The following is a 70,997-nucleotide window of genomic DNA, read 5'->3' as shown; positions in this document are numbered from 1 at the left end:
GCCCCGAGTGCCACCCCGAACACGATCGACGCCACCACCAGCCCGAGAATGTTCATGCCCTCGCTGTAACTGCCGCCCACCACCCACTCGTAGATGTCGGGTTCGTCCGGCCGGCCGGGCGGAGGAGTTAGCACGGTCTGGTACTGCTGCAGGCACGATTGCACCAGGTTCGGTGGGAACATATTACGCACCAGATCGAGCAGCGTGTCGACCGTCGTGACGTTACGCTCCAGCGAGCTTTCCGTGGTTTCTTCCGCTTCCCGGTCACTCCCGGGTTTGATCGTAATCACGAGCACGATGCCCAATATGACCGCCAGCACGGTGGTGGCCATGTAGTACAGAACGGCCAGGCCACCGATCTTCTTCGACAGCGACAGATCCAGCGATCCGACGGCGGCGATCAGCGACGATACGATCAGCGGCAGGATCAACGCTTTCAGCATGCGCAGAAACAGATCGCCGACGTAGTTGATGTACATCACATTCCGGGGTGACCACGTTTCACCCTCCGCCGGCACGTTCCGCAGCCCCAGGCCGAGCGCGATGCCGATCGCTACCCCGAGGATGGTAAGTAGCGTGAGCAGGTTGCGCTGCACGAAGCCCCACACTTTCGGCCAGTTCATCTTGCTCGGTCGCGGGTCACGGTGAAACTGAAAGCAAACGCAGACGCTCTACAAACTAGCCGCTTGCTGGCCGGACCACATTCCCCCCAGGTCGAACTGCGCGCCAGCGGGTGACGCAGCACCGGGCGGATTGAACCCGCTCAGGTGTGGATAAAGGGGGCAGCAAGGCGCAGAGTTACCAACCGAATCGCTGGTATTTTATTGCCCTCGCTTGTCTGACAGCTTGTCTTTATGGTCTCTCATTTAGATAAACGCAATCGCTGTAGATAGCCCACAAAGAATGGGCTATCGGGAAGATACCGGCTTCAAAATCCTTTCTCAGATCTCATCAACTCAGCGAGAGTGGCCAACACGCATTCGGGGCGCGCTGATCGCGCCGCCCAATATCGGCGGGTCCCGTTCGAAAACAGGTTTTAAAACCCTTCGTGTGGCTTCCAACCCGAAAAATGGCCCTCCCATCCCGACAGGCCATCTAACAATAGCTGACCCTTATTAAATCAGTAGGTTCTTCAGATCGTCATCATCATCAACCCCATCATCATCGTCATCCTGCCTGCTGTGCCGTGTTTTTGGTCAGAGCGGCCCGGTGGGGAATTCCCTGTCGGGTGATTATTTGGACTCTGTCCGTTTGGGTACGCCATCGTCATCGCCTCTTGCCGGGCGCATTTTTATGGATGCTAATGTCTCTCGAGGAGGAAGCGGACGGGGTGTGGAGCGCCCCCTCGTTCTGGAGCTTCGTTTCCTGTACGAAAATGAGATCGTTTGAATGATGTGCGCTGACGGGGCGTAGGAAGATTCATTGTTTACGCATCCCCTAGGTTCCCGAGCCTCGTGCTTTCCTCTTTCGCATAGATTCGTGGTGCTTCTGGGCAATGTTATGTTTCACTTTTGGCCCGGTCCGTTCAAGGACACCGCTGGATGAAAGAGAAATCGGTCCCCAGCCCCGAGTACGGGAAACCCAAAAACTATCCGAGAATTGCGTTTCGGATAGTTCCTCAAGTGTTTGAAGCCGTCCAAGCGGCCATTCAACTGGACTCTTTACATTCGCACCCAAAGTCACGGTCGGACATGCTTCACACGTCGCTGAGCACGCAATACGGACGCACTTTCATTGTCGCGCCCGGCCAGAACACCGGGCAGCCGGAACCGGATACGGCAGGTTCGTGTGTGACGCGTTACGGTGACGAACTGCGAAATAAACTGGACCCAGTGGTCCAGTTGACGTGATCGCCGCGATCGCCGCGCGCTGATTATGATGGATCGGTCGCCCTACGGCAAACTTCTATTATCGACATCTTCATTAATGACCGTAATTGGCCCGATAAGTCATTCACAGTTTCGCGCCATTACCGGGTTGGCGGGCCAAAGATGACGAGTGTGACGATCGACGGTTGAATTCGATTTGTGTCACGTTTTCCCGTAGCTTATGAGTTGCCGCCACTGGTAAACTGCGCGGGCAGAGATCGTCGATCATCATCTTACATCATTCGCCACAAATTGCCGCAGCCAAGTAAATCGTGCGCGTTTGCGACACAAAGTGGCGGGCCAGAAACCGGAATTGCACGGATCGTGACTAATTATTTATTCGCATTCTCGTTCAGCGGTGATCTTAGACCGGCGCTCGAGCATGCACCTGGGTGGCGGCATTGTTTATCTGATGCCTGGCTACGTATCTAGGGTACTCGCGATCGGTATAGCGTGAAGCTTGGCATTCCACCTGCCCCCGATTTGTTCACTGCAATCGAGGCGCACACCCGGGTCAAGTTTACTTCCTGTTGCAATTTATGCTCGATGAAACACAGAAACACGCGTTGCGTTTAGTTCGCCATTAACCTATCGCCCCTTCATCGTATCGTCCAGCGGAGACGATCAAGCACCTCAAGATACCGCACACGATCATGCACCACGCGGCACTAGAACCCACCGCTGCCCCGTTGCTCACCAGTTCGGGAACAATGTTTGGAACCTTTCACCTTTGAGCCACAATTCCACCACCACGAACTGATCGTCTGAACCTCGCGGTGGTTCGCTGTATACTGAGCCGCCGCATGCCACTACCGTTCCGCTTAAGTCGCCCAGATAATGGGGGCCTGTCCGTGTTACCTTCTTGTTCGATTGCACCTCGAGAGCAGTGTAGGGCGAGCGCGCGCAGCGAGAATGAAACGGAGCAGACAGACATGCAAGGAAAACCGCGGGAACCCCCTGGGGCAGGAACACACCGAAACCGGCTGACGAGGCGCGCACGCCCGCGATTTGTTGCCACGTGCGCGGTTAATTAATTCAAAAATGTCGTTTGATTGTCAGCGTGTGCGTTGAGCGAGCGTCCTGTGGCAAGATTCTACGAGGAAATGGAACTAAACTTTGTGGTCATTGTTAGAGACACAAATTCACGCTGGCGCTGGCCGTTAGTCATTCTAACCGTTAATTCATCAACCGATCGAAGATGACGTCAGGTTGTGTGGGTTGGGAATGAAATCAATCACTGCCGTTGCCGTTTGGCCGTTTGTGTATTTTAAGTGTTTTAACACATGTTTATAGTGGTCTGTGATAAAATGTGGTTTGTTCAAACGCAATTCTATGACCTGTTATCTTTGAAACGGAAACTGAACACGACGTCCAGTGTTTGAACTGGAGGTTGTGGCCAACACAACTATCTGTTGAAAATCGGTGAAATATCATCGGTCATCGGTAAAATATTAGTATTGGAGACAGCGAGACGGTGGAAGTATGGACGCAATCCATGACTTATTTTTCAAACAAATTTCCCCTTTTGTATTTTATGAGAAATTAAACATAATAAAGACAACAATCTAATTGGGTTCAAATCACGACTAACAACTTTTTAACCGCTATTTGCGGCCTGTAAAAAATGCTCAACTACCGGTTTCTTCAAATGCATTTAACTGGTTTCCTCGGTGCCGATGAAATCCTTATAGCCGGATTGGAAAAACTCTTTCCTCAGCGTCAACGGGGCCGCCTTCTGACGGAGCAGGTAGTTTACGTTGCCCTTGGCGGTGTAATAATCATCCCCGGTAAGCTGGCGGATAGAAACGTTTTTCTTCAGCACTTTATCGTAGAACCGCACACCGGCATCGATCATGTTCGGCCCGAGTTTGGCCATCTGCTTGTCCACATCCGTTTCGTAGTAAACTTCCGTCACGTCGGTCGAAAACGAGTACAGACCGAATCCGAACAGCCCACAAATGGTGTACAGAATGAGGCGCAGGCTGCGTGGCCGGGCGTAGAAGTTGCACCGCTCGTTCAGCTGCGATCCCAGGCTGTACGAGAATATCCAGGACACGGTTGGTATCAGCGACTGTATCAGAACTTTGTGCGTTCTCATCATGAGTATTTCACGGGTGATGCCGAAAACCTGCTCATCCTCGCTCAGCACGAGGGCCTGTTCGAGCGTTTTGCCACCCTCCGAACTCCAGTTGATTGGCTGCCCGCGAATCTGGATATCTTTGCGATCGATTTCCGCCACACTGTCGTACTCGTAGTTTACCGGAATGCCCACGTACGCTCCGAACCGCGACTTGAACGATCCGGCGTTGAACACATCGAACCCGCTGACGACGAATGGTTTGATAAACTTTCGCTCGAAATCGTTCAAATCGAGTTGGCTGAGGGCACGCTTGTATCGTTGTTCCAGCTTTTCCGGCAGCATTCTTTCCTCGCCATTTCTGTAACGGGCGAGTTGTTAGGTTTCTGATATCAGAAGTACTGGCCGACTTACTTGTAGCATTGAACGAATTCTTTAAAGTACGAAATGCATATTGTGTGCGGCATGTAGTGTCCGGCGAACAGTCCCACGGCGAGGGTTGATGCCCCGTAGAAAACGAGCCGTTGGCCAGTTTCGGTTAGAAAGAAGGGAACCTTTCCCATCCTCATTCTGTTTTCTGTTTTCCCTGCGTTACTCAACCGGCACCAGTTTGTTTATGTTTCGCTTTCGGACGTTCGAGCTGTCAATTGAAACGTCAAATCAAAGCCACAGTTGATCGAATGTTGTGGCAAGGTATGTTGAATGATTCAAAAGGGCCGTTGAATCGAATTCCACAAAGCACGAAATGAGCGTTTTTCGGATCTTTTGGAACACCATTTACTTAGAAACAGCTTAACGTACGTATTTATTTAATTTATTACGTAACACGGCGTAATTATTTCGTATTTCGTACATTTCGCATAACATATTTCGGACTAAAAAAATTTCTCATGTCAAAAAATTGTCATTCTATTCTGCTGTAGCATCGAGACTGTAGCTCCTGGAGCGAATCATGTTGCCCTGAGTTTCCGCCACAGCCAGCCGTACAGTGCGATGACGAAAAATTCCACCAACTTTGAGAGTGCGAATCCATTTTTTCCTATAAACAAAGACACTGCACCGCCGAACGACACTGTAAACAAACACCGGAAGCCATCGGAACGCCCCACTCATTAATCATCGCTCCATCGAAATTAGCCACAGCTTGGCACATACCGAGTAAATCTTCGTAGCTAAACATCAGCACCCGCCGGAGCCGGGTTTTGGGCTGCAGAATTTCCCAGCGGAGCGAGGCCTTGTGCGTGAACGGAATGCCTCCTTCGGCGGTCCTGCAAAAGCGGAAAAGATCAATCGCGATATGATTGACAGCGGTTCTGATACGATGGCGGTCACGTGCGAGCGCGCTGGCGGGAGAAAAGTAATCAAATGGCCAGGCCAAATACCATTGCGTTTTGCTGAGCGATGTGACGTAGAAGCCGACGTCGTTGCAAGTCTTCAGACAGTTGCAGCCGATCTCGCTGTACCACTCGGGATGCCGCTGGAGGCAGTGAAGTCCCCGCACCGCGCATTGCGGCCCTTCTGCGCCGGGGCCACCGCGTGAAAGGATCGTGGAAATTCCTTTGATTAAAAACCCCTTCCATAGAGCGCACGCCCAGGTCCAGGCCGGACGGTGCCCGGAGGCTACATACCGGCGAACGGATAGAAGTGTGGCCGACAGCGGCACAGCGCTTGGGCACGCTTCGCCCGGCAGTTCATGAGGCACAGATTGCGACTGTAAAGCTGAAACAATTCAACCACAATAATGGCGCCCGGCCCAGAATTAGCTCATCGTACTCGCGGGAGGGCACTCGGGACGTTGTGATAAAATCTTCGCGAGCGGTTCACGGCGACCGCCGTTTCCGGTGGGACTCACTCACCGGCAGCTGTTCGTAGGGCTCGTCGTAAAAGAAACAATTACGCTGCTGTACCGTCAGCTCCTTGAGGCGCCCGGTGGACCTGTCCCGGACAAGAGCCGTCCCGGCCCCGGAATGGGAATGGGATTTTAAATTTGATTAGCCACGGAAATATATACGAGACGAATTAAAGTCCCTCTGTGCTTACACCGTCTCCAGAATACTGTACATGGCCACCAGCTCGTCCGATTCTTCCACGGCGGTATAGAGCATGTCGTTAGTAGCCACCTCATGCGGTGAGTGAATGGCGTACTGTAACTCGCACAGAGGAGAATGGAGGGAGAATGTTCCTTTGAACAATAAATCCTTGCTCAAAGCTGGCAAAGCACCTGCCGTGGCACTGGAGACCGACTTCTTACCGACATCGTTGACCGATACGTGTCCAGCTTCATGTAGCACTGCCTGCTGAACTCGCACAGAATCGGTTGGTCTGGCGGTCGGTCCTTCCCGGAATCGCTGGGCTGTCGCCTGGAGAGTAAGAAACCCCGGACCTCGGTGATGAAATATTCAGCGAATGTCACCATTCGGAAGGCGGAAGGCTAACCCTGGGGCAACAGGACCAGAAGGGAACCACACTGCTGCCGGTGGAACATTCATACACATGTTTGCGTAATGATGTGGAAATTTTTAATTAATTCCCGTCGCTCGGAACTCGGTGACCGCTTTAAGTGCGAAGTAGAGTGTGAACAGAATGACCGGTTCCGATTGCGTTGACAACGAATCAGAACCATCGGGTTCACCAAAAGGTAGTTCGGATGGGGAACAGTCGACTATTTTCTCATTGAAATGCAATCTTGAAGTAACTGCTTACTGACGGACTGGAACCACCACATAAATCACAATCATGGTCTCCACCTGGCAGATCGTTAAAGTTGGACTACGGACAAGACTGGTAGACATCCTGCTGGCCCCCACGGGTAATAAAAATCTGCGCCACCGATTATCTTTATGTGCCCCGTGGACTTACTCGGCCCCCGTCGGCAGGGTACTCTGCAGGTGCGCCAACGGCACATTGAGCGTGTGGCAAATGCCCCTCTCGGTGACCACCCGGCGCACCGGCAGGGAGCTGTGGGATGGTAGAAAGCTGTTGATGGCGATATCATGATTCGGATGCGCCTGAAAGAAGATGGATCCTTAGAGAGCTGAGTTCATCATCGGCGGGAAGTTTGCAGACAATCTGCGTCCCGCGCGCCCTACCCGGCTGATTAGCTCCAGGATGTCGACGTCAACTGCCAGCCGACTGTCGTTGAGAAACCGGGCCACGTCACCGAAGTTTGTGGCCGTCGCTTCCACCAGCGTCTGGACGAACGCGACCAGGTGCGGGCTCCCGAAGGTGTCATTGGTGGCCTCGCCTTCGCTGTTGGGAATTCCGATTCTGCGGAGGTGGGCGACCGAGAAGGTAAAGTCAGCGAATCAGCGGGAACCTGTAGACGGAGCTCCAGAGTGTTCGAAACCGATGGCGATGGACCGACGACAATGAGTGCGATCCTTCTCAACCGGTTCGCCGGGTGAAACCACCGGGCGACATGCCGCCGAACAAGCGGTAATCATAATAAAGTGTCCCACAAAAGATGAAACATCTGGGGTTGATGTCAAACACCGCCACTAATGGCGCTGACGGTTGTCGGTGGGCCCGGTTTTTGTCGGTTTTCCTTCCGGCCGGGAAGTGAAAGCACGCCTGATGCCGGTACCGGTTTCCGGTTGCAACGGGTGTTGTGGTGCGTGAATTGGTTCGGTGCCGGGTGTTGGGCGACTTTAAAGGATGATTTATGGATGTGCCGTCGCGTGCCCAAATACGGTGCTTGAGTTTGATTATGCATAAAGTACGATGCGAACTCGCCGGAAACGGAAGTCGGTAATCCGCACCGTTAAAGAGAGCTTACTGTTTTGATGTGTGTTTTGATGGCAGCGTGACAGTAATGGGTAAACAAAGGCCTCTTTCAAAACAACCGATAAGGAGTATTTTACATAGATCGCTCCCAAGAGAAAAGGGAGTGCTAATTAAAAGAGAATCACATGGGAAAAGAGTCCCAAGAAAGGGTTTTTTTTTAACAACGTCGAAAACCACGAGGACCAACCGTCAAGTTCAAGGGCCCAGCACTGCATATTTCATAAATTACATTTTCGCACCTTATAGGAATTAATTCCACTGACTCTAGGGCACTGGAAAAAGCTAAAAACCGACGAGAAAGAAGGCATAATTCTCTTTCCCGGAATAATTTCGCGCCAAGGATAACGAACTGCCTGCCGTTCCCTTCGCTTCGCTTCGTTCTGCACTGCAAAGGACCGCGTGGAAAATTTGCTGCAGGATTTTTGGCGCATAATAGCCCCCGGCGGACCCCTAGAGGGTGGTCAAGGATTAAAACGGTGGTGGGACCGGCTGCCGCGTTTTTTGTTTGGTCGATTTGGGACCCCCGCCTTATTTCGCCCGCCGGCGGCGGTTATCTTAATTATTGCCTTACCGTTCCAGGTACTGCCAGGCCCGGTCCCAGTCGATCCGGTCGTGAAAGCAGAACGTCAGCCCCGGCATGATGCCGGCCCAGTCGCGGTAGTTTTTGTCCAGCTGGATGACGGTCGGGTTCGCGGTGTACCGAGCGTACTGGATCTGACCGACAAAGACGACCCCGCGCACTGCCGCCAGGATAACGATGGCCCAGAATATCCTGCGGGAAAAAGAAAAGGGGCACAACAATCACGCGCTCCGGCAAAGTCCCCCGTGGACCGGCGTTTGGTAAAAAGCCTGTCAGCATCGGGCAATCCGTTCATCTGTCAGCCACCGGCGTTGGTCAAGGTGAGTGTGCCTCCGGTTGGTTACCTTTCGAGCAGATGATGGCGGCTCTCGAATACATACTGCAACCCGGGCAGGTTCAGGGCGTCCAGGAAGTTTTGATTAAAACTTGCAACCTTTCCCGCCATCCGCGGGTGGTGCCTTCTCGTTGGCGGCCGGGCTGGGTCGAAGAAATTCACCCGGCCACAATTAAGCCTTGCTGAAGCTGACATCGGAATTTCGGGGTTTTTCCAGGGCTTTTCGTGGAGGGAAGCTCACAGAAAAGGATCGCAGCGAATGGTTGGTGAACACAAAAAACCAATCCACAAGTCAGGGGATCTCGTAAATTCTCGTCCCGTTACGGACCGTGTCTTCGCAAAGACTAACTATGCGGTGGATCTGGGGTGTCTAAAGGGTCACAAAACCATACATTAAAGCTAATGAAGATTCATCGACCAGTGTAGGGCAGAAAGGATTAATGATGGGACATAATGTCACACACATGGAACTTGTGCCTTCCCGGATGGCAGAGAAGGAATATTAGAAATTAATTAACTACACCGGCACCGATCAATGGAGTGGAAGATGCTTTACTAATCGATGCTGAAAGCATTGGCACTGTCCTGTTATGGCTGTGGCTTTTATTGCGATACTATTCAGTTCTTTTTATGAGGCATTCATATCTATCGTATCGCTCTAATAGAGTCGAGAAATATATCCCAATACGGCCATCGATGGCCATTAATCTGCAGGGTACTAAACATTAGCCAAACAACAACGGGCAAAGACAAATCGTCCACCAATTGGTGATGAGCCAAAAATTAGAGACAAATTATCTCAGGATCCGAATCATTATCGATACTAATGCACTGTGGGCGGCGTTGTCGGAAATGCCTTTGTCTTCAAAAACGTGACGTATTAAACGGTGTACGAAAGTGGAAAGAATCCTTAAGCAACCGGTATCCTATGGCTCCTTGATGCCTTCGTGCTAGAAAACATGTTTATCGTCGGCATCGTGCACAAGACATGGCGCAAGTCGTTCCAGAATTTAAAGGATTCATCTATTAATGAGATTTGGTAGAAAACGGGTGTCGGGTCTGTGGGATTTTTTTTAATCTTATAAAGATTCTTTTGAACGACTATAGCTTCATTTTTGCTGTACCATGGCCCCATGCCATGGAATTGGCCTTCGAAAGATTTCGAGATAAATAAGAATAAATAAGATTCTATATAACGTCTGCAGTAAAGGCCATCGAATGCCCAATGTAATCAAATTTTAAAATGCTTTTATCGTGAAAAGGGTTCGAAAATCTTTCTGGAGGTTTAAAAAAACTTAAACGGCTCCACCTGAAAATGTATATACCCAACAACAAATAATAAATACATGCTCTTTTACTAGTGTAATATTTATGATCTTGAAATAATTTTCTGCAGGAAACGATTCGTTTTGCTCAATTTCTTTCATCAAAACACGACAATTGCTCAACTACTCGTACGCTAAGATTGAGGACGGATGAGTTTTAAATGTTTCCTGTTAGCTGATCAAGGATGGCTAGATTGGCGATAGACATGACAATCATAATTCACCTTTGACGTTTCTGGGGCGATGTTGAACGAATTGTTGTAAAGTTTTGTAAAATAATAGAACTTTGCCCATTTATTATCGCCTTTGACGCAGCGAGACCTCCAGTAAAGTTAATGAGTCATTACAGCTTTAGACACTTACCTTACTCACCTTCTGGATGGATGTTTTAATTAGATTTCGCTAGCCCAGACCATCAACCCGGGGCCAACCCGAAACGGTAAGCGATAATAAACCAGATACTATTTAAAACTTTATTCACTTCAAGTGTTGGTTGACCAGTTTCATGCTAGTTAAAACCAGGGCGGACAGCGCCCGGGCGGTCGTAATCGTTGAGATAAGTACAATAAGAGCGGTAGGTATCGTGTTTTACCGTAACACTTCTCTATTATGCTTTGTTTTAGAAAAACCATCTACAGTTCGTGATTATGTATCATATATCTTGCCCTGCGCTCTGCCCGGGCCCTATCGGCCACTCTACCTAGCTACATCCTTTGGTCGGTGCTGCAGTGTACGGATTCCCACATTCCCGGGCTAAGAAACAATCTCATTAAATCTCTCTTACAGTTTCAACTTCATGTTCCTTACTTGTCTACCATTTAGTGTTTGGTTGCTCGGTTTTGCTAGCTGGGTTTTGTCTTGCGCTTGCGGTTTGGCCACGCTGCACGGAACGCATCCATCCGCGCGCTAGGCAATCCTTCCCGGGAACGGGAAACAGGAAACTCTGGCGAATCACAATCAATTAACGATGAAATGGCGCGGTGGCTTTGGAAGCGGCCGGCCGCGCCCCGGCCGCTCACGGTAATGGTCCTCGAAGTTTTGATATTTTCACAGTGATACATATCTATTTGCGTGTAGTTTGTGGTGTGTGGTGAGTGAAACATTGTGCAGAGTGACTGGAGATTGGATTATTCGTACTCGATACGCGTTACGATAGTTAGAGATAGTGAAGAGAGATTGAAAAATCGGGGCGCAACCGATGGAAGGCTAAAAAGCTACAACGTTTAACAACGGTGAAAACGGTCTAGAGTTTCGAACCATTCGAATAGTGGACGATAGCGGAAAAAGGGTGTTGGTACGTTTTCATAGACAGTTTGAGTGATAGAAAATGGTAACAAGTAACAAGTGGCGCGTGGCGCAATAGACGACGATAGTTGAGTATAGCTTAAAACAGGTTCAACATTGGACACACCAGAGGTTGGAGATATGTACGCAGGTGAGGTGCGTTGTTAGGTGAGTTAGAAGTAGAGCTTTGCTCCTAGTGATAAGTCGATGTCGGTGATTGGTGAAATCGAGCGAGGTAACGTGAGGTTCGGTGACGGTTGCTCCTTACTTTGTGTGCGCTGCCTTTGCCTCCCCGTTTGCTAACTGGTGTTTGAGTGGTGAGTTTATAAAAAAGTGTCCTTAACGTACTACTTCCCATCGTTCCGCTCTCAGGATCAGAGTTCTCCAGGAATAAGGCTAAGTTGCTTAGTTGTTGCTTAGAATTGTTTTGTCTAGATATCGAGCTACGCTGCACTACACATGTTGTGACTCTAGAGTGACACGATACGTTGGTTCCCGGTTCAGCTACAGACCACCCCGCTCATCGGAACGTGCCAGCTATGTACAGACGGGCCACCGCACGGTTATAAAATCCATTCAAAAGGTACGTCTTATTACTAACTGCAGGTCCTCCTTGGTGGAGGGACGCTTGGTAGTTTATTATCGATACAACATAAAACGGACGCAGGACACGCACTAGCACTAGGGTCATCTGTTTTTTAAACAATACATCAACTTCACTTCCCGGATTTCCAGGCCCAGTGGAGCGGGTTTTTGGTGGAGGGAGTTTTTCGCCAACAAGACACAACATGGTCCCGTGTCAGTAGTTACACCGCGTGCGTCCAGGTTAGTAGTTAAAAAAATATATATCTAGTAAGTTGGCTCTATTGTGTTTTTGTTCTAGTAAAATACGTTATACACTTGTTCCACCATCTTTCCGGCCCCATTGACATCGTTGAAGGCTACGATTACGTGTGAGAGAGTACATCTATTGACATCCATCGATTGAAAGTACAAATCGCGCAATGTGGCGTTCTCTTATTTTGTGTTTTGTTTTTGTATGGGAGCCAAGGAACTAATGGTTAATTGATGAGTTATAATTAAGGTCAGGATCCACCGTAAAGATACACAGGTACGCACACTTTGAACATCGCTGATCGATCGTTAGGTCTACAACGGAAAACGAATGAATCGGAGTTGTTGCTCAGCAGTGATTATTGTCTATTTCTTTAAGCCGGAAGCCGGCACCTTGGAAACCAATTGAATCAAGAGGCGATAAGGTGAAAGGTCCACAGTAGCATTGTTAATTCAGAAAGAACTAAGCACAGTGGATTGGCGGAAACAAAAATTGGCCTAATTCGGTCCCCTTTCAATTCGATTTCTAAGATCAACCCTCGTCCGACAATCAACGAAACAATTGCTCGCTAATTGGTGGACAGTAACTTTGGAGTTCTAACCTTTTCCTGTTTTCTCGGCCTTCGTTGTGCGAAATTTCTTCGTTCCCTCCCCATTTGCCAGGAACGTCGTAAATAAAACCCCATGATCCGAAACCCAAAGCAGATCGGGATCCATCAACATGGCACCAATTTTCAGTACTTCCATTCGTTCCGTTCGCTAATTACCACTCCTTGCACGCTCCGACTTTGGAGGCTCGGCCGCTTTTCCGCAAGTGCCACCGGTTTGCCAGATTTGATTTGCCGTTTCTCCAAAGAGGCGGATGGGCCACCGTTCTGCTGCTGCTGCTGCTGTTGTGCTGGATAAATATTTACACTCGAAATTAAGCCATCATCATCACCATCGAGCACCCTTTTTGTATCCCGGTTTTGCGGTTACTAAACGCCAAAGACACGGAAGGAAGATTAACCTCGTTTTTCGTTCAAATGTTGCTATCCTTGTTGGAGCTTCTTCCGCAGATTGCTTCTCCGATTGTTTTGCTGTCCCTTGCGATTCAACCACGTCAGTCAACTCATCAACAACACGTCTCGGGGCGTTTATCGGTTGTCACCACCCCGAAAAGGGAGCACGAAAACGGCGCCTATTTTGGGATCCAAACCGATCCGATTTGCTCAACAGGAATTCGCACGCAAATGGAAGACACGTGACACGGGCCACTGCGTGCGAATCGGTCCTCCGGCGGAGTCGCTTCGGCTCAGAAGCGTTCCTTCGTCTCGGCACTCCTGTCAGCGCTCACCGGTGGATCCTTCGTGTCATCACTGTCGGTCGTCGGTTGGTCGGTGGCGGTGGCGACGTCCCGTCACGTTGTGGAAGCGGCGTTGGCACCACGGCGATGGTGGAAAAGTGAAAATTAATTTAATTACACTAACGTTTTTCATATCACTCAACGGCGGCGATGGTCGGCGGCGGGCAAGCGAAAAGCGGCGCATGTGTCAAGCATTCGCCCGCCGTTTGCTAAATTTGAATTCTCATTCGACTGTGTAAGTTTGTGAGGCGGCCAAGAGGACGGCAACAGAAAGGAAGGACCTACGGGTGGAACTACGGACCAACCGAGGTTTTTTACGTCCGTCGTCTGGCGACACAGACGGCGGATGACGAACGCAAAATTTTGGCAGCCCGACCCAACTACGATGATGGACAAAAGCGCAATGATAAAGCGAACGAACTATGTGTGGGGACCCGGAACAGAGCCGAACAGGGAGAGCTGCTACTAGCACTACTGGGGCTGGGGCTTTACCGGAGGGACATGAGTTGATGGTTTGCAACATGGTCCTAATTACGATGCCATCGCTAAGGGAAAAAGGAACCCCACCAAAGGGGTATGCCAAACAGACCCGAACCGGGCTCTTTGTGTGATGGTCTTTACGATTTAAGCGCTTTCTTGGCGAGAGATTAACTTCCGAACAGGAGCCAACAGTTGTCAGCACGGGCGGGCGTGTTTCAATTTGCCAAGCAAGTATCTAAATCGCTACCCACGAAAGCTTTTAAATCGAAAAGGGTTGATGCTGGGAATGGAAAATATGTTGTAGGAAATTGTCTGCCTCCGATGAAAGCATATAAAAACATAAACACTACAAACCAACAGCATCCTTAGCGTTTAATGGACCCCAGCGAACTGACTGTCGGCGAACGGCTATGAATATTTAAACGACGCAATCGCAACGTGGCACCACAAATTGGCGGCTCAGAGTAACGAAAAGAAAAAACAAATCATCACCACAAACTCTATCATTTATCCGGACGACAAGCGTCCGGACAAGTTTTATGATCCACCCGAGAGAGCTCGCCCGTGCCCGGTATGCAAATCACCGCCCAAAGTGGACCCAACAAAAATGTAACGAAACTGCGAGATGCTTGTTAAATCGTTTCCCGTAGCCCTCGCGAGGATCATAAAAAACGCGAATGATTTACATGGCGCTCGTGCGTCGCCGGCGCCATTTTATGCCCGCGCGCGCATAATGCTCGTCGTCCGGACGACGTGTCCCCGAGTTGTCAGATGAGTCCTCGCGGATCGCACCGAGAGCAACAGAGATCCCTGGCTCCCCCGTACGCGAATGTTCGTGGTGCATAAAAATGATGCTACAAAATGGCCGTTAACTGTTCTTCTCCGTCGGTCGGTCGGTCGTGGCGCTTGATATTGTTGTGTGCAAACATTGTTTAAACCGGGGGCGTTAGCTATCCGTCGGTCGTCGTTGTGGAGGTTGTGGAGCTAGTGTTTTGATTTAAATAAACGCCCTCCCGTCGGTCGGTTCGGACCACGGAGAGTAGTTAGATTGCGGACTCAAATCAAGTGTTGCGCGCCGGAAAGGGGACGAGACGATTTAAATTGTAACGGGTGCCCCGTTTTTTTCCGACCCATCTACCGTGGCCATTAGGATCGATGATTGCGGTGGGCGTTTGCGTCCGGTGCTTACGATGCATCATTATCAGCACGGGAGGATATGGCACAATCTCTCAGCAAGTCGTTGTCGAGTCTACACGTTTATGAGACCGTTTGGCTCCCTTTGTCCGTATCCTTTTCCGGCGTTCTCGAGTGCACCACACACGCGTGGAACGAATTGTGAATCTTTTTTCGGGAAAATAATTCATTCCACGATGGGCCCCCGAGTTTGCTCTGCATTCACGGCCACACACGTGCGCTCACAAAAAGAAACATCCTTTTTGGGATTGCGAGAGTGTTGCCCTTCCCAGAAGAAAGGCCAGTTCTCAGGATAGACACGCATAAGTCGGCACGCCCGTTCACATTCATCAACATTCCGTTTGGTCAACTTTATTACTTCGATTCCATGCGCACTGCACACTCACGCGCTACATGGGGCTTTGGGCTTTGAATAGAATGCGTAGGAAAATAGGGCTTATTTTGGTTCGTTAAGTTGCTAAACTAGATATTAGTTGGGTCCTTCACAGGCCAGCGACCACTCGCTGCGGGGTGCGATCCTTCACGCACGGCCGTTAACCCTCGATAAAATCCATCCAGTCGAGCCATTTTTAGACATACTCCTAACACTCTCAGTGTTCTGTGGTCCATCATTGACGCGCCTCGGCGCGCACATCTACTACAAAGTTACACAGTTTTTGGGTAGAAAAAGGCTTAAGTAATTTTAACTAAGACCAACTGTTGATAAAAAGGACCCTACACTCTAATCGCTCCGTATCATTTAGTTGATTAGGAAATGAATCGACGACGGGTTGAATACTACAACCGAAATCCGCACTAGTAAGATCACGTACTATTGTTACGTTGTAGCTGCGGGCTTTGTAGTAGCAGTCACACTAAGGTAGTACTAGTAGTAGTAGTGGTGGCAAAGGTTTGACCTTGTCATCAAACGCTCTTACCAAGAAACGATTTAAAGCTCATCTGGTTGAGGTCCGCACGCGTTCACTGCTCCAACTTTGACTATCGCCTTCCATCGCCTAGTGCCCTCGATTTGATACACCTAGCTTAGGTAGTGCTTTGGTCACATTTCTTCCCCTTTGCCCATTCTGCTTGGATTGGCTAATATTCTATCAAAACCTGTTACACCGTTGTTGAGTGTCACTAGTTGGTCTTCGGTTCCCTAACGAGAATAGGTTCTAATGGATGAGTACTTAATGATTCCCCAATGGTTGCTTAGCAACTGAACAATCCTGTACATCCTATTTTTACACCAGTTCAAATCGCCAGACTAACTGCGATTATAACCTGGCTCGGTAGAACATGGGTTTGTGGCCGTTGGGTCAATCGGTGCAGTTTGTTTTGTGTGTCACAGTGTGTAAGGTAAGTAGAGAAAGAAATAGAGAAAGAGAGAGAGAAAAATGGAAAGAAAAGAGAGAAGAAAAGCAAGAAGAAAAGTTTACGATTAGTTAAGGCCATTCATCTGCACCGACTGGCTTGCGTTTTTGATAGCATTTTAGATGTGGATTCGATGTGGGAACTCTGATGAAACCGAAAACGGGCACAGACAGCAAGTGGAAAGTGAAAAACAAACTAAATAAAACTAAACAAACGCTAACCGAAAATGTACAACAAACGATAGGAACGAAAACTAAGCACACGAAACTCGTGCTCGTTGTCAAGGTGATTGCGAGCGACTGCTAACAGTGACGGTGTTTGTGTTTTTGTAGTGTGCGGTGAGATTCTCTTTTCGGCCATTCAAGGATTAAAGGGCCGATCGGCCGAACGTAGCATCCACGTCCCAATCCTCTGCCGAAAAGCGGATTACAGCTAATTGGCAACGAGACCGCGGGTGCAGTGGTGCAGTGGTGCACCATTTGGTTCGATGGCTTTGCACAATGGAACCCCCGTGTGTGGCAGGATGCACTAGCGATTATTGTGAGGAGCTTGCCGCGGTGGATTTCGTGGTTTTGGGCCACCCAATCTAGCAAGCGGAGATTCACAAAAGCTATTTAGTATCTGCCAGCACTACTACTACTAGAAGCGATTAATTTTGAATGACTCTGCACTGGTTCTCTACGTGTGTGCGCGGTTCACTATTTCCTAGAAAAGTTGTAACACGGTATCGCCTTAGCTTCGGCCAGCGTTGGCCATCATAAAGTCATTTCATGCTTCAAGCTCCTTCAATTGTTTAACCCACACTGAGGGCAAACAACGTTCGCTTCCCAGCAGCACACAAACCGGTGCCAACTGCCGGTAGCCACGAGAGCCATCATCCGTTTCTCATTTCTTCAACAGCACCACCCCATGGAAGCATAATTTCCGTTTCCTCTGGTGAGGCGAGCAGGGCGAAGGACCCAGCTCCCCAAGCTTATCGCAATCGTTTTAGCTAATGGCGCAAATGGGCGCTGGCTGACGTTACTGACCGCGCGCGTTTCTTCATTTCACTGTGTGCTAAGTGGTTTGTTTTAAGAGCGGGGTCCTTAATGTGCACAATTGGTCAGAGTCTCGCAATCATTACCAGTTTCGATCGAACGTCTTGCGCATTGTGACCTCAAACTGGAGGCGGTTCGAGATTCGTACTCAGCGATCCCTGGCGCTAAAAACCCCGTGATAACTTTCGCGACCATGGCGTAGGAGGTGACGGCTTAAGAAAGTGAGACAGAGATTTTGTGAGGGAGAGAGAGTTTGGACTTAACGATTATGTGGAGACACGGTACTGGCACAGCGCACGAGGACACCCACGGCGGATGCACACCGCGGGAGTCCGCTCGAGACTATTCGGAACGGAAGTGGTACTAAGCGCATGCTGCATTAGTATCGACCGGGGAGCCCGGAAAATGGCTACCCGAGGCGTTGTTAGGACCTCCGCTTCGACCGCTCGTAGCGCGCAGAACGGATAATAGTGCTGTAATCGAAATCCGGTCAAGTACGTCCGGCCAGAGCACGACTCCCGGGTGTGAAGAAGGCAAAGTTTCCTTGGAACCGGATTTACACCGGAATCAAGGTTCAATCTCAATGAAGGCGTAGCTCCGGGAAATGTTTCTTTAATGCTACCCATTGTCCAGCGGATGCTGGTCACCTGTGCTGCCTTTTTTCCATCAACGACAAGGAAGTGTCTGTCTTCGTCACCAGCGGATGGACCAATTTCCGGTGCATGGCATCGATGCGCGTCCTCGCTTTAATCCGATGCACTTTTCCAGCATCCGCTGGCGTGTGACCTCTTGGCCCTTGGCATCCCCCCCACCGATCGTAACGTAGCACACAGCACACATATACACTGAGCGCTCAATGATTTTTCCGATGACAGGACACGGAGTGGGAAAATTAAAGGCTCGGCTGGAAAATGTCAAGAGTTCAGCCACCGGCGTGCTGTTAATGGACTCTGGCTGGCGTAACGATGGGCGAGAGTATCTTTCAGCCCGGGCTCTGCCGGCGATAAAAAGGATACTTTCGTGCTGCTGGCGCAAAAGCCAACGGACGTCCAACCTGTTAGCGCTTAAGCTCCTGGTGGGACCCGGCGGAGCTACGATCCAAAGTTCGGTTTGTGGTGCTGGTGATGTTGGTGCTGAAAGTTGATCTGAGGATTGTACGGGGCGCGGGGTGACCTTCGAGACCTGCTTTGCCGTGTCTGATGGCAGCAGAGGCATAAAATTAAATCATTGTGTTATTAGAAACTATTAAAGGGGAGAGAATGGGAGATAGTTAATGTGATAAATCCATGAATTAAGCCCGTTGGCGCCCTTTGGTTCCAAAGGGGCGGGTTTGTTGGCCAGGGAGCGAGACTGTACGATAAATTAGATTTTCAAATCCACTTTAAAAGGCTCCCTCGTATTCCTTGTTCCCGATTTTGATTCCCTTTATTTTACTAATCAAAGGTCCAAGCAAAACTTTGAGGTGCCTTCGTAAGGACTCTCCAATTACACTCAAGTATTATCCCGCCTCAAGTATTATCAAGCCATCCGGTGATATACGCACCCCAAAGATTGGCCCACTCTTGACCCGGATAGTATCAGTTCTGTTTGACAAACTCTTGAAAGGAGCTCTCTGTCGCAAGGAAAACTTCTTCTAGCTTGTCTTTGAAGACCAAACGAAACGAAACGTCAGGTCGAATATGCTAATCCACCCTACGGGTGCCCACTTCATCCGACCGAAGCACGTTGTAATCCGGGCTAAGACCTTGGCCCCGGAGCCTTCCAGACAATCTCGGGGCGGGCGGTCAGCTATGCTATGGAGGGATAGTTTACATATTTTCGCATTCGTGATTTGCATAATTGAATTTGCATTATACCCCCGAGATGGCCCACGAAAGATCACGAGCGGTGTGCCCTCGGTTGGCACGGCTTACTATTTGCGAAAATAATGATCCCACACGACGGGTGGGCCACCCGAAAAGGACTAAAGCCCTTAGATGGATCGATTTTTGGTTCGTCACCGTTATTTTTATAGCTGCCCAGCTTCACAAAGTAAACCGGTTCGGTTCGGATGTTTGATTACCCACCGTCCCTGGGTGGGTGAGTGAGTCAAGTGGCCATCGGTGGTCCCACATCTGTCCTGAGCAAGGTTTGACGTTGATGGAGACCACAGACCCAGCGATTGGATGACGAAAATGACGACGATGACGACCAAAGTAAAATCTCCTGCAGCGGTCGGGACCGAGATGGGATATCGATACGCTTCACACGAATGATGGTGTCCTCATCATCACAGCACACCGCAGGAGTCAGTCGGACCAAAAATAATCCTGACCCATCACCTTTCTCGGCCGTCCGATTTTACCTTCCACGATGGATTTTCGATGTGGTTTTTTGGCTGCTTTTTGTGTGATTTCTCAGTCAGTCACTCCTCGTTGTCGGTGGGCGATCGATTGAAACCTACCATCAGCTTCCAAAACCTTCCGGGATCCGGGACCGTTTGCTATCTTTCTTTTGCGACAGGAATCATAGGAGCGAGAGGTTTCTGGGGCTAGTGTTCCTAAATTCCAATACCGACTACGAATCTGCCTGCCAATCAGCAACTTCAGCTTCACCGTAGTGCTCCCTTAAGAGTCGTGAAAATTTGAAAACCATTGTATCGTTTTCCGATTTTATCACCCGGGCTGAAGGTCAGCGACGAACGAGTTCGATTTGTGTGCGTGTCTGTGCGTTTTTGCGGAAGGATCCTTGAACCCTCCGGTACCTCCCCGAAAGGGGCAAACGGAACACCAATATCCAATCATTACTTTGGGCTCGCCGGCTAGCATTCCACTAGCAAGTTTTCGGAGACCTCATTAAAGGGTCTTACTCTCTTCCGCTTATTTACTTTCACCACTTCTTAGCGCTTCTTCCGCTTTGTTGTCTCTGTTTGTTGCTGTTTTTACATTATGTTTAGAATACAGTACACTGAATTGAAAAGTTTGTATATGAATATAAAAAGTCCTCTGCCCTCGGTCGGCGCTACGGTTCGTTGAATTGTTGTGTGTTACAAAAACCATCCGTGTCGTCCGGCAATGAGTGATCTTCTAGACCGTCGTCATTTGTCGATGTGATAGTTGCCGTTGGGGTGAAGCTTGATGATGCCTGATGATGACTGGTCTACTGCATGAACTACACGCTACACTGAGGATTACTACTGGGGTACGGTGACGGTGAGTACTGTCACTACTATTTACAGACGCGGTTTGAAGTGACGTGTCCTTTGTGCTCGCACACACTCGCATCCGCCTGTACACTGTGTGGTGCGATCACGCCCGGCAGGAACACCGGGAGCGTGTCACTTCAATCGTCTTAAAAGCTTCTACCTAAAGCATGTCCGCAGATGCGATGTACAAGGATGCGGGCCGGGCGACTAAAGTGCCAAGAGCGCTGTGCGGACCGATACACGAACTCGCACGGATCGAACGATCGGATGGGGCCAATGCTCGGCCAACGGCCGACCACGCAATGGAAGGATGGAAACCGTTAGGGGAACCGGATAGGGATGGGTGAAAATGGGGTTTCGGCAACAACAAAGCGTGTTATACATTACAGGAATTCCTCCTCGTGGGGCGGCGATGGTCCGGACACCGACAGGGTTGGCAGGTTGGACAGTTTGGGCGTCGGTTTCACGATCACCGGACTATTGCTGCTGCTGCTGGTACTGGCGGGGACCACGTTGGCCCCGAGGCCCGGCGCTTTGCTCGGTGCGATCGGGACGGGCACCCCGACCGTGACCAGTGTGGCCGTCGTACCGGCCACCACCGGGACCGCCCCGGGGGTTACGCTCGGCAGCGGAACTGGCTCCTTGTGGCACTCCACCAGCTCGATCGAGTCCTGTTTGAGCGACTTTTTCCGCTTCGCGTTGCTGGCCGAGTTAGCTGCCGCGTTGCCCGCCGTCCCGCTGTCCTCCGTTTCCCACTCGGGGTACTCGGAGAATCGCCGCTGGAAGCAAAACGGAACACCATTAGTGTGGTTCGGGACACGGTACGTGCGATGTCGCGAGGGTCCTGTTGGGCCGATTTTTACACTCAGACACGACCAAGTCCCCCCGCGTGGAGTCGGCCGTTCGATTTTGTGGCTGGGTGGTTCGGAAGCAAACACACACGGGGGTACATTTGTACACGGGATACATCGAGATGGAGAGAGAGCGAGAGAGAGAGAGAGAGAGACAGTGCCAATTGGGTTGGGTTTGGTGGGTTTGGACCTGCTCCGGGGTGCGAACAACTACGGCTACGGCACACGGTACACACTGAGCGTGGTGGCGGTGGTGGTGGGTAGGGCGCTGAGGGTGCGAACAAACACAACAACAAACACACTACGGATCACTACAACGCACCCCTGGCACGGCCCGGGATCGTTCCACTAACTGCCCTGGCCGAATGCGCCTAAATCTAGGCAATACGCGTGTCGCCGACGTCGCTACGGACAAAAATCACCCAACACTAAACACAAAAAAGGACACACAAAGCACACAGTAGAAGCGAACGGAGACGAAGCCGGTGCAAACGAGGAAAGTGCTCCATTAATTTGCCCACGAGGAGTCATTCGTCAAAAGGCCCCAAGGAAGGGGTCACCATTAACCAACGATCGTCCCTTGTCAGTTCCCCGTCCGCGAACGGCTAATGAACCATTTAGCTTAACTCGTTGGCGAACGCCGATGGCGGCCATATTTCATCCTCAGCGACCGCTTCTAATCCTTGGCCGCTTCCAGGCGGCGGGGATCAGATGGCCACAAATTGGCGCCCTCGTATAGGAGCCTCCTTTTTGGGATTCCCTTTTTGTGTCGTTTGTTTTGCAATGACCGAGGCGCAACACTGTTGAGGGCCCACAAGGACCCCATCATCGATTTTAAGGATGGCCTTTTTCGGAGCGTAATTACCCACCAACATCCAGAAACGAGACAGTGAATGTGTGAGTTTAGATGTGCATGGTTCAGTGAAGGCCAATGAAGTGAAGAGAACAACAAGGAAGCGAAAAGGGCTGGTGGAGTGCAAATTTGTGGCGGTGTGTTTTGCTTGATACAGTACACTGTGCTGTGCTGTGCGATCACATCGAAAGCGAAAGACCCGCGAAAGTCCGCCCGGAAGAAACATTCGATCCGTCCTCGGCACTGCCACCGGAACCGGATTGAAGCAACAGATTGAGACCAGAACAGAACAGTAACACAACAACGAAACGGTGAGAAAAACATTGAAACCGAAGAAAAGAACACCCAAACATAAACACACAGTCCGCGCCATGGTTTGGTGCTTTGCTGTCCAACAACCAGCCAGCCAGCCAGCCAGCCAGCGATCCTGTTCCGGTGCCGGTAGCTGGCCGGTGCCTGCGAAACAATATTTGAACGAAAGGAAACACACATACACACGGCACACAGGGCACACGGCACACGGAAGTCGCACGCAAAGGGAAAACAACTGGCACTCACCTGTCGCTCGGAGGCCGACACGTTCTCGGCACTCTTCGCCTTTCGACAGAGGACACTCTGGGAGCCGTACCGTCGGATAAACTCGATCGAATCGAACCCCTTGCCCTCGGACGACACGAAGATGGCCGAATTGATACGGGCCCGCGTGCACCGCTCCGATATCACCGAGGACGGCTCCTCCGGCCACGGGTGGTAAGGCTGCGCCGGGAAGTGCATGGGGACGGTGGGCAAGTGAGTGCGGAAGTGGACCCAAAACATCCCCTCGCAAGTGTTGGCAAGTGCACCAAAGGACCCCGCGAGACCAGCGACGGAGCGACCGAGAGATAGAGAGAGAGAGAGAGAGAGAGGGATGGGGAGAAAATGTCAGAATCTGATTAGTTCGGAGCCGGAAGTGTGCCGGAAGTTGCGCCAAAGAGGTGCTCGTTTCCGTTTGCTGGTTGAGTTCAGAAACGGCTACTAAGCGGAGTAAAATGGTTGAGAGCACTCGCAGGTGTGGGTGTGGGGGGCGAGGGCCATGGAATTGGTGTGATTGAAGGTGAGCAAAGGTGAGGCAGAAGAGAAAGCTAAACAGAGAGACAGAGAGAATGAAAAACAGACAGCACAAGACAGAGAGCGCGAGAAAGGCAGAGTGATAGACCGAGAGAAGTGTCGTCGAGAAGCGGATTGTCAGGAGCAAGCTCTATTGGTACTTAGTCAGCGGTTACGGCAACCACCGAAGCCTGTGTGCGAACGAACGATCAATCGATGGACAAGGATTCGGCAAAGGTGGCCCTGCTGGCGCGTGTCGATCGTGTGCTTAGCGCTGTGAAGCTGAATCCTTTAGCAAGGGACGAAAACTTGAGCCATTAAAGCGAAATCGCACTAAGGGCGCTCCTAATCAACGGCACAGGCAAAGGATAATAAAAGGAAGATCGCGATAAAAAAAGGGTGGCAAATTAAGAAGCAAGTGATTACGCGGTAAGCTTCGCGCTAATTTTAGCCAACCGATCCTAAAACATTTAAACCTTTACAGGGATCGAATCTGGACCCCCCGGAAACTAAAACTTTAACCCTCGACCAAGAACCTTTAAATTGGTCCGTCCAACGGGCCAATCGATCGTAAACTTTAATCGACGGCAAATCCAATTCTCCAAAATCCCTAGCCCAAACGGGCGCGGCAGATCCCTGGGGGCCGGGAGTTTTGTTCTTGGCGCTCAACTTTGGTTGGGCCCGGGCCTTTGTCACGGAACTTTGTCAACTTCCGCCCCGGTCCACCCGATTGAATGAGCTTAATCAATTCTTGCTTGAGCTCTCTCTTTCTTTCGTGGCAGTGCTGGCGTAACAATGTGTAAAAGTAATTGTTGAAAAAATGCCTATTGTTTCTAGCCCCCATTTTTACTCAGGAGCTACAAAACGGTGTGCGGTCGAACGGGCAAACGGCTGCCAGGGGCCGGGAGACGCCGGAGAAAGCCCGGGGAACATTACAGATTGAATTGGATCCAATTTGGCACACAGGAAATAGGTTGGAAAGTTTCGTCCTTACCGCCCCTCACCCGGAGCCTCTGGTTCGTGTTGGCTACGGTCGGAAATTGGTTGTGGCACCAGTTGAAACCGGCGAAAGTCGAACTGCCTCGAACACAAGCATTGGCAGGAAGCTGGGAAGGCATTCTTTTTCTCCAATCTCATCCGTTCAATAAAGCATTCGAGTGTGACGGGGGGTGTGTGCGGCTCGGGAAGCAAAGTGCATATTGACAGAGTGGTTTGCGGCAGCCGCAACTCGAAGCCGATTCGAAGCAGTTTGCACTTCGCAGCAAACGGGTGTCACCTACAAGTGCATTGTAAAATGTTGAAGCATATGTACAGAACGCAGGCGTAGAGGAGTTGTATGTACAAAACCAATGTCAGTTAAATTGCTTTCATCCTCGGTATTTGAGGTGAGAAATGTATCGCGGAATAAATGTTAAAATACCCATTAGGAAACCCGATCAAGTGATTCCATTTTCAGATAACGCCCCGATCGTTTCCAATCTCCCCAGGGCTGACTGCATGCATTAGGCGCCTGTCAAAACTAATTTGCAATTTATTACAAAGTTACTCAAAAACTGTGCTGGCAAAGCCGGTCGGTCGAGTGCGACGGTGCACTTTCGTGGCAAGCGATTGGCGTGGCCTCGGCCGATGCATGTGCATCATTTACACGGGCCACGGGTGCGCGTGTGCATTTGAGCATAAGCTGGGCTTAAGGGTAATTATAACGAACGTTACCAGGCCAATTTATGTACCAGGTACAATGTATCCCTGTAGTTGTTGCTTACTTGTTTACCAGCCCGTGGCTCATCATCATCATCGCCCGGACCACACGATCGGTTACTGTTCCGTTGCATGACTCCATCGAAGCAGTGAGATCGCGACCCGGGGGGGGGGGTAGCGTGAATGCAGTTTAATCCCCGCGGCAGATTAACGGAAAGGTGTAATTTTGAGCGAAGTGAACGAGGGCGAACAGACAGAATTACAATTTATCAAACTGACACAACGCAACTAGCGGATGTGGTGCAGCAAAAGCAAAGATCCAGAGACTGATGAGTGATCGGTTTTTTCTATTTGTTCCGCGTACAGACAATTGTGTTAATAAATGTGACTTGAAATTGTTGTTGTAGTGAACCTTAAAACCTTCCCCGTATCTTTCGTAGCAATCCGAATCAACGTAACACTTCACCATAACTTGCACCCTCTGACACCCAGTCCGTGCGACCCGTGATTCGGTGGCCATTAATAATTTTAGACCAGACTATTTTCAAACAGTTCATTATTTATTTTTATGGCTTTCATCCCCGCTGTAAACTGTCGAAGCTCGGAAGCCGGTTGCGCAAGTAACAAATGATTCATGCGATCGGTAAGCAGTCCATTTCGTGCTCCGTGCGGTAGCAATTTCCCGGCCCACCTTTCCCGCGGGAAGATTTATTTGCACCCGACACCCACCGGCATCGGTACCGGTGTTGGGCTTGATTTTGCTACCGACGGTTGCACACACCACTGTGGGCCATTTTCGGCGCGATTGTGATGCAGCACAATGATGGATTCGCCGAGCGCCGAATCGGTGCGTCACCAGGCGCCTCCATCCGATGAACCACCATGCGCCTCCATTTGACTTTATGTTTACAGATACCAAAACAAGGCAGCGAATCCAGATAATGCTTGATGATCGTTTTTAATAGAAAAGAGAGGCCAATCTATCATATTTCCTTCTTTGTGATACAAATGAAACATTTGTTAAGCCCCCAGGGAATCTATTACCGTGGTGCCTCTAATCAATCGACACCGACCAGGTAATGCCAGGGTCCGGAACCTTCAGCATAATCGAAACACATGTAATCAAACAGGACCAATGCCGGTTGGGGACACCGACCGAACAATAGAAAATTGAAAGCAATCAGCAGCGTTAACATTGGAATCGATAAAATCTTGTCCATATTGCTACGAGCGTGTCACAACCATCGTTGGTCGCATCGGCGTCACCGCACGTCAACGAGCCTATCGTTCAATGTCCGTGCAGTGTCCCTTCAGGTCCACGGGTCCATTTGGTGTTTACGAACTTTAAGGACACCGTCCGCTGGTTGCAGCGATTGTATGTTTCTTCACTGCGCGTGTGTTTGTGGACCCCTCGCCGCTGGAGGGCCATTTTACGATGTGGTGTTTTTCCAGCTCCAACTTCGGCTCGTCCGAATGTTATGGAAAATCGATCATTTTTATTCCAACGCATCAACCCCCGGGGGGGCCGGGTGAGCACAACGGTTCCAGTTCCGCCCGGGGCTGGTGTGCATACCGGGGTGGCCTTGCGCAGCAGGGGGCCGAAGGCCTCTGATGTCATTCGTCGATTCGCCGACGGATTGGTCGCCAGTTGTGGGTTTCATTATCGGCGCAGAGAACCGAGAAAATCGATAGCAAGAGTTTCTGGGTTTTGTTTTTCAGAATGTTCCGAAACCACATGAGGCCATTGACCACAAAAACAGTACCAATATGACAGTGGTAGTGGTTAAAGGTCCAATGCCATTTATTTTGATTTAGTTTATGCCCTTTTCAGTTCCGCCTCTCAATCGGAACACAATCTATTTGCGAAAGTTACTCTACTTGGAAGTTTCATCTGATCGCTCAAGGTTTGTCGTGAATCGATTTTCCAATCGCCTAATGACTGATGAGCCAGGGTCCGAGTTAAGTCCGTGTGCCGGCGGTGACTTCGAGCCGTGCAACGTACTCGTCCGTAATTACGAAACGCAAACAACCACCTCCTTGTAATGACGAGGAAAACTCGAGGATGCTTTGGCCACAGAAAGGAATGAATTTACTCAACAATCTGCTGATTGGTAGCAGGCACCAGCTCTGTTCGCGCTCATTGAAAATGTCAAAACAATAGAGGTGGAAAGGTATTAACAATAAACAATAGTTTCCAATTGTAACATGAATGTTATGCATCATTGGAATTTTCATTCACCGCTCACAGTTGTGTGCTAGTCTTGCTAATTTTTTACGTACAGACCATCGTTATGCTACGCCACAGCGCACTGGCCCCTAATTATCCTGCCAGACCGCGCTGCGCTGCAATCAACCGAGAGCAGACTCGCAGCTGACGATCGATAGAAACAATTTTAGTTTTTCCTCAAATCATTACAACCCATTGCGGAGCCACCGCTGGCCCCAGCCTCAGGTGCAAAGCGGAACGGACAAAGTGCAAATAATTAGCACGTTGCGCACGTTCCGGTTCGGTTCGTTTGGTGCCGCCCTCGGACCACATCGACGGACCGTTCGATGGTGTGTCTTCTGGTTGATCTCGGGTTCGGACAACAATCAGGCTGACCGGGCCTGACCGGGCGACGATTTATCAAACTCTCTGCGTGCCAACGCTCGGACCTGATTATGATGTACCCGCTGAAAGGTTCTTGGCTCGTGGCCGTCAGCTGTCAACGGTGGCCCAACCACAACCACCGACGGTGGTGCCAATCACTGCCACAACGTCCGGATGTTTGTGTAAATTTATTGACCATTCGGGCGGAGTTTGTTGCTCGTTGTGGTGGCGGATTGTTTACGGTGCAGTCGTTGTAAATAATTTACAACGATCGTTTGCGATCCGGGATCTATTTGCAGTCCGACCGACGGTGGATGGCTGTTTGTTTTGCTTAGACTCGCCGTGGTTCAAGAATTCATTGCAGATGCACCCAATTGAGAAGACCATCCTTGTGCTCCGACCAAAATAGATCAACAAAGCGCTCTTGGCTTGAGGCTAAAAATGCATTCTCTCCTTCTCGAATCACCCTCAATTCCTAGACAGCCGGCTTCTTATTCGCTAATCACGCCCTTCACGATTATCTTCGCTAAATAAGCTGTCATCTCGCTGACCGTGCGGATCCGGAGGTCAATCGGGCCACTAATTAGAGAGCGCGCCGATTGCCCGGCCTCGCCATCATCATCAGTCGGTGCCATTTATCCGTTTACCGTCGATTGGCAACCGTTTGGCCGTGATGCCAAACCGCCAACCGTTGCGTGTCCGGGCGCCCGAATCCGGGGCGAAAATTGATTGAAGTCATTCAACGAACACCACGCAGCCGATTCCGATTCGGCGAGCCGGCGAAGAACGTTCCGACGTGGCTACGATGGCCGCCCGTGTGGGCTCGTGTGGAACTGAATGTTAAAGGTTAAGGTTAACGGCAGTCGTCCTTGCACGACGCCAACCGGCAAGTAGCGGCAACTACGGAAGACATTAGCCCCGCAGGAGGTGCCTTTTTACGCTCCCCGTTCAAGGCCACACCGGAAGGTCCGGTACGGTTTTCGTTTCGTTTCGTCCGTTCTTTTCGTGCGTGGGGGGAGGTCCTAACCGCCACGTGGGTCAATCAAATCGTGGGAGTGAGCCTTGTGGGTGACATTTATCCGGACGCCCGACACGCAAAGCCGGGTGGACTGACGGTTCTTCAAAGAATCTTGTGTTTGCTTTGCCCGTGGTTAACACTGACAAGTGTCACTGCATCACTAGAAGAGGGTTTTCGGTGTCGATGGACACATTCTTTCAGTTCTTCAGCCCAGCCTGGAAGGTCCAGGGGCCATCAAACAGGAAACAGATTGCAGACTCTGTGGTGCAGAAGATGATGGACGTGTAAGGACAACTGAAACCAGATTCACCAGCCAACCGTGGGCATCGTGGGACGAGCTGAAGAATTGTTTGACAGTTACTGCAGAGAGAAGGAGTTGGAAGAAGAAATCAATAAGATAATTTAGAATACCGGCTCGGGCGACCATTCTGCGGGTGCCGCTGCAAAGAACCTTATTCAGCCAAAACAATCGAACCCCGTGTCTATTCGTTCCCGGAGTAAAGACAAACAATAGATCTGAAAAGAAGTACAGTGTTTGGGTGCGGTTCCGTTTGGTACAAACTCTATACAGTGCTTCTAAGCAGTGTTACATAAACCCAACATAAACCGTTGCTTATCGGTTACCGTATTCTTACTGTCCGCTAAATTGGCTCCAAGCGTTACAAATACTCTGAAAGCATCAAACTACACTACTACGACCGTATTTACACTGTCCTGTAATTTACACTTTACACAAAGCCGGGGACAAACATCACAGTTCTTGGAATAATTTTCATAGGGGTGTAAGACCCTAGACAGGACGAAAACTACGAGGCAAACGAAATGGAGACCGTAGGAAAGTACGAAACAATACGCAACAGTGGCGAGTAAAAGATTCGACTCTCTACTAGACCGTAACGGACAACTTTACACAGGACACAGGGGACACGGTAGCGACAAGTCCTGGCAGGACACAGGCTACGGCAGGGTGAATAAGGTTCGGCAGCAACAACACCACACACTACGGAGGCCCACTACGAGGGCTCACTAAAGGGAACTACAGTTGAAGTTGATGAACAGAGAAACAGACAGGAAGAGAGAGAGAGAGTGAGCGAGAGAGCGAGAGAGAGATCGTGTGACAGGAAAGGTCTGTATGCGTGTGTGTCTTGTCCCAACCTAGCAGCACCCGCAGACACTGACAGAAGCACACCATCGAGGCGAGGCGAGTGACAGGACGTTCCACCGAATTCCCTCAGCTTCTGCAGGATCAATGAAGTGCCTTCTGAAGATCACACACAACAAGGACACAACAGGTAGTCGGAACTCGGGGCGACTAACAGAGCAGACGCGGACGGATGAGCCACGGATGATGATGGTGCTTGGTCCTTGGAACTCGCGCGCGTGTATATGTGTAATGGGGTCAAATGTTGGGGTTGGGGCTACATGATGGGTGGTGGGGTCAGGGAGGGTTGATGTGGTGGACGCTTGCACGGTGCGGTGGAACTGGAACTGGGCAACTTACGCAGGCTTCGACATCGTCGTCCGCGTGCTCCCGGGAGGACTTGCCGGGGGGAGGCCGTGTCCCGTGACCACCGTCGCTGGCCGCGCTGCACACCGACGTGTACTGTTTGCTGCGCGAGAACAACTTTTGGCGGTACCTTTGGCTTAGCCGCGGGTGCGAGTGGTGGTGGTGCGGCGGTGCGACTCCCGCCGGCCGATGGTGGTGCGCCAGCAGAGGGCGCTGCTGCGGATGCTGGTGGCACATCGGCGGCGGCGTTGGTGGCCCGTGGTGCCGGGGCCGATCCTCCGAACGGTGGCGCTTCAGCAGCGGGTGAATGTGGAGCGCCGGTGGGGGCGCATGATGCGCCACCCGGGCCGGCGCATGGTTGGCGGCCAGGAGTGGCTGGCGAGCGGGGTGGATCATCGAGGCGCGTCGCTCGTCGACGATCGAGGACTCGCGGCGCAGCGGCCCTGTCAGCGGTGGATGCGAATGGGCGTGCGGCGCGCTGCTCGCGGGGCCGGGCCCGGGCCCGGGCGTCGACGCCGTCCCGTCCCCCGCGCTGGCCGACACGGACGCATCCGCCCCCGGATGCTAGCTGTCCGCGTCCGCCCGGTGCAGCAGCGCGAACTGACAGCCGCACTCCCGCGACTCCGAGTGGCGCGACAGTGGACACTGAAAGCAGCGGTCCAGCAGACTGCAGCTGTCGCACCGTGGAATGCACTGTGACGGGGTTATACACAAAATAGGCGGATTGGTACACTTCGGTTCAGCAGTTCCATTCTCTCTCTCTCTCTCTCTCTCTCTCTCTCTCTCTGTCTCTGGCCCCATCCTGCTCTCTTTCTCTCGTGTGGTGATGTGATAGTTCCTGAACGCGCCAGCTCAGGGCGCGATGGGTGTTCGGGGTCTAAAGGTGTGCAGGATTGTAGGTCGGTGTTGGTGTCGGTGTCGAAGCAAAAACAGTGAACTGTCAAAGTGGACATCATCCTACGCTAAGCCCCCGGCTACGTGCGGCGTCGCGCCTTTCGCGCACGGATCGAAACTTTGTTGGCAACTTTACAATGGACTGCGGCGCGCTACTTTATGATGCTCTCCGAATGGACGTGGCGTACATATTAAGGAGCATTATTGATGACCTTGGAAGCATCGCTGGCAGCGCCGTTAGGGCGTGCGTTTAGTAGCAGGCGCAATGTGAAGATGCCCCGGGGGTATTTATGTAAATAAGTTCGCCAACCAGCACATGTGGCATCGGCCGGGTTCTGGCGTCTGTTAGCATCGTTCCAGTGTGATCTAACGCAAGGGAGCGTAAAAGGCAGATCCTTGCCTTATTTAGCACCCAATTGTTGCATCCATTTAAACCACATCCCGTTTTAAGGGAGTGGCAATATGAGCTTCCTTAATCTCTGTGTACAATAAAGAGAGCCTTAAGCCTTAATTATTTTTCGTCAAATATTCTAAGATGTTCATCAACAAGGATAAAAGATTGGTACTGGATGGTCCGTTAAGCAAAATATCTGTTGAAAGCAACTGTCGTCCAACTTATCAGCTTCAATTTCGCTGAAGAATCAATCAGCCAACATTTCTTGGTAGCTCGGTACGCCATCGACGGTTACGGTGGCCCCACCTTCATTTTCGAAGAAAAACGGGCCGATGATGCCATATTCGGCTTATTAACATAACCACCGAAGTGGAAATGAGCTCAAATTCAATTTCCAATTTCGTTGAAGTCGAAGACTCGGCACTTTGGAAATATGTTTTAAATATTTACCAATTTTTTGCAAATTTTTTGCATTTTTTACCATTTCGTAAAAGGTGATGTTTTGACTAAATCATTACAGTTTCCAGAATAAAGTTTAACGTTTCAAAAGCCAAGTAATCGGTAGATGAACCACCCTAAATGTGGTTCTATTTTCGATGTGAAAAATCCTCAAAATTTTGTCTTTATTTTTTTATCATTAAAACTTGTCAAAAGAACGACCATAAAATGGTCGTGAAGACCCGTGCACCATTGTTAAACGGATGCAATCAATCAAACAACATAAACCCCATTTATGATGCCATAAAACGGACCCCCAAAATATCCGGTATCGCCCGTCAAAAAAACACACACCATAATGGCTCAACAAGCGCCTGAAAGTTGTTCACGCTTTTATGCGCATTGAATTCGCTTACAAACCAATAAAATAACGGAACAATAGAAAGCGGACGGAAGTGTGGCCAATATTCAATTAAAGGCCTGTTGATAATTGATAAATTTATTCAACTGTCGCTCGGTTCCGGTGTTCGGCCACTCGTAAAAATCTCGCGATTGAGAAAAAGAGTCGTCGTTGCGTAACGAACTCAAATGGAATCCTCCATCTTGCTACCCGGAAAGTGACAATCTGTTACTGCTCTCCTTTGGTCATAGCTAAGTGTAGAAACCTGCCAATCTGTGCACTCTTTATCAATGACTCTTGTTAAGACCGTTAACACCTAATCAACCGCCGATCGACTGTTGGGTGGAATGCAGCGCGGCAATTAATTTAAAAACAAATCTCCCCCACCAATCCGTGCTTATCATTTGCCTATCTAATGGCAAAATTAACACCTACGGCACGGCACAATTCACATCGGCTAATGGTGCGTGTCGACGAAAAACAACCGGACCGGAGCAATAGCAACACGCATCGCAAGCCAACGGTGTCAGCATCAGTTGCGAAAATAACAAATGGTGCCCGTCCCGGGCCCGGTCCACTTCCGGTGCTCCCCACACATCTGGTTTATGTTTGACACGTTTTGTGTCGCACAAACACAGCGGCGGCGAGTGTTTATAGTGGCGCTGCACACAACAGAAATGGCCATTTTAAAAATCCATTCAGCGCTGTATGTGCTCCGGAAGCCGTTGGGTGTGCAGGATGGCGCGGGAAAACACAGGACCGGGACCGACATCGTGTAGCGTGTTTATTTGTGTTCCTTTGTGACGCTGTTTGTTCATTTGTTTTCCTTTCTTTTCACCTCCCCAAAGGCACCCCAAAGGTGGAACGGGCAACACACGGATAACTGCCAGGGAAAATGGTTGCATTTCCGGTCCCGGGTCTGGCGGCCGAGCCTGGGCGTGCACCTTGGCCACCGGGAGCCCACCGTTCTGCGGGTGGTCAATTGTTTCATGGCGTTTCTTCGTTTTTTTATGGTGAAGCTATCCGGCCAGTTTCGGGTTTTTTACTAGAATTATTTACAGGGCTGTGAAAATGGTGCCCCAGATTTACTGGCCGGCGGTAATTTGGAGATGCTTATCGTGCCGGGTCGGGCGCACGTACTGCGAATTTACGGAACAGGAATTGTTTTGATAAAATTTTGAGCTTAAAAATAGGCAGCCCCGCAGCAGCAGCATAACGTGTTGGTGCCGGGCAAAGTGCAGCGATTATGTGCAAAATGGGGCGCCATTTTCAGGTGACCTTCGGCAGCGAACTTCCTTAGTTCGTGTAGCGTTTAGCAGCGACTTGGGCCAACTGCATTTTTAACCAGCAATTTTATGCACCCATTCAGCCAGCCAATTCACCCGGCAAAGGATTTCAGGACCCGTAAGCGCTATAAAATACAGTCACCATCGGGAAGTCGGATCCTTCGGAAGATTTATTCCGTCCCCGCCGGAGGGCTGGCTCGGTGGTCCTTTGGGTGGACGCACGACCTTCACGGCTCCGGCGACTTTCCTAGGTTCGGATCAGTGGCGAAGGTTTACTCTCTTGGCCTACGCTGCAAAGCGACGCCATGAAGGATGGATAGAAAATGCTAATTTTATGCTGTGTTCCACGCGAGCCCGACCGGTGTTCGATAATAGATTCCCGACCGATTCCCGGCAACAAAAAAGGCTCGTGGTGTCGTCGTGTGAAGCCCGTACGTACATTGTTATCTTTCCGAGCTTTCTTCGCCCGGAATGCACTAGGGAAGATTGGATGCATTTTATGTTTTCCCTGCAGCACCATGTCGAGCGTCGTTTGTCGACTTTATATCTTGGCTCGTTTGAGAAACAATCGTCATAAACCGGTCGTCGTTCGCCGATAGAGTGTCGTTTGATACGCTTCAACTGAAGCACACTCCGTCACATCCGTCAACATCCGGCATAAACCCCGGTGCAACGGACTGACGCAATCACTATTCATGGGGCCCTACAGTAAAACAGATTACTATTAATTCAATCCCCGGCCAGTCGGGTCGGGAAGGACGCGGATGCTCGTTCGCTGTTACATTGTCGGCTCGCTTCGACGGACAGCTTCCGTCGATCTCCGGTTTCCGCTTCGAGGCGGAATTGAAGCTGCTTTTATTTATTTTTAATTTATTCCCATTACTGTGGCACTTCCGGTTGGATAAGAAACAGGATTTGCAGGGCCGCTGCCACCGTCCTTTGGCAAGCGTTTGAAGTTCGAGCGGGTAAGATTTACGACCCACTATCTTTTCGTTTTTCAACGCGGTCACAGCAGTGACGCATAAGCATAGGCGCTCTTGGTCCCTGCCGACAGACGTGCGCCAGGAAATAAACGACATCATCATCATCATCATCTTCATCCTCATCCGCCGTCCGTTGATCGTCTAGCACAGAGCACGACTGACAAGAAACCGCCAAACAAACTCGTCCCCGGTCCCAAGCGGAGCAACTGTGGGCAAGTGTGTTCGACAAAGTGCTTCAAAACGTGTCAGATTTGGCGAAGGAAATCCTGTTTGCAATCCTCCGAGCACTCCGTCACGGCAGGCGTACGGGGTGCCCCGAAACGATTCCATTTCCGTTCCGTTTTCATCTTCTTATTGAGGATCATAAATTCGTGCCACCATTTTCTCGCAAGGTGATGGAGAATAAAGAAAAAAAAGCCAGAAACCCATCCCAATCTCTACTTGCCGCACTGAAGTTGCTAAATCTGCTCTCTGGATGGCCTCATATTGAAACCTCGGCAAGGAAAGAGAGGCCGTCTCTAAAACAAAGAATATCTTTCGACAGACGTCCCCCTTTGGTGATGGTGAGTGATAAAAATCCCGCATCCGGTGGAGAGATGACACTCAAAGTGTGCCATCGTTCGGCATCGGTCGCACTTTGTTGTTTCGAAGGTACGAAGATTTAGGTGAACCGGTAAACATTATCATGCGAGAGAATGACGCTAGTCCAGCGGCCACGTCCTTGGGTGACACCTGCTTTGAATGGGAGAGACACAGCTGAGAATACGAATGCCACAGACGCGCAAAGATTGTGCCTCCGCTTTCTTGGAAAATCGATTCCACCGGTCGGTCGTTCACACTTCATTTCCGGTCCATAAGGTTCAGGAAGTAGGAAAAACTGTTCGGCCATCCAACCACATGAATACCAGCTGACCACTCGAGTCACGCCATATTGGATCGAATGAATCGAGTTTCTGCATAATTTACTGACCTCTTAAACGGTCCATTGCCGCTGAGAGGAAGTAGCCACCTCCAAAAGTTGCCAGGGGTGCCCGTGTCCATTTCCGGCCTCTGGGTCTTTATAGCAATTTAAATAATTTCGACGCCAAATTTGAATTCGATTATGCTGATCGGTCGGAACGGCATTTTGAAAGCTCCGGGAGATGCCTGCGGTCGTTGGTACGATAGATGGCGGTTTTGGAAAGGTCATCTGCTGAAACTAAACACGCCTACATTATGGGCAACTTTATTTATAAAGCCACAAATACTCGAATCAAATGACGATCTATGTTGCTTGTTGTTTCGGAAATTGGTTCCAAAAAAGGGACCAAATAAGAGAATAATGATCCAAAAGTACGAAGTGGAACAAATTGCCAAAACATGTACGAAGTAAATGATAGACTCAATTTCTCAATTTCTCGAAATGATAGTGCGGCAAATTGAGCGATGCAGCAATGGTCGGCAATCTAAATCAGAACGTACCGCAATCAATCATACGACGACCGGCGGCGGAACCAATCGGGCCCAAGGCAAATTGCCTCAATTACCAGCGATAAGCGAGACGCTGTCTGGCATCCTAGAATCGTTGGTAGCTTTTTGCAATCTAGACCCCGTATAGATTCCAGATTCGTGAAACTGATCGTATCCACCGAACAAAGAAAACTCATAACAGTTGAAACAGTTTATCATAAATGTTTCCAAACACCTCCCGGGACGGACGAACCATCTAAGAATCGTTTAATCATGTGAAAAAAGCGCCTCCCGTAAACTTATTGTGCTCCGACAACGTTTTCGAGGTATGCTGTCGCGGCACAAAGATAGCTTAATCCCATGAAAAGTCGCCAAACGCACGGGTCTTGGGGTTTTTGGGTAGAACTTTTTCCGCTCGCCACGGTTTGTTTGTGCCTTTAATGCTACAAGATTCAACATGGACACATTCCTCAGCCGGGTGGATTTTCTTTCACTCACGTTTGTGGGGTCGGTTCCCGCCTTAAGCCGCACATGAGAAATCGATTTATGTTCGATACTTGGGGCTCGAATCGTCCAAAAATCGCCCGGGGCGTGTTCAAATGAATTCGCTCGATTCGCCGAGAATGCGCGCGAATGACTGTGTGTCTCCGCAAAAATCTCCATTCACCGGGTTCTTTCCGTTGGCCACGGTACGATGGTCGGATGCTTATGGTTAGTTATGATACCACCCGGGGATGGAACTTTTATCCATCCCTGCCCGGCACCGAACCGGATGCGAAACTCGCCGAAGCGGAAAGAGTTTATGAACCGGCGCTGCAAGCCCCAATATGATACGCGACCGGAGTTTATCTCCGTAACTGAAAAACATCGGCATCCTTTTCCGTCGGTTCGGTTTTGCATAAGAGAGTAAATTATTCGGTGTTAAAGAGAGGCGGAAAAAAGGAAGATTCTCAACCAATTCAACCCAAAACATCCAAAACTGGGAAAAGTTTCCAACTTTGGTCGAACAGTGACTCCGGTTGCCACAAAGATTATGATAACAAGAGTCGCAGTTTTGTGAATGTTTTGCTTATTTTCAACTTTATGGTAGCGACCACAGAGGTTTGAGCATCAAATTGGAGAATTCGGCGAACTGGTTGCTAGAAATGTATTAAACTCGTGTACGGATCATATTTAAATATAGTCATACAAAATTCGATATCAAAATAAATGCGACGATAGAGATGCGTGTGCTCAGATGAGATCCCAACTCTGCATGCTTGTGTGTACGAGATAATATCTGTTTGATCTCTTTACAAAACTAATACGAAAACATTGTGTGTACGTGTTTCGATTCTTTTATACTGTTATCGTGGATATTGTCATTCTATGCTTTGCAAATATTCATTGGTGTGTTGCTTTTTATATATTTGTACAAAGAAACCAAAGCTAGTAGTTTCGAATAGTAATCAGTAATGGTGTAGAAAACATTAGTTACAAGCAATACTGGACCTCATCAATCGGTCCATTGTACAACTACTTAATAATGTAAGAAGAGATATTCGAAAGTTACATACACTCGTGTGTTCTTTAAGCTTTCCAACACAACCAATGTACAGCCAACGCCGCAGGGTCTAGAAAGTAAAGTTCATACACAAGTTCAGTTCATTAGTCCAATGTTGAATGTTACAGTTCATTGCTTGCCGAAACGAAACAGAAACAAACTCCACTGGATACGTGTGGCCAAAAAGCGGGTGAGAAATTCAAGATACAACAAAACGGAACCAAACCACTAAAAGAATGCAATCAGTCGAATCTCTACTAACAAAGACCAGGCGTCTCCATCGGAGGGCCTCTGTAAAAATCACGTAATGTACTAAAATATCTTCCCAATATTTGATCAAAATTTTAAAAAATGTAATAAATTTCATTGCTTGGAAAACAGGATGTACAGAATGTGTGAACATCTCAATGTAATAAGGAGCGCCACACTCTTCGAACCAAGTCCTGGTCCTGAAACCAAATTGACATTGTGCGGTAATAAATCAAATGAATCGTAAGGTAAGGCTTTTCTTTTCAAATGGCTGCCATCTGCAACCAGAAGAAGCACTAGAAGAACAGAGCCCCGAGCTACAGAAGCTCCTCCACCGGGAACGCCTCGTGTGCAAGGAACAGAACGTAACGTTGTTATAAAATTCGACAAAACGCTTGAACCGAAACGAAACGCTTGCAAAAGACAAAGGTGATGGTGTAAGAGTGTTTGACTTAAAATTGGATTAATTTTTTTGTTTGACCAGCATTGGCCAAATGCTTCGACAACAAAGGTTCGGTAACGGAAGGTGATACTATAAGCCAAGTATAAAGAAGAGAATAAAAACAGAGCATGAAGAAAGTTTTTGCGAAACAGCGGCAGCAGTGTTAGAGCATTGAGACTGAGTCTGTTACTAGCATAAGTGGCCAAGTGGAATCGTTTTTACTTGAAAGTGCAACACGGCGAACCGTTCCAGTCCGGGCTCGGATTCCTGCGTCGTTCGTTTCGGATCGGCGGTTGGTTCGGTCGGGGATATTCGAAGGGGAAGAAAGAAGAGAAAGCGAAAAAGAAAGGAACACTGAATGCTAGGAATACTGCCATATCTGTCCTCGGCCCTCTTCTGGTGCATTCTTTGGCGATACCAAACACTGTCTCCAATTTTTGTAACTTTTCGACTATTCGACTTCACCAATCAACCAATGACACTCGAACTGCGCGGACTCAAGGGCGAGCATTGTGAAGCTCGGTTACAAGTATCGCCAAAGAGCTATTAGGGATGGTTGAAAACTTATCGGCGTATCTCGGCACACGAAACAAAGTTCCGTCTCATACGCGGTACTCGTTTGTTCCTATTTCTGCACTACCAATCGAATCGAAACGGAACGATAATCACCTTCATCATCGTTTCATCAGGTACCGCATCGGCAGAGGCGGTCTCCAGAAAAAGACTTCTTTGTGCGGGATCGTCAGATAACTTTGATAACAAAAACCCACGTTCGGTACGTGCGACAATGGTATGTTGCCGCAAGAAACGATTCGGAAGCTTCTTCCAATTAGAAATAGCAAATGTTGGTCCATTGTCGACCAATGTGCCAATTTATCGATAGTCAATTTTAATCAGCTATTGACTCTGTGCCGCCTGGTTTGAAGGTTTGAAAATATTTTGGAACAAACGATAACTGTAAAACAGAGTTGAGAAAGAAATTTTTTGCGGAGTTGATAAACCAATTTAAGCTTTCGGGAACTGTCGTTGCTGGCAGAAGAAAGCACAAGAAAGATGGAAGACCCCAAGTACGGTACCGGCTCGAACAACATCACGCAACTGTTTACCGTTCGTGTGCCGTTCGACGATTTTATCGATTCTATTGGTTTCAATTAAGAAGCATCAATCAGAGTACGGGGGAGGCTAAGGAAAAAGTGGTCTGCAAGACAAACACACAAACATGTTGTAAAGAGAGAGATCAAGAGCAACAGAGAGCGAGAGAGATAGAGCCAGAAATATGGAGGAGTCAGATAAGGTAAGAGAAACAGAAGCAGACAGAGAGAGAAAGAGAGAGAGAGTGAGAGAGAGAGTTACAAAGGCACAGAATTGGAGAGCGCCAGTTAAGGTCACATCCATTGCGTTCTGCAGGATAAGTAGCGCAAGAGTTTGACATCCATGGTAGTAGTGTATTGAAGTGTGTCCTTAGGAGAATGTAACACAGCCAGCATGAGCAAAAGAGGGGACAGTTCGAAAGGACTGAAGACTTGAGACTAAAGGAGCTCTACGAAGGGCAACTACCAGCTAGCGACTAGATGAGAGGAAGAAGGATCTAATGAGAAGGTAGAGATAGTCGAAGGGCAGCGAAAAGAGTTAGAGAGACAGAGAGAAAGAGAGAGAGAGAGATAAGGGGAAGAAAAAGAGAGACAGAGACAAGGAGAAAGAAGACAAACGGCTGGTCGGGCATCTCCTCTTCCGGCAAACGGAGGCCCACGGACGGAAGCGGGCGTACGGCCTCGGATGTCGCACGGGAACGGGGGTTAGTTGGTTGGAAAACTTGAACACTACTTCGGTTGAGCGATACGACATGACGGTGGTGGTGGTGGTGGTGGTGGTGGTAATGGCGTTGGTGGTAGTGATAGGAAGTGGAACAAAACGGCAAGGTCCTACCTGATGGGAATGTTGTCCGTTGCAGGTACCGTTGGCACAGACGCCCGTACCAGGAACCTTCAGCTGTTCCTGCTTGTAGTCCGGTTGATATGGAAGCAACATTCTTATCTTACCCCATCGATTAAAAAATAAAGCTATCGCACCGGCCCAGACTATTAACACTAACACTACAATACCGATCTCCACGCCACGGATCTGTGGGCGAGAAGACAGAAAGGAAAAGCGGAAAATAACACTCGCTGGCCAGTGAGCCGTGCCGAGCCCGGAGCTTACCGTTGGAAGTTCGCGGGATGTTGAGTTTACTGATATATTGCCGAACTCGTCGCTGAAGATGCCGTTGACGCTCAGCGAGGGTGCGGTGTCGGCGTGGGGCGAGTTCGGCGGCCCACTACTGCCCACCAGCGAACCGGAGTCCTGCTGGTACGATGTCCTTGGTGGCTCTGTTGAAAAAGGCGAAGAGGGGCACATCAGCAGGTGAGGCGAGAGCAAAGGCAGGGCGAAGCTAACACCTACCCAGCGTTCTGAATACGATTGGCCGGCTGCGATACTTCTTCCCGTTCCAGACGGCGGCTACCGTCAGCTGGTACTGTGTGTCGGGCGTGAGTCCTCCGAGGATCACCGCGTCCCGGTTACCGGCCACCACTACGACAACCCTGTAACTTGAAATGCATCAATTATCTTGTTTTGTCAACCCACTACTGGCAAGCACACGCCGGGCACGCGCGCGGGCAGCACAAATTGGCAAACGGATGCTGCAAGCGCAAACGGCTAAAAAAATACAGAGAAAAGTATGAGTTTTATGTGATTAATTTACAAAACAGCCAACACGCGCGCCTCTCGCCCGTCGCTACTCGAGGCCATGCACAACCTAACGATCGTGAAGCTGTGTCGTTTGCTGGAACTACGAATGCTGAATAAAATGACCGTCCCGTGGTGACATTAACAAATTAATTGCGTTGGCATATTTGCGTATCTCGCAAATAGCAGCCCTGCCAACTGAAGGGTTCTCCATTCCCGCTGCGAATGTGGTGGGTGTCAATATTATGCTTCGTTAGCTTTATCACAATTAATGCTTGTTTAGTGCTCTGATTATTATCGAAGGGCTGGTAAATAAAATTATTGACGTTCAACATAAAAACTAACCAACGTTTTGATACCTTGCGCTGGGGATACCGTCGACCCTTTCAGGGTCAAAAAGAAAGCATCTGCATGAGCACTAGCCACACGCCACCGATGGAGAGGTTTTACGAAATGCAAACCCGAGCATTGTGGGCAACACAAGCTCGCCTCGTCGGGTGAAGTACCATGTTATAACGAGTGAAGCATTTGGAATGCTCTCTGACACTAATGCCCCTCATTAGTGTGTCAGTTTTCTTTTCGAATCGAAATTCAATTCAACCCGGCTGCCAACGGAATGGCATGCAAACAATCGACGCCGGCTTTCGCGCGTGTACCATATTTGCGTACAGCAACGCAGCAACGGATTGTGGTTGAAGTGGGATTTGCACTGAGCCTGAGGCAGAAGTGCACTTAAATCGGATCGCACAATGCGATGTACCGGTGGTGGTTATGAAATATGCTTCTATTTGCAGGTGATTTTGACAGGGATTAATATCGATAAGGGGCCGCCCCCCCGAATGGAACTGCGTAATGAGGTTCGTTGGGATACTTAAATCGGGATTGGCGTGTCCGATTGTGCAGCAAATCCGACGATTATTTTTACATTATCAATTATAATGACATTGTGTGTAACGGACAATATAGTTCCGCCCAAGGTTGATCAATTAACGTATTCTAAAACCGACCAACCAGCGCGGCCAACGCCAGACCACCGGGCTCCCCCTTGGGAAATTATGAACGGGGCCAGTTCTAATTAAATTGTAGCGCTTCCGGGTTAAGGCGTACGAACATAATGACGAAGTAAGTGAAGGGCACACAAATTAAACGTGGACCATCGTTCCATCAACCACGGGAACAAACCGACGGGCGTACCACAACACTGGACCACTATCGGGGCAGCCATACCAGATGTTCCGTTACTCATTTTTCCACGCGACGGAAAAACCCACCCAAAAATTCTCTAGAGACCAACTATTCTCAACTATCGCAGCCGTGTCCTTTCTTTGACGCTCTGTTAAGCGCCAGCTGTGGGTGAAATTTGCAGTTTTAAGGAGCTTTAGTTTCAATTTATCATATGCATGGTCTTGAATCTTAATGACCACGCGACACAGCTGACGGCACTGAAAAACTTTCACGGCGGATTAAAGCATAACGCCACCGGTTTTCACTCCACAGACACTGACAGGCACTTGCGTCGCATGTGGGCTATCTCGTTCAGGCATAATGGGGAAACTCCGGTCATACCTGCGGCTCGGCACAAAGTTTAAATAGTGGACAACTTCTGATCCGGTGCGACTAGCAACAGGAGGACATTCGTAGCAGCAGAGCATCGTCCTTTGATGGGGTTATTATCGGGAAGCACTTCAGCGTATTACCCGCTTTTCGGGATAGTTCTTTGATCGAGCTTTCCCATGAAAATGAAGAATTATGCGCAACGCGATACCACAGAAGCCTGGCGCCCTAATGTCCTTATCGAGTGCCATTATCTTAGCGAGCTCACTGAATGTTGAATGCGGACTGCGGAGAGCTCTAATTGAAAAGCTTCAGGTGAGTCGGCGCGTAGATTTATGTGTGAATTATGATAATTTGCTCAAACTAATTTCCCGAAAAGTCATCCTGTGAGGAGGGTGATAGCAGAGCCGTATGCTGGCCACCGTGGTGCCGGTTGCTCCGGCAGTAACGATAAATCTTCGCCTAGGTAAATTATTTGTATGTGATAATCTCTTAGTCAGCACATTAAGCTACCGTCTTCGGATGGCGCCCGGGGAAGTTTCAGGATCATCACGCTCGCTAGCTGATTTACTGAGTCTAGTGCCTGGGAGCTATTGGAACTAAACCCTTCACCGATAAAGAAAGTAACAGGACAGCAACAAATGCCCACCGAACTGCATCAATTCCGTGCCCGTAGGTCAACTCGAAGCGGAAACTAAGCCAAGGATCGTCAAAAAAGTTCCTTCACGGGGCCGTGGGCGCTGCAGTAGTCCTGGGGCGGCCCGAGCGTGTATCACTTGTCCGGAGAACTTTTTGAATAATTAATTCACCGTGTGCTCGTGTCCGTGTCCTGCGGCACTATTTCGTGACTTTTCAGCGCACAATAACTGTTCCTCCGTCCCCACATCACTCAAACACACACTGCCACAGTACGATAGAGTTTCGGGATCGAACTTTTATGCCGTGCGGTGCCGTGCTAATGGCCGCGCCGTGCAATGACGTTGTCCTGGGCCTAGGCAACACCGATTATGCCGATGAACAATATTTTGTTGCTAGTTTGGAAGAAAAAAAAGAGGAAACTTTCCAAACAGAAATTATAATCCCCAAAGCAAGAGGCCGCGTGGTCCCTTAAAAAAAAGGCTCTAGATAAACGCGATTCGTCCATCGCACGGCACTGTTCGCCAGTTTGTTGTTTTAAATTGCTTCACATCACGAACGAGGCTCGACATTACGCAACCACCGTGCTGCCCAGAGGGCCGCCGCCGCTAAGTCCGTGCAGAGATAATCAGCGTTATTTACCCTTTTTGGCTTTGGGAAACCTCTGCTGGGTCGAAGGCTAGTGTCACGAAGTGCGCTTCACGATCGTTGCATCACAACACACACGGGGGCACACGATCGACCCCAAACTTCACCAGCGATAATGTGATTAATGCAGGCTTCGCAAAGAACGCAGCTAACGGCGGCGACCAAGCGCTCGAGAGCCTTAACGAGCGGGCGGCAGGACGTGAACTGATTTCCGTCGCGAGTCGCGCACCCACCGGACTTACATAAATTCTTTCGCCGTGTGCACCGCTTTGGTATGCGTTCGACCAGCACTGTGTATGGGTTCTTGTGCGCCCACCCGCTCCACACAACGACTGCATCCCCCCCGGGTCCTAAAAGCTTAACCAAACCACTTACGTCAACCCCCGGTCGCACGTGTGTGTTGGTCGCAGTGGCCGTCAGAAAGTGAAACTAAACGAACAAACGTCGAGAGATGGACGACGGCGTCGTCGTTGTCGTCCAGCACGACCGTGGGTGCCTGGCCGCCGAGGCAGACCAGAACAAAAATAGCCATATCCTGCCACTTCATCCCTTCATTCCCCGGTCCCGAGGACAATGGAACCACGCGGTTGAACTCTGAACGAACGGAACGAACTTCCGGCCAACGGGACGCAGGCGGATGGCAGAGGCAACCCTTGCGGGGACCTTGCCTCGCCGAGCGTTATGTCTAATTCATCACGTACGGCCGGGGCCGTGTCGTACGGATGATTAGAATCAACAATTCCGCGTCACCGATCGATTATTGTGCAATCGAGTTAAAGCGAACCGCTCGGTAGCCTGCCAGGAAGCGATCGATCCGTATCGATCGGTGGTGCATGGAGAAGTAGACGATCTTGCTGATGACTAGCCTTTAGTTACCAATTTAAATATTAAGCTTACTCTCCGCTTACGCCGGCTGGCCATCAATCTTCAACGGAGCGTGTCGAACCGCGTCAACTAACTGGAAACCCCTTTCGCAAACTAGTCATAATAAAAAAAGCGCTCGAGTCTGCCTGGAAACGGAACTCCCGGTTCCATTTATCACGACGTACCGTAATTCGATGCTCCCGACTAAAATCGGGGCCGTGGGGTGGAATTTGAGTATGGTAAATCCTCGACGCAGAATTTACACCAAAGGTCAGCAGGCAATCTGGCGCCTCAAGCCCCGGGGGCAAACATGACTGATGACACTCTCCACAAACACACACGCCGTGTCAAGTAATGTGATCCGTTTTGCGCTCATAATTATTGCGCCAGGACATTTACGACCTTCGCGAGGGCCAAGCCCCGTCCGGCTATGAAAACAGAGCTTGGCACGCCGGATACGCCGCTTGATGGCCACAGTTGCTCACTATGCACCGGACTTGTCACTCAACACAGCCCAGCCATCCATAAAAGACTGGTGCTTCGACTAAGAAGTTGACTTTCGGGATGACATTTTCCGCTTTTTCGTTGGTCTTGGTTTCTGCGTCGGAGAGCCCGCATCGGATGTGTGTAACGAGCGTGGCGCGTGATGACCGCAGGACACTTCACACACAGAACAACTCCCCAAACAGCAAAAATGTAAACACGTCTGCCGGAAGCCGACGTCGACGTCGATGGCGCTGGAATTGAACATTCTTCGAATTCAGGACCACAAAAAACTCACTCGACGTGGAGATTCAAAAATCGTCCCATTTCGGGATGCGAACGATAGACGGACGGACGGCCGCAACCACAATCAGGCGGGGTCCCCTAGGGGGAAACCCCTTCTTGGGACATAGTTTTTTCCTCACACAGCTGCAGCATGCCTTCGCCCGTTTATCACGGTGTCCTTTTCGCGTTAGACTTTCCGCAAGTGTCAGGGCCACCGGGCCGTCCCGCGAAGAATGTGGGCCAAGGGACAAGGCTGAAATAGAGCACACCGTGTCAACCGTGTACCTGGCTGGCCTGTCCTGGCCGCCGGCCAGTGAGCACCTCGGTAAGAACTTGTTTCGGGACGGCGGTCTAGACGCGAGCGAACGGAAAGATTTGCCATGTCGTACGAGGGCTGTTGCTGTTGTTATGCTAAACTTCCGGTATCCAGCTCACACCAGCCCTGAAGGAGGGGTGGGTCCTGATCTTGTTAGCACCCTTGTCGGTGCCCTGATATCAGTCGCCTGCCGCCTGTCGGCTTATGTGTGCCCGTCACCGTGTGTGTTCCAGGCGACTTGTAGCCTTTAATATAATTCTGGACACAATTTCTTCGCCCCGTGACGACCTTCTCGGAAACAATGGGTTCCCGAGAGGGTGAGCTTTAACCATCATTCGAGAACGGAAATCTGAACCGACCATGGCATTTTTCTGGAACAAAGAAAAGGAAAACATTTCACCGAATTTCATTTTTAATCCCTTCTGCCCGCTCACTTGCGTTGATGTGACCAATTTCCAGTTGAGAAGATTTTTTCGCCATAACTGATTTGGAAACGAAAGGCAAAATTCTATTTAACCTTCGCTATCCGTGCCAACGAATGGTCACGATAAGACGACCCCGTTCCTTCTAGTTTTCCCACCCGAGAAACGCCGCGCCGTGCCCAGGCGATTGCTAAGAAGCAGGATTTTTGTGTCTCACAATTTTCAGTCAACCGAAATGCCGTGCTGATGCCGTGCCCTTTCGCTTGCCACGGTTCAGGGAATGCGCCGCTACCTAGCGGGTACCAGCAGATGGGTTGAAGCTGCCGGTTGCCGGTGTCAATTTCATGCTAATTGAATTTCCAGAAAATCGCTTCGCCTTAAGCAATCGGAGCCACCCCGAAATGGGGCTCTATTTGGATGTTTGTAACGAGTTCCCAGAAGCCAGCGCTCGTAGAGGCACGGCCCGGCCCGGCAACCCGACGGCTAAAACATCAACAAAAACGTACGCAAAGTAGGCGAAATGGTTTCGTTTGTAAAAATCTTGCCGGTAAAAAGAAAACAATCGGCCGGCCCAACCTGCCTGGGCCTCCTCATGGAGCCAGCTTCTTACAGGCTCCTCAAGCCAAGCCAACCCTCAGCAGCATCTTCTCGGAATTCGGGGCGTGGGCCTAGCTTCTCGTATCTCGTGCTGCCCATCCTCTCGAGCTGGTGTATTAGTAAGTGACCTCCCTCCGGTTGACGGTGGTCATTTCCGAAGGCCACAGCTTAGTGTTGGGCGAAAAAAGTCGGCGCTCGCAGCAGGAGGCCAAACCGTGGGCGGTACGCATGAAAAGATGAGGGCCATTGTGTGTGTCACATCGTGTCCATCATACCGTACTTCTAATCGAATCTAGGCACCGTGCTCCGTGGCAGGCTGACGAGCGTAAGGCTCGATTTTATCGTAAGCCAAACGGAACAGCATGGCTCCCGCCACAAGAAAAAAGATACGATTTCACAATATTGACGTTCGGAAGGACCTTCGCCGTAATGGAGGGACATTCTGAATTACGCTCTTTTTTTGTCGACATTCTCTATTCATTGCTCCAGGGTCGGATGTGACAATAAATTTATCGCCTTTGTTATCGACGGTTATGGAGGTTGACAAGACCGGGATACGGCCGGAAAAGATATTGATTAGCCGCAGGCGCAGGCGACCTTTGGAACGTAATTCTCGGACCGATAACGAACAAACTGACTGACATAGGTACCATTTAATTAAATGTCGAACCTTCCCACGGCTCCAGTATACTTTCTCTAATGCATTCCTCAATCAAGTTTCTTGTTTGCCATGTTATTAGGTTCTATTTTTGATGGAAAACGTTCACCAATGGCTACAAAAATCTCAAATACCACCTCGCAAGGGAAACGCTAAGCAAACACAATCGGCCCAAAAGCGATCCGGTACGTGGTCTGGATTTCAAACCGCTACCTTAAATCATCGCTCGGGAATACGGAGGTGCCGAAATTATGCTGCCGTAGCTTGAGCCGCAGCATAATGGAGATTAATGATACCGGCGGATCGGTGGAGGTCCAAAGTAAACCTTAAATTAAGGTGTGTATGGCAGCGCCACAAAAGAGGCCGAGGAACGTAGAAGTGATGTAGAACCGTTTTTCAGTCCGAAACTTCCAGTCCGTTCAATTGTGGGCGTCATTACGGAGGGCATTCCAATGAAGGACATCGTCCTTCCGCCGGTGGCCTTGAGCTGGGAGGACACAGCGACAAAGTGGCCTAATCTAAGCGCCGCGACTGCACCGCTTATTCCGGTACGAAAAGCGTGTCCACAACAGACGCCAAACAGGCTGTCAGTTACGGGGACGAGCTGCGAGGACCGAGCTGCGTTCTACCGGAGGACACGCCAAAGCGGAACCTCTTAATCAGCAGGCAGTTGGGCGCCGGCCACGGCCATGCTACGTGCCTATGCCGCTAGGCACAGGCGGGACAGTAACGAAATGATGGGTGAGAAAGTGCCCTCATTAGCATAACGAAGTGGCACATTCAAGGAAGCGAGCTACCTTATGCTACGGGAGCACTTGTTACGATGTGATTCGCTTTCCTGCCGGAATCCGGTCCCACTGTGTGCAATAAAATGAATTGGTCACCGTGTCTTTTCCACTAGATTGAGTGCTCTGGAAGAAGATTTCGGCTTGTGCCGAAGAATAATGCGGCAGTCACGGCGCACTCTGGGCGGTGCTGAATGATAAACACCACAATATTTGCTATTTACTGTCACAACTTCGCGCGCGGGGGCATTAGATCAGCCACGGATCCTGAGCGAAGCATCTTCCGTGTTTGGGGGCACGAAATTTAAATAATTCTTCCTAAGCAAACTCTCTCCTCCAATGAGTGTAATCCAATTCCGAACGCCAGAGAACTCAATAAATAAATAAGCGTTCGGCCTGCACGGTTCGATGCATGTGCTCGGTTGGTCGGTTTGTGCCTGATCCATATCCGAGTTCGAGTATAAACAATTCATGTGCGGCCCCGGAAGCATCGCATACATTATGCGCGCTACTTTCACGGGCACGCTGAAACACACTCAAATCAGCCCCATAAACTCGCACCAAATATTCCGTGTTCCGTGCGCCACACGGTAGACAAATAATCTCTGATTCTCTCCCACGACCATGTGTATTGCGTCTGCCTGGTTGGGTGGATCGAATTATTTGAACCATTCACGCGCAAATAATAGTAATTCAATTTCACGGTCGCACTGTCAACACAATCCTTGCCTGGCTCGGGATAGCAAGGAAGTGCTGGGAAAGCTCCCAGCGTCGATTGCCATCGGCTGATAAACTGGTGAGCTGAGCGAAAATTTCGTGGAATTTTCATTAGCACGCTGGCTGAAAATTCTTCGAATTACCTGCCACGGAACAATCGTCCCACGTTACGCAGATCTTGGAATTTGCAACTTTCCTGCGCACGGCTTCACGGAAGGCCGCCAATTTTGGCGTAATTTAGCGTTTCGGATCCGGGCATGAGGATATCATAAATTTATTTGAAATCATTATTTATCTGGAAACTTTTCGCAGTTCGGGAAACTTCCAACAAGCGGACCACATTTAATTGATCTGCAGGCGCTTCCTGGTGGCGTTTGAACGCGAGACCGATCCGCGGAAAAATCAGTTGACTGGTTCAAATGATTAATAAAATTTTTCAGCCATCCGGCACAGGATGTAGGTCCCAAAATTGCAACATTGTCGGATTCTTTTTGATACAATATTTTCCCTAACCTCCAAACTCCAGTTGTTCACGAATAGAGTTGGTTCATTCCGAACCGGTGCAACCGTGGCAAGCTGGCACGAACCTTGTTTGCACAGCTGGTCCAACATTTTTTTTTCGTCAACATAACTGCATCAAATATGTGGCGCGGCCACATTCTGCAGCCGAATGGATTTTTCTACGTCGTCCCCGAAACGGCGCACTTCGTAAACCGCAGGTCTGTGGAAGGCATCACGCAATTCAATTATCACCACGACGACGTTCCGTTCGACTCCGTCTGCAGTAGAGCGTTGGGCAAAACATACCCGAGGTGCCCACGGAAAAGCAACTAAACACCTCGTTCGTATTTACCCTCGGTGCTGCTCAGCGACACCGACCGTCAGGGAAGGCTGCATAAAAACGGCACCACAGAACCTTCCAAGGACGCGGTTTGCAACGAGAGTGCGAACGAGATTGTGTTTTTTCTATCAAATTTATGATGATTAGATTCACTGCTCTGGGGCTGCAGAATGATCGACGACGAGCGAACGCGTTCCGGGCGATGAATCTGTTGATTGAATCATGTTCGGCCGGTTGCACCGAAAAGTGCATTTCCACGAGTGTCCGATCTTTGAATGCCAGGGTTGCGAGGCATAAAATCGACCTGAACATTTTACGGGAAAAATGCCTTCAATGGACTTAACAGGAGCATAGCGCATTCGTGTAATAATTTTGGAAAAAAACTCACCCTGTGAGTCCAATATTTTCTTTTCACTTTTCGAGACGTCCCGAGGAAAAGACTGCATATTTCAATAAACAACACGCCAGCCGCCCGGTCAAATATTGTTATTCCGCAGCCCATTTTGCTCGCCGTCGCCGGTTGGCGTGCGATTTCAATAATTCACATGTCGAACGAAGCGCCAATATTTGCACTGTGACACTTCTCCAGACAGATGGCACACTGTTCGACCGGTCCGTCAACCGGCCCGTTACTCCGGTCGACCCGGACTCGATGGCGCCTCTCGGTGGAGCGAACAATCATGTTCAAAGCCACTTCTAGTCCCGATGGGCGGCAGACATCGCGCACCCGGCCAGGACACTTGTAGTATTTGTCAAACTCTCTCTCTATCTCTCTACCACCGAGTTCCATTAGCGCAGTGTGTCCGCAGAAGTTTCGAGTTGTACAACGCTCGACCGGTTTCCGGTCGGTTCACAGGTTCACAACAGCGCCACTGGTGCAAATGTGAAAACTTAATCAGCTTGTTAATTGATTTTTAATGACACCGGACCAGGACAATGCCTCCATTTGGCCATCTGTTCACACCGCCATCGCGGGACGTCGTGCGGTGATCGTCTTGACCATGTCGCCTACAATTCAATTAAGGACATTCAGAATGTTCCAGTGGCCAGGCTGACCTCGGTTGAATTGGCGGCTGCCCGCTTGCCCGCCGGCAGCTAAATGCATCCGGCCGGTGCCGGATGATGCTGGTGTGCGCTTTATCGATTTTTGATTGCTCATTCCACTTTGCATATGTAAATGGGCGACGAGCGTCTGTGCACCGGAATTGCTTTCATCGGCCATTACTGGCAACAGATTTTCCTTAAAATATGCAAACCAAATGAAAGAGAAAATTAAAACCGAACACAGGATTATCCCCAATATCCCCATTAATGGTTATCCACTGAATTTGATCATCGTTTTTTTGCGTCCCACTTTGAGTGTAAAAATGCTTCACAAAAACTAAAAGAAATCGCCGCCGCAGGCCAGGGCCAGGCGGAAACATTCGACCTCGCTGGGCTGGGACGCGACCGCCGAAAGCACCATTCGCGCGCGAACGTTTACAACCGTTTTGGGAATTACATGTTTACGTTTTAATAGAATTCTCGTTAAGCCAGACGGGCGGTGCCTAAGCACAGAACCCAGACACGCGCTAGATAAACCGCGGAAAAAAGGAACCGCAACGGGTGTTGAGAGCCATAAAAACCGAAAGGATAACAACCCACGGGCAAGGGGTTCTCATCGGTAGCAAGCCATTTGATGGCTGATGTAAAATTTATCCACACGCGCACATACACTTGCGCGAAATTGATTCAGCCTATCGCCAGACTCGATGCGCAACCGTTTTGGGCAAAGAAAATAATAAAAAAAGCCAACCCAACCTTCCCGACGCACGTGGAGCACATAAAAGTATGCAAATTCTTCTCTCTCGATGTGCACACTTTATTTATCTGCCACCGAGCGAGCAGGCTTTCGTCACTTCTTTAAAAAGGGCACATCACAAGTTATGCACACGGCGTGGCAATAGGCCGTGTGTTGATGGAACCGTGCCCCCCATGCGGAGGATTAAAGTCTGTAGCGCTTACATCCCGATGTGTCGGCTTAAATGTGTAAAGCTTTCCGAAGGTTTACCGGATTCCGAGTGCCTTTAGCAGGAACTCCAACGACGCCAGCGGTGTAACAACCGAGGCGAGCGAAGAATATCTTCACTCAGCTGCAAATAGGTCACCGAGGGCATAATGCGAAAATCATGGAAATGGGATTTCATAATTAGAAAGACTTTTGCCCATTTTTTTCCACGGGGCTGGCATCCGTCGGAAGGGCGGAAGACTCATCCCTTCGATTAGTGCCATTCGGGATGGGAGTGTGAAGAAAAAAAAACCCAGCTGTAGCGGACGATAAAGTGCTTGCGACACTTACTGTCCGCTGAAGTTACGCCCGATAGTGCCTCATTCTTTTCTCAAAGTTTTTAGACTCCCTGGCGCCCTGTGAGCGAATTTGCAATGTTAATTAGTTCGCGTCATAAAAGAAAATTGAAGCACTCGGTGGCGCTATTTATTTTTATTCCACTTGTAGCAACATCCTAATGTGCATTAATAATGGTTCAAACTTTAACAGCGCGAACAAGTTGGGCTTCTAACGCATCACGGTTTGGCAATGAAGCCTCACACAAAACAAGACCTGATTTCATTGATAATGCGTTGTATTATTTTCTAAGACGGTAATTATGGTGTTCCTGCGTTCTCCCATAACCCCAATAACCCCTATTGAAAGGTCACTGCGAAACCTTCAAGCTAATTTCAGCAAACTGTCCCCATCGGTCCCGATAATGAATTAACAATGTCACTTAGTCACTCGGCCCCGATACCTGCTGGTTCGATAACTGCGCTCTGTAATCACGGCCAATGGCATCACCGCTCAGATCGTATCATAAGTCGATTAGTGACGCTCCCACGGGTCGCCCACAAACCCCACGGGTGCTTATCACCTTCATCTGATTAACGCTTCCGGAAAGGTTCCTTTCTCTGAGGCAATCGCGGCACGGATGCAGCCCTTATCGGTCAGATCGTTCCGCCGGTCCCTGACTTCTACGGCACAGCCCCAAGTGAGTCGAAGACAAAGTCAGTGTCTTTTCTCGTTTCTGATCACGTCTTCCAGTATAAATGGTGGTCCATCTCCCTTGGCGATATCATTCCCGGTACGAAGTAAATCGCAAACGGACGAAAATCCAAAATAACCAATCAGCTCGGGAAAACTGCCAGCTGCTCGTCGTCGAAACCGAACCACACAAACAACATGAATCTGACGAAACTGTTCATCTTCCTGCTGGTGGCCACCGTCCTGCTGTTCGGTGCGCAGCCGGCCGAAGCCGGTCACCTGAGAAAGATCACCAAAAAACTGGTAAGAGATAAATGCCGGACTTTCCCGGCGCCTTTGGCGGTTTGTGCGAAAGTAAGGTTTGCTTTCTCTTTCTCGGTGCCACCCGACCCGACCACCATCAGGAACATGCCGGCAAGAAGGTGCTCCACGCTGCGGAACGAGTGGTTCCGGTCCTGCTCGGCATTAAGGATTTGAAGGGAGGCGGTAAGCAGAATTGACGCAGTGCCGTAGCCAAACCACGACCGGAAGGATGGTTCTGGAGGTAGAACTCACGATACCATCAAAGTGGTCGGTTCCATGGCAACGGACAAAACGGAAGAAGAGGTTGCTATGGAAACATAAAAGACGACATTAAATAGCGAAAAATATTGTGAATCAATTCGAAACGTAACGAAATAAATAGAACGTAAAACTCGATTTCGAGCACGATTTCAATTTCATGCAAAAAGGTGCAAAGAGTAATAAGGGAACGAATCATTAACTTGTCACAACGAAACATTGACAACCGGAACGGAGTAGCGAAAGAAGCGAACATTTTGTGTGTAAAAAATCGATGTGAAAAAACTATGTAAAAAATGTAAAGCTAATGAGACTAGCGAACAGGGCCGCGTAGACATGCACGCTGCACGCGAATTTCAGCGTCCGAGTGGCTGCTCCTGGCAATGCAATCCGCTACACCGTCCGGTCACGGACGAAGGAACGCACGCAAAAAAAACACGGCCAGGCAGCCCCGAACACGAACCGAACACCCGGAACCGGAACCGGGAATAACCCACAACAACTCATCTGCTGATTACCTGGCATCCGTTGGCTTGTACGTGACATCGTACTTGTCCACGGGCAGCGTGTGCGGATCCATGGAAGTTTGCCATGAGACGCGTACCGAGGTCGGCGTGAGGAAGGTGACGGTGATGTTCTCCGGTGCGGTTGGTAGCGAACCTGTGGGCATACAAAACAAGAAGAAAATAAGGAAAACAAGGAAGCATAACCCTACCGCCGACGAGAAGCTGTTATTGATGGTGCCGACCGGAACACGAATTTGGATGCGCGATTGGCTGGTTGGCCCCACTTCGAGGACCCCATCGAAGTGGCCACGATGGAGAGGAAATATTAATTAAAGAGTTGCACCGAACGCTTTCACCACCGCCGTCGTCGTCGTCGTCGGGAATCGTGTATGTCAACCGAACATAACCGTCAATATGTCACCGGATGTCCGTTGGAACTGGTATTAAATCATTGCCCGCGATTGCAGTGACCGGAGGTAATTTAATGGAATTGTTCAAAAGTCTCTTCGTTGATGCCATTGGCATATTTATTGAAATGTTCGTCATTAAATTAATTTTTCACATTAAATGGAGTCAGACATCCTTCATTCGAGGTTGATGTGCGGCTTTAAATACTATAAACTCGAAAAGTAATAAAATAAAAGGCTCAATTTATTGATACGAGCTTCCCATTGTTTTCTCATCATAAAATCTGTATCGTAACACAGCTTTTGTGGGGTACCGCGACGAATTGGTAACGGTTCCGGCAGCACCGTTACATTTTGTTGCCCTTGTTCCCGGTTAACTGTTACTGTTTCGCCCATTTCGCCAACCGTCAGCATCAGGCAAGGTAGGTTCAAGCAATTGATCCCTTTCGGTGCTAACCGTTCGATAGCTTGCGGCCCCTTCACTAGACCGGCCGGTGGCCGCACCGTAAACGTTAAAACTAATGACCTAATGACACAGTTTTGGCGTGGTTTACGGGTTTTGCCAGTTGCTCTACGAAATGGCTTCCCAAGCTCGGTGGCTTCTTGGAGCAGGAGCACACAACGCTGATGAGTTTAATTAAAGCTCAGCCGGCTCAGCATCCCGGAGTCTGACACAATTAAAGTGACAGTAAATCCCCGACCAGGCCGGAGGAGAATTCCGACTTCAGTTCTAATCGAAACACATAAATCTTTAGCTTTACGGCACGCGAAAGGAAGCGTTCCCAACGAACCGGAGAGATAAAATAAAAAAATATATCCTGGCAGACGACCGTCAGCTAAGGGAGCTTAGACCCTTGTGAAGCAATCGGGGCTGAGCGGGGCCCACTCGGAGCCGGGAGCATTGTTATGCTAATCTTTTATCTGCCTGACAGTGCCTTCGAATTTCTCGTCGTTTGAGGCAAGGTTTTCATGCTTTTTTATTACACAAAACACACCTCTTAAGGTTTATCAGATGAGAAACAATGGAGCACGCCATCGAAACAAATTTAGTTACACCTTTCGGTCGTGCAGTCATTTGTCACCTGCAGCATGTTGGCGACTCCGGCAGGTGTGAGCAGGTTTTTCACGGAAAACTCCGACTCTCGCATAATGGCACGCTCGGCGTAGTAATTGGATTGCGCCACTTCATAGCAAGCTTTCAGAAAGCTTTTAAGGCATTTCAATGCTGAGAGTATGTTTCGGGCGTATTTTCATCGCCGAAAAATCCCTGCCCCCAAACGAGCATCGAGCTATCTTGGTGTTAGGCGGAGTCCTCTGGTCACAACCCATTACGCATCGGTTGGCGGCCATGATGCGGATGATGCGGATGTTTATCTTCCCCACCGATCGGCTTGCCGAAAGCCCCGACTTGATGCTGATGATGATGGACGCGTTCCGATTGGTGTTAAAGTGTCGCTCGGATCGGCTGTCAACGAGCGCTTCGTGCGCCATCTCGTTTGCAAAAATTAAACCGCCGCATTTCAGGAGTCCTCCAGAGGGACGGATTGGTGTGTTGCTTTACATCAATCATTTCCGATTTACGCCCGGCCCCGGCCCGACCTGTTTGTAGCAGCATTTGTAGCATAGCATTTTTTCCACTCCCCTCAGGCTCCGAGGCATCGTTTTCTCGGCCATAATCAAACGACACTTGACTTCGATTTGATGGATTTACCCAAAAGGCATTCGCGGTCCCTGCTTCGCCGAACGCGGGCGTGATTAGCTTTCGGCGTTGGAATGTTTTTCTGTCCGAAAACACCCGAATTATGTTGTGCTGGATTCACTCCGATCGTTCCGAAATATGTTCGATCGACCGGTCAGAGTTGGTTATGTGTAAGGAAAACGCGATAATTAAACTTTTCAAACTGTGGTTCTCGGAAGTCCGCTTCGTTCAGCACTGACTTTTGACACAAGCGTCAGGAGAGCAGGATGGGGTAGGAGGTTACTACAAGATAACATATCCGGTCGGATGAGGTTGCAAAGACCGTCCTATGTTCAACCGAGCGAACCATGATAATGCTCGAACAAAGCTTTCATGCTCTGAGGATGGATTTCCCCTTGAACACGAGCCGCTTGTTCTCGGACCTACGGACCTCGAGTCACAAAGAAGATTAGCTAGCGAAACTCATGTGCATCTTTTCGGCGAAAGCACAGCTCGGCAAATTTCACGTACAACAAGCGGATTAAAGGCCTAAAGTTTCCCGATCTGAAACAGCAAACACTAACCAATGGATTCCACACGGCACGGAGGCGACTCAAGTTGTACTAATCGAAGACATTCCCGCTGGATTATTTAATAAACTTTTTCCATGCCTACCAAATCAATTCCATTGAGTGTCCATCGGACTGGCGTGGTCGGCATGACTGACCACATCGCACAGTCGTACGTGTGATGTACGTGCTTGGAACGCTCAAGCAAGTTCCTTCTGAAGCGCACTCGACTAAGGGAAAACTTCAGGAAATTATCCCGCTTTCTGCTATCCAAAAATCGCCCAAACAATCGCAACTTGGTACATCAAAATCTCATCAATTATCTCAATTATGGCATAATCGATGGGTTGGCCGAATAGTTAATGAAGGTGGCTGGCTCAATGTGCGATACGTTTGTTTGAGTGATAAAATAAAATAATTAATCGATCGAAGCAAGGCCCAAGGCGTCTTCGCCTCGAGGTGTGCTTTTCGTGCCGCGGACAAACGCGCCGAGAATGGCTAATTGGCTTGACGGAACACTCCCGGCGGCTACGTGTCCGCCATCTACAGGCGGATCGCAAAACTTCCGCACAATAGGGCGGCGTCCGTGCCTTCTTCCTTGGGGCGAGATACAGTGCGGTCTCTTTCTCTGAGCGGATTGTCGGCGTGGTGCTACTGAGCTACTTGATCCCGAAAGGCAGGGTTTTCCACCCATTCCGGATTATCCTTTTTCTGTGATTGTTTATTTCGTCAGTTTGTCGTACTGCTTTCCTTCCCCCGGAGCCGCAAGACTCCACCAGCTGGAGGTGAAGTGTTTTCAAGTTGTCAGATTAATTTCACGAACAACATCTTCTGCCAGTCGGGTTCTGGAAATGTTTACACAGTGCCATCCCGTTTTTTGGATGGTATTTGCGCCATTACTTTGCCTGCGGAAAATTTGATTTATTTTTCAGTGAGACGATCCATTAACGTTAAAGACGTTTGCATTAAAGAGCACCTCCATCACGGAGATAAACCATTGCGCAATCATCATTCATCAAATAAATCATGAAAACGACACCATAACTCTAACCGGACGAAGATCGAAACGATGGCAAACATCAATGGACGCAAAACAAACCATCCAAACCAATCCGGTCCGATCCAGCTCATGGGGCGCGTGCCGCTGCTAAATGGCGCTATAATGTGATAATCACCTCCGTAACCCGACGACGATCAGACACTTCACCTAATGGACGGGCGGAACGTGCCACCCGTCGCACCCCTCATCGATCTTCGCCATTTTGCTGCGGTGGCCAAATGGGTCAACAGAGACCACCGGTGATTTCTCAATCTGTGGTTTATTGTGGGCAATAAAGGTTACACCGGAGTCGCGCCGTATCGTCTCGGGCGTCCAGCTGTCCCGTGGGAAAACTCGCGCAGATAAATCAATGAGGGCTAATTAAATTTTCAGGAACTTCGGAGCTTTCCCGCATCCCGATGGAACGATTGCGTCGGGGCGACAAACCGAACCGGTTCCAACTCAAGGTAAGAAAATCTATTTTCTGTTCGTTCAACGGCACACCCGAACGTGCGGAGCTGATTGGATTGGGATCCCTCCTTCGGAGTAGAAAAATACTGTGCGCTTTTAAAGCTGTGCTCGAAAGCAAATCGGGATACGGGAAAACACATTCTTTATTCTCATACTTCGACGGGATTCGTTGGAAAAACGGGGTCTCCGGTAAAAAACGAAACGAGCCCAAACTGATAGCCAACCATCCGTCTTGATCAGCACAATCAATAAATCATCATAATGCATGTATAAATTATGTTGCGCAGTTCTTTGCTAGCAACGGAATGCAAGAAGCACTCCGAGGACCTCATCCGGAATCCCGGCACCAACAACGTGTAGCCACAAGAACGTTCGTCACGAGGCTCCACCTTAGACCGAAACCTTGTTCCGGAGGATGCGCACCGGTTCCGGCACTGCATTTTTGTGAAAAATATCTCCGCACCGAATCGAGCCACCGAGACTTCGGCTATCGGATAATGAAAATGGATGTTCCATGTAGATATCGCAACGCAGTCGCAGCCGGGCATACCACTGATGACAATCGGGCCACGAGTGAACGAGCCATCACCGGGAGACGTGTCCTTAGCGTGGCGAGTGAAAAGTGAAAGCACACACGCCGGAACCGTGTGATGAAGTGGCACCGAGTGAGCCCCGCTGACTTTTTGAAGCGTGAATAAATAAGTGGAAAATTTCACCACCAAAGTTGATAACGCTAAAAGCACGAGCACCGGTTTCCCGGAATCCACAACTCTCGGCCACACCCGGTGAGGGTCCTGCTTTCAAGCGTCCGCCCTTTTCACTTTCCCACGAGTGTTGTCGAGGCGAACCCGGAGCTGTGGCTTACCCGGGACGGTAAATTTCCATTTCCAAATGTCCTTCCAGTGACGGAGCTCGGGGAGGGGCCTCCTAGACTCCACGTTGCCCGTCTTGGTTCTACGCTGAGATGGCTTGAGATTTCCCTGTTCGGATCCTGCCGACCACATCCTGCCGACTTGTGACGTGACGCGAGGACGCTCGCCCACTAAAAGCCACCCCAAAGCAGCGCGTGGCAACTTCAGTCCCATCGCCGGTGGGAAGTGTTTTCTTTTTGCTGTTTTGCCCACTCGCCGAACCCATTAGCCCGTTGGCCCGTTCAACCGCGCTGCGGGGTGCTTCACACCTTCGCAGCATGGAGCCCTTTGAGGACGCGCTATGATTTGCATATTACATCCGCTAGAGCACTGCGACAACCGCGGCCCGCGTGTGGTGTTCTCTCCCGGAAAGTGTCCCGAAAAAGTTGGCCAACATAATTGGTGGTGAAACCCGGCGGACGGTGTGCTAGCGATCGGAATGAGAATTAGTCTCCGGGCCTTGGCATGGCGAGCGTCAAATTGAAACGTAGACTCCCTGCTGGCCTGCCCAACGTAAGTGTCTTCAATATTCATGCCACATCGGTAGGGGCGCCCGGAGCGACCCAGAGCGCAGTGATGATTAGTCCATAATTGTGCGGGGAATTGACACATCAGCCGGTGTCATCAGCTAGGGGCGTGATGCTGATTCCCACGAGCCTTAGTGGGGTCCACTTCATGGATCGAAAAGTCATTACGAAACTGTGTGTGCGAGCAAATCGAGGCCACATTGACCAGAAGTCAATTGACGAGATAATCAATTACTCGGTTGGACTAAACTGATTACCGCAGTGCTGCCGTACCTCGTAAGCACCGGTTTGCTGTACTGGATCTCATTTTGTGGCCGCCCGTAATGCACGGAAGTGGCGAGCAACAAGATTTAATCAAAATTATGCGAAATGTTTCACACTGACGAGATGGGGTGCCCTTCAAAAAGGGTGGTTAAAACATGTCCTCTGCAAACGTTCGCTCAACAGCATACTTCAAATAAACATTTCCTCGCAACAACTTTGCCATAATTCATATCTCTGCGCGTCCCTGCACAGGCGGATGGCTCCAGCACACGACCCATAATTAATAGAATATGAACGATGTCCTCTTCCGGTGCTGTGTAGCACCGTGCACCGACCGAGGCTGGTTGCGATGAGACAAGCAATTTATCACATCCTCGGAGCAGCGCAGGAGCGTTTCCTGGTGACCTCTCAATGGCATGGCGCAGCAGCAGCCACGGCAAGCATTCCAGGCGTTGGCATCGCAAAGTGTAGAGGACACCCAAACCTGCTGTACGATTATCGGCCCCAAAGACAGAATACGGGGCCCCTGGGCGCATATGAATCGTGGAGCCTTTAAGCCCACACCTTTCCGGGGTCTTGTCTAGAGCCGAGTGCTCCATAGAACAGCTAGACCAGGGTCGAGTGCTACGATGAAACGGAAAGATATCCAGGCCCCAGGGCATCGGGTTCGACCCATTAATGTGTGGATTTCGGTTTGTAATTTTAGCACGAATGCCACGGCCACAGGCCGGCATCCACAAATATGCGCCCGTTAGCGAGCAAATGGCAACATCGAGGCGCACGAGGCACTGCATCATTGCTTAACCTTCCGCCCTGGCATTGGGAGGGCCTTTGGATGCCCCGGGGAACCGGGCCGGTGCATGCATAATTAATTGCAGTCCACCGGCCGGTCGGATCGAATGCCATGAGCCAGCGGAAATTTTCTAGTGGTTCGCCTCGGTGGCCCGATAGGGCACGAAGTGAAGCTCAACGACAAACAATCCCGACCAACCCCAGCGCCGCCGGCGGGCAACTTGAGCTTGACGAGCGCGCAAAAGTTGCTGAAAGAAAATCACTGTTCGCGCCACGTCTTTTGTGACTCCCCTCTTCTTGGGTTGGCTTCTGATGCAAATTTCTGGGCACCGCTGCTGCCACCAGCTTGCAAAAGGCTTCACGTTTTAAAGCTGCTCCAGCTGACTGTTCCCCGGAACCGGACCGTTCGGTGATTTTAAATATTCATCGATCATTCTTTCGGTGGCAAAGTAGCCTCGGGAATAACTTTACGATAGGTTCTGCCGGGCGGCTCGAGTGTGGGTCGAACGCGGAATTTGTGACCCAATTCGTGGCCAAAATGAGGTTATGTCTTACATGCAGCATGCTCCCGGCCGACGGCTATGTACGATGCGAAGACAAACACAACATCTTCTGCAAACATCGGGAACTAGGGCCTTCGTGTTCCGTGACAACGTTACCACATCGTTTGAGGGAAGATGACATTGGCAAACGGGTCATTATGTTGACATTTGATGCCATGCGTGACCCACCACGAGAGAGAAAAAACGGGGACAACTTCCACGGTTTGCTTTTTAGCGGCGAGCATAATGTGACGAAGGTCCTGGCCACCTAAACGGGAGGACTTTCACAGTGGGCCCCTCTTTAGCTCGGTCGGTGTCTCATGTTTACGAGCATTTTGGGTCAAGAATTGGTCTGGCTGGGAAGAGCGCTGAACCTTCGCTGACACACGGTGGAGACTCACTTCCTGGATTGCCGTCACTCGTCCAGCACTAATTAAAGGATACGGAAGATTGATGAGACTTAAGCAGGGCACGACTGAAATGGTTCCACACCAAGCGCCTCACCAAACACTGAGGACAGTATGTGTCCTACAGGATCATTCATTCCGGTTTGTTGTTCAGGTTTTTGCGCTGCATTCGCCGTGGCTAGCTACGAGGCTACGGCATACAAAGTTTCGCGATACATGTGTTCTTACATTGTCATCTATCAGCTTGATTGCCCCGTCGGGCATCGCTAGGTACAGCAAACATCTTTACGACAACTTCAAGACGACGACGACGGCCGTACCAACACACTACAGATCCAACGGCACACCCATCCGGTCTACCTACCAGCGAGTCCTGCGTGTACGGCTAGCAAAGCGGCAAGTACGAGCATCTTAGTGTCCGACGACGACAACCACGACGACGACGACGACGCTGACGCCCTATCAGGTTTCTCCGCGGAACGTTGGCGTCAGTTGATGGCGCAGCATTTGTGATGGACCCTAGCGCCGGCCAAGGAAGAAGGGTGGAACGTCGTCTGCCGGGCACCGCTTCGCTCCACGCCGCCGGAAGTCGACCCAGCCGCTCAGCCGGGTGTGTGCTAACCCACCGGTGCTCAGCGAACGCTTCCGTCGCTGTAACCTTTTCTGGGGGCTCGGTTTTTTTTCTTGGTCCACACCGCGGGTTAAAGCACTGAAAAACACCGACGTTGTTTCAGCAATTTTTCACGCTTTTATAACACTGACACTCAATATCCCTGGCACTCTGGCTGCAAGCGACCTCACGGGAGCCTCACACTCAACACGGAACACCTCGCGTTGTGGCCCGCGGCGAGCTCAGATTATCACCTTCAACTTTTTGGAACGGCCTACTGCGGAGATACGTTTCGGTACGGCACTACCGTCACTTCCACAGGTTGCTTCGATTCGTGTCTAGAAAATAGTGAGAAGATTAGTGAAGCTTCTCCAATCCACAAAGGACCGAAGGAGTGTGCGGAAAAGAACTTTTATTTTAGTACTGCCATTGCCGATAACAAGACGCGAAGTTGGGCGACTATTCACCTTTCACTTCAATTTTCCCACCAATGAGGACGTTGTCTTTGATGAACTCATTTTCGCCGCCACCCTCGTCCCGATCGCCACAGCGCGCGACGACCGCACGGTCCTCAACGATGGATGCCGCTGAACAATTTCATAACTTTCTGTTTCATCTCTCCCAGCAACGAGGCTATCAATTTTCGCGTGTAATGCGTTTTTTGCTGCCCCGCTTCCCGGCCGCTTGGAGACGTCCTTGAACGGTGGAATTTTCTTCCTCACGAACCGGCAGCACCGGACTCGCTGTTCGTCGTGCCCGAGGGGTCGGCCATCAAAGGAGAAGTGGCCGCTGTGAAGCGAAGATGTTCCGACGATGTCGGTGTTCGCCGGAGGCGGTTAGATTAATTCCCACAGCTCATCTTCTGCCGGCTACCGATCTGATTGCTGTCCATCTCCGCCGGGCTTGTTGAAGCTGGGCGAGCGCCCGTTATGGATCCTGGAACGAGGCGCGTTAATGTAGGAACTATTAGTACTCTCCCACTTATGACGGCACCTTGGAGGAATCGAAGGCCTAATGTTGCCCAACCAACTGGAATGCAATTGGAGAAGGTGATAATTGTAGCAATTCAGTCTTATCTTTCAATTTCTTTTCCTACACCAAAGGCAACATCTTCAGAGAGAAGTCTCGAGCAGACGGCAAGGGATACATTTGGCGCGGAACTACATCGACATTTTCATGGCGCACAAATGACGCCGTGCCAGAAATTGGCTTCGAAGGGCCGTATCAGCACAATATGCGCAGTAAAACCATTTAGGAACCTGTGGACTTTGCCAAGGCTTAGATAACAGTTGGTGAAACATTTTGAAACCATATCAGAACTGATTCGTGGCATACGAAGTCCTTACGACTATAGGCGTACAGCTCTCACTCAAAAGAAAAACCCACCAAATTCTGCTTTTCACCTTCATTTTAATCCAACATTCAATCTAAAAAGGACCGTAAATGATTGAACATTCCATTAGTCACCTTCGATGGGTTCAAAAATAGCTCGATCCCGCCAAGCACTAGAGCGCCCGGGGAAGCGAGTCGTTATGGTGGCGCTGAAAAAATCACAAACAATTCATCATAAATGCGTATCTATGTGTTCACCCATCACCCAGTTAAGCCACCCGTCGACGACGAGGACGACGATCGCAGGCCGGCAACAAAAAAGGAGCAGTTATCAACACCAACAACATCAACACGGACTCTGCCGGCTGCCGACGAGGGATAAACATGCTGTAAACCCGTATGTAAACAAATGGATAAAAGCCTCCGGGCCGGGTGATGGGTACTCCTGCAACCCGCTTTTCCCTATTTTTTTATGCTTGCCGAACAGCGATTTTAAAATGGTGCCGATTTTTTTTCCCCCTTTGCCGTGGTTCAATTATGTCGCCAGCAAAATCAACAGAACAACGACAAACCGGGCCATTTGGTGTTCTGCGATCGTTCTGGGCCGACTGCAAATAGCTGCTCCCTGTTTTTCGGAGCTTCGGGATCTTAGTTTTTCACGCCACACAGAGGGATGATACATTCGCGAATTATTTCCATTCAGTTCGGGGGATCGACGCTTTCGGGGCTCTTTTTGGGAAACTTTCTGCAAACCATCTGCCATTCGAGTGTGCTTCTTAGGGCTGACCGGTTTTTTCCCCATTTTGAGATCTAAACAAATCATCAAGCCAAACCAAAGAAACGGACCTCCATACTCAATTAACCAATCAGAGTGGAGTTGCCGGTACTGTGGAAAATCCCGGGTCAGCATCGAGTCTGGGGCCGGCAGATTCCAAACCGACGCCACGGTTTCGAATTTCCCAACTGTTTATACAGCTTTCCCAGTGTACGGTTGAAGCGAAACTCCCACATGTTTGTTTTCCGCAACGTCGGTTAACCCTGACCCACCACCGTCTACCGTCCACGTTGCCCCGATTTTCCCGTGATTTTCCACCACAAGAATGCAACCGGCAAGGGCAAGGGTTTTAAATTTGAGTTGTTTGTTATGCTGCGCCAGTGGACGGTGCAGCTCGGACGATGGCCACAAATCATCTGAGCCCCAGGCCCTGAGCTCAATTTCACGGCGCACGACGATGAAAATGTGGGAATCATTTGGCACAATCACATGCGCACGCCTTTAGGGCCTTAAATCAGTTCACTGTTGCCGTTAAACATATCAGTTACGGGCGCGGCACCGAAAGTAACACCGTTTTTCTTTTTCAAGGACAACCCATTCCGGTGGAAATTCCGCCACAAAATGGCAACGGGAAAACGAACGATGACAACGGTAGATAGCAAACCGCCAACAGCCCCGGGACACGGCGGCTGTCGGCGTTGACCGAAACAAAGCGTAGCGCTCCGTTGCCAATTGTTTCGCGATCCCCTAGTGTTTTGTCCGCACTATTTACGGCGGATGGGATGCAGCTGCAAACTTTGCACAGATTGCCGATTCTCGTTCCATTTCGCCGAGCTCTCGTAAAATGATGATTAATGGCAGTTTAATTCGGCTTTTTGCAGCCAACCCAGCCAGTTGACGCCCCATTTGACGGCCGCATACTTGGGAAAGCGGGCGCGCCCACGAGCGCCAAGAAAAACAAATGCCAATGTTTGGATTAATTTTGAACAAATCTGGCCAGCAGAACCGTAAAACAATCATCTGGTTTTTCGATCGCGTTGGCATTAGCGGCCAGCACAACTGGCAACACGGGATGACGGGATTTGTGTTCCGAAAAAGAAACGGATACTCTACCTTCAGTTTTCCACCACAAAGGGCAGTCGCAAAAGCAGTTCGTCAGTGTTGTAGATGATGAAACGAGCATTTAATTAATTGAACACCATTATTAACGAGTGCTCGGAATGGAATTATCATTGGTTGGAAAAATTACCGCCTGAGTTTCCCCGGGAACACGGGATGCATGCTCGCGGGTGATTTATTGGAAGACTAATGGCGAAGCAAATTAGATCTTCCGCCTGTGGGAAAGTCAGATTTATTACACTTTTGTACAAAGATCATTTAACAAATTATTTCGCCACGCAATCTCGAATCTGTCCTTTTCTCTATTACAACTTTATGGCCTCTTCTTCATGGGCGCGCAATAACCATTCGCAGGATAACTCCTTTTAGTGTGAGATTCCTTGAAACTGTATGCCTGGCCGAAGGGATGAAAACATTCAACGAACTCACTCGCAGCGTAGACGTAACGCTCGAGGGAATTTTTTCCCCGGAACCCTGGCCGATGGGCCCATTTCTCACCTGTCAGCCCAACACCTGCACGGCACCTCAGTGCGCCGGTGTACGTATTTAAGGCTTCTATTTCTCCGAAACAACCGGTTCATGCCCATTTCATCAGTCAACAGTCCGTTCTGTCCCCGGTAAAAGGCGACTGCAACTCCGAACGCCGAACGAATGAGTTGCGCGAATGAGTTCCACCTTTCGCTGCCCTCAACCAATGTCAGTTACTTTCATCATCATCATCGTCGTCGTCATTCAAACTGCTTCGACTTCGCTACCGTTCATAAATGGAAAACATGTTAAATAATAAGCATCACACAGAAACACACTAGTTGTGACTAACAACAGTGGCGCAGCACTTGGCCTAATTTACTCGAGAATTTGTTTACAACGTGGCAAACTCATTGCACGATGCATTATGCCCGAGGCACTCCTTATCGAAATAAATGATGCACGGGAACCACGGACGGCACAGAGCGGGCTGGAAACATAAGACATCGCAAAGTTCAGCGCACTGAGCACCACTCACCCCTCGGCTGACTTCGGGGAATGTTTGGCCTCGCAACAGCATCTTGTCGTAAGTTTGTCACAACTTTCTACCCAGCGCCAACGACGAACCGACGACGCCCCATAGCACTGGAACACATCGATTTTTCGTGGCAAACTTGCTCCTGGACCATCGTTTCTGCCATCGGCAACGAGCTCGTCACTGTAAGGCGCAGAAAATGCCACGTGTTCCGAAGATGCAATCACTGGGAAGAGCAACTTTTCTCCAACACCCAACAAATACGTCGTGGACTTTCCCCATTTCCATTTTCCCCGTTCGCATTCGAATGCTAACCCTCCGATCTGATTTTCCGTTCGCCTGTCACATGGCTTAGGTGTACCTGCGGGTGACACTTTGAAGAATCTTTCCCGAGCACGTTTGAAGTTCCGTGTAAGATGTTGCAAAAACGTTTTCAAAACAGAATTCTCTCTTTCATAGAATGCCAATGAACAACCTTTCAGCTATTGCGAAGAAGCATAAAGTGTGCCACTTACTCAAACCACATAAACACTCGACGCACTCACTTACGGTTTAATTGTTGACACTTTAGCGCATACCTTGGCCAATTCCGTGCCCCAACAGAACAGATCGAAGGGGAGAAAAATAATAAATAACGCTGCCAAACGATGGCCATACATTTTCGCTTCGCCCACTTCGTGCGCCCGCCGAACCTTATTAAGCTTGAGCTGTGAACACAACGCCATCAGGTTCAGTTCCGATACTGGTGCGGAACTGCAGGGCCGGATGGTCGTAAATTCTCAACCTTTGGCACTTTTATTGACCTAAACGACTACGACGACAACGAGCGGAATGCCGTATGAGTTTTCATCGTCACGACACCACCACGGACGACGAGGATCAAGGATGGACAACGATGCAGATACCGGATGCCGGTGTACGCACGGACCTGATTTCGGGCTTCTGATTCGAAATCACCCAGCGCACCGGTCAACCGCAATCACGCAACATCCTTCTCATGATGGATGCGACAGAATCGGATGGTTGTGCCAGGATACTGTCCGATAAACCTTCTCGTAAAACAACCGACCGACCGACTGCTGCAGTGATCTCGGATCTTGGACCTGAAGCCCGGTTTTTCAGATAGATTGTTTTTACGAAACCAACGGTGGGTCGTTCACACCGAACCCGACAAGCATCGAAGCATCACAACATAAACTAAACTCCCCGAAGGGGTGACAATCCCGAAACGAGCTTTTGTGGGGCGGAGGCGAGCGCCAGCGTACGCCAATAAAGTCCGGATTGTCGAAAGCGCCCCCGAGGCACCCGGTCGTCCGAGAACGGGATCGCAAGGTTGTTTGACATGCCGGGCCGGTTGATGGTTAAAGTCAGAAAAGTCCAAAAACTACGGTACATATTCTTTCAACGGGCCCGGGGCACAACACATCGTACTCGGCTTGAGTTCGAAAAAGGTTTCGATGGTAAAGGTGCATGATTCGCCCACCGGCACAAACCAAACAACCGACCATCGCCGGTCGGTCGGCAACGGTCGAATGAATTTGTGTTGCCAATTATTTCTCAAGAGAGCTCCTAATTGGGATGCAACCACTTTGTTGGTTGTCGAACCGCTTTGGCCCGAAGCCTGGTATGTTTTTATTTCGCTTTTCGCTTTTTACTTTCGCTCGCTCCGGATTCCGACCAGGACCGGAATTCGTTTTATTGGAGCTCCACTCGCAACTATTGCCCAACTCCGGGCGGATAAGCGGTCAGCCAGCGGTCACGGGTGGGTCCTCCTCTCTCTCTCTCTGTGATACAATTTCAATTAACATAACTTCCGATTCTGGACCACAGTGTGATTTCATTTGAAGCTTTTTGCATCGTTTCTGTTCCGAAAGCCCGTTTGGGGCCTTCCCAGGAACCCGAACCGAGCCGGTGGGAAAAGTGTGGCCCCGGATCGGATCGTATATTGTTTACATACGAAATGAGTTTTGAATTTGTGTCCCGGCGATGGCTGGCCGGCTTTCATTGTTTCCCATTCATTTGACCGTGGATTATGGAGATATTATTTTCGGTTTGCATTCGTTAGGGCCGCTAACTTATGCATGGCCGATTGATGGCCGATGCTGATGGGGTGGTGAACATACGGTGTGTTGCAGGACCTAGCTTGATAGAAGATTGATTTAATTGAAAACAATTAGTTTGAAACGGTTTCCCGCAAGCCTTTAGATAAAGTTCCCACAAAAAAACTAATCCCGTTTGAGTGGACAATGCTTTAAGCAGGATTAAGGCCTCGGAGGGTGCCGTAAAGTAAAGTAGCCAACAGCCAACGGAAAAAGAAGATCATAAACACGGCGACATGGTTCACGGTCGCCGTGGAACGTAATCTTCCTCGCACCATTACACCACTTGATCCTGTTTGCCTGATCCAATCGGCCAGCCGGCGGGTTATTCGTGGCGCCGTCGTAAACTGTCCCCAACCGTAATCGCTTATGACAACTGGCTTAGCCCTGGCCCCGTCTTCGAACCGTTTGTTTTACGAGGCCCACAGTGGGCGACGACTAAAATTGAGCGCCAGGACAGACGTTGATCGCATCTAATCCTCGCTTCGGTCTAGGGGCTGGATAAGTCAACGATGGGGCGGTGTGGATCGTATGCCGTGGGTATTTTTCCCCCGCTATTCAGTGCAGGTGTCCGAACCCAATCCCGTAAGGTGTGCCAATATTTGCACACTCGTACTTGAACCTATCGCTGGTCTGCGAGAAATCGTGTCCCGGTTCCAGGGTTCTAAAGTTTACTCCATAATTCTACCTCGTAATCGTAATTCGCGATAGTACCAGATGCTCAGTGACGGTTTCTTGAAGCCGGTACCGAAACGAATACATTCTCCACGGTACAGGCCACACAAACCAATCCGAAAGTGTCCGCCAACAAACATTCGTTCGAAAGCTGTCGCCCAACTTACGACTCGACTCCACTTCAGGAAGCGAATTTTTCCCCGGGGCGAGTAAAAGTTTTCTAATATTTTGCGTGACACATTCGAACCGTGAGGGAAGGAGCGAACCGAGGCCAGGTTGGTCCATTGGTTTCTATAAAAAAAACCGGCGCATGAACGAAGTGCTCGGTAAAAAATAAAATGGAACCGTTCACCGTTCCGCACGAAACACAATTTTCAAGGACGACCCCTAAAGCGTTCCGGGACATTCCTCGTGGTGGAAAGAATGTGCGAAAATCAACCACCATGACCACGGTCCGGACTGGCGTGCCTGTTGTTCCTGGCACACCTGGAAGTGACGCATAAATCCAACGAAAATATTACACCTTCGACGTTTCGCTGCGTTATGTGTTGTGCTTAAATTATGGCCCCCCCATTCCACGGTTCGGAAGTGGTCAGAAGTGGTTCGTTCGGTCCGGTCCGGTCCGTTGGCCGAAATGGTCCACAAAATTGGGCAAATAGCGTGGCGTTCGCCGCCACAATAGCGAAGACAATTAACGGCTAACCAAAGCGGTCCAATTTGTTCGCGCGATGGAGCCGTTGTTGCGGGGCTTCCCCCAGCGTAGCCGGTCATTCGTGGTCACCGCAATCTCGCACCGGCGGTCACAATATTTTTGCAGCGTTCCGGTGAACTAGGAACCCAACAGACCGACGACGACGAGGACGATGCTTTCCGACAGCGTTAATTATGATGTGAGGAGCGAGACTTTATCGACCCCAGCGGCCCAGAGACCTTGGCGATGGACGACACTGGCGAATGATGGATGGAAGCGTTAACCAGTGGGGTCGAGGGGCCAAATGGGCCACCACCACCATTTGTCAGCCAAAACATTAATCAATGCGTCGTCGGCGAAGAAAAATGGAAAATGATTATGCATCCCGCAGCTAAATAGAACTAAATTTTCCTGTTGACTTGCAATTAAGATAAGCTAAACCGTACGTGACACGACACGACGTCCACGTATTTCCTTTTCGTGTGACGGAACGCAAGGAAGCCATCTCTCATCCCGGACGCGACCCGGCCTGTCGCCCGGTTCGGTGGGCGATAAAAGTTTGTTGAAAGTGTAATTCCACACTGCGAAACCACGCGACCCGATTTGGGCAAACACAATCTCACATGCTGCCGTTTCGTATGCACACAGAACTAATTTATAACGTCCCATGTCCTGCCGTACGACAACAGAACACTGCGGCCGAACGAGAGAGAGAGAGAAAGAGAAGCGTAAGTAACAAGAAGGTACAAGTTGGAAGGCGGTACGTCCTCGGTGCACTTTATCTTCGGGGCGCACGGCCTCTGAAATTGAATTCTCTGCCCGAACAACCGACCCGATGGAACCATCTTCCTGCTGGCGTTCGTACGGTGCAACCCGAGAAACAAATGTGATTGTCAAAACGGTACCCCAAAACACGCCGACCCCGGACCCCGAGCCCTGGGTGAATAAGATGAATTTAAATTTTCGTAGAATTTAATTTCAGATCCGAGCGGCAGCGAGGAGCGCACTGTATGTGTATTGCCACCATAAATTATGCTCCGCGCTCCCATTCTGCCACTGGGGCTTACGCTGGCGTACGGTGGCTGGCCGTGCACATGCACAATAGGGTCTTCTC

General features: G+C 49.9%; 4 protein-coding genes across 4 annotated transcripts in view; all 4 read right to left on the bottom strand.

Moving 5' to 3' along the window:
- Positions 1-2,652, bottom strand: part of LOC131213037 (excitatory amino acid transporter 3-like) — a 4,081-nt gene extending 1,429 nt beyond the window's left edge. Inside the window, exons 1-2 of the mRNA XM_058207099.1 lie at positions 2,566-2,652; positions 1-650 (exon numbers count right to left, since the gene is read on the bottom strand). The exon at positions 1-650 is cut by the window's left edge and continues 84 nt beyond it. Of these exons, the coding sequence (XP_058063082.1) occupies positions 1-623 (623 nt within the window). The 5' untranslated portion in view covers positions 624-650; positions 2,566-2,652. The remainder of the gene's footprint in view (positions 651-2,565) is intronic.
- A 716-nt stretch (positions 2,653-3,368) lies between these two features.
- Positions 3,369-4,539, bottom strand: LOC131216508 (transmembrane protein 177). Its single transcript, XM_058211017.1, has 2 exons — positions 4,360-4,539; positions 3,369-4,306 (listed from the first exon to the last, which is right to left on the bottom strand). The coding sequence occupies exons 1-2, from the start codon at positions 4,512-4,514 to the stop codon at positions 3,523-3,525; spliced, it is 939 nt and encodes a 312-aa protein (XP_058067000.1). The 5' UTR covers positions 4,515-4,539; the 3' UTR covers positions 3,369-3,522.
- A 356-nt stretch (positions 4,540-4,895) lies between these two features.
- LOC131215832 (uncharacterized) lies at positions 4,896-8,753 on the bottom strand. The gene is made up of 11 exons (XM_058210228.1): positions 8,653-8,753; positions 8,300-8,500; positions 7,035-7,212; positions 6,805-6,953; positions 6,197-6,305; positions 5,986-6,089; positions 5,802-5,880; positions 5,574-5,664; positions 5,328-5,463; positions 5,101-5,213; positions 4,896-5,017 (listed from the first exon to the last, which is right to left on the bottom strand). The coding sequence occupies exons 1-11, from the start codon at positions 8,751-8,753 to the stop codon at positions 4,896-4,898; spliced, it is 1,383 nt and encodes a 460-aa protein (XP_058066211.1).
- A 12,308-nt stretch (positions 8,754-21,061) lies between these two features.
- LOC131216487 (uncharacterized) lies at positions 21,062-61,989 on the bottom strand. Its single transcript, XM_058210995.1, has 8 exons — positions 61,944-61,989; positions 53,985-54,126; positions 40,799-40,938; positions 40,559-40,725; positions 40,286-40,480; positions 22,941-23,138; positions 21,301-21,457; positions 21,062-21,210 (listed from the first exon to the last, which is right to left on the bottom strand). Exons 1-8 carry the CDS (start codon positions 61,987-61,989, stop codon positions 21,062-21,064), a joined length of 1,194 nt encoding a protein of 397 aa, XP_058066978.1.
- Between the last annotated feature and the right edge of the window lie 9,008 nt (positions 61,990-70,997).

Source organism: Anopheles bellator, chromosome 1, assembly GCF_943735745.2.
Source record: "Anopheles bellator chromosome 1, idAnoBellAS_SP24_06.2, whole genome shotgun sequence".
Taxonomy (NCBI): Eukaryota; Metazoa; Arthropoda; class Insecta; order Diptera; family Culicidae; genus Anopheles; species Anopheles bellator.
This window is presented reverse-complemented; position numbering and strand designations above follow the sequence as displayed.

What these genes read in the sequence shown, in the direction of transcription:
- LOC131215832 (XM_058210228.1), bottom strand. Translation starts at nt 8,753, where the DNA reads ATGGCGGGAAAGGTTGCAAGTTTTAATCAAAACTTCCTGGACGCCCTG. An exon ending in CGTATCGGTCAACGATGTCG is followed by an intron (nt 6,090 to 6,196) that starts GTAAGAAGTCGG and finishes TGCGAGTTACAG; the next exon opens with TACGCCATTCACTCACCGCA. An exon ending in TCGCTCAGCAAAACGCAATG is followed by an intron (nt 5,214 to 5,327) that starts GTATTTGGCCTG and finishes CCGCTTTTGCAG; the next exon opens with GACCGCCGAAGGAGGCATTC.
- LOC131216487 (XM_058210995.1), bottom strand. Translation starts at nt 61,989, where the DNA reads ATGCTCGTACTTGCCGCTTTGCTAGCCGTACACGCAGGACTCGCTG. An exon ending in ACGGACAACATTCCCATCAG is followed by an intron (nt 23,139 to 40,285) that starts GTAGGACCTTGC and finishes TTCCCGGCGCAG; the next exon opens with CCTTACCACCCGTGGCCGGA. An exon ending in GGAGCCAGTTCCGCTGCCGA is followed by an intron (nt 21,211 to 21,300) that starts GCGTAACCCCCG and finishes CACCGAGCAAAG; the next exon opens with CGCCGGGCCTCGGGGCCAAC.
- LOC131216508 (XM_058211017.1), bottom strand. Translation starts at nt 4,514, where the DNA reads ATGAGGATGGGAAAGGTTCCCTTCTTTCTAACCGAAACTGGCCAACGG. An exon ending in GAATTCGTTCAATGCTACAA is followed by an intron (nt 4,307 to 4,359) that starts GTAAGTCGGCCA and finishes CGCCCGTTACAG; the next exon opens with AAATGGCGAGGAAAGAATGC.